The sequence below is a fragment of the Salvelinus namaycush genome, chromosome 34 (assembly GCF_016432855.1).
Source record: "Salvelinus namaycush isolate Seneca chromosome 34, SaNama_1.0, whole genome shotgun sequence".
Classification (NCBI taxonomy): domain Eukaryota; kingdom Metazoa; phylum Chordata; class Actinopteri; order Salmoniformes; family Salmonidae; genus Salvelinus; species Salvelinus namaycush.
Window position 1 is genome coordinate 23807439 of NC_052340.1, and position 72089 is coordinate 23879527.

Genomic DNA, 72089 nt, shown 5'->3' on the forward strand with positions numbered 1-72089 from the left:
ATCAAACAGCAATTCAGTAAATCATGCTGGATCAAACACTAATTCAATAAATAATGCTGGATCAAACAGCAATTCAGTAAATCATGCTGGATCAAACAGTAATTCATTTAAGTTAATGTGATTTTCCTCTGCGGTGTACTCTGTATTATTTTCTCTCAACTACAAACAGCTCTGCTGGTGTGCAGTGGGTGGAGAGTTGGACTAAAGTGGTTCAATTAATGTGCTTTAGTTTTTTCTGAACACTGGAGAGATCAACGCCTTGTTAAATAAATCGCATACAGTGAGTGAAATAAGGTGATTAATCATGATTTACAGTCATTGAGAAACAAAAGACTATGTTGAGTTGGCAGTCAGTTGAAATCAGAATGACCGTAATTTTGCCATATCTATGCTGAGTATCCCTAAATAGGTAAGGATTTATTCCTGTGTAAACCACAAATTAGTCTTTTGACCAATCACATCAGATCTTTTCACATCAGATCTTTTTCAGAGCTGATCTGATTAGTCAAAAGACCAATTACTGAAAAAAAGATCAGCATCCAGCAGCCTGTCTAAATGCCATGTTGAAACCCCTCATTCAAATGTTTTTTTCCCTTCTCAATGAAATTCTGCTGACTTCCCTTAGTTTGAATTCAGACGGGTTGCCTGCTTTACTTAAATCAATCACATCTCTATAAATAAATGTTATAGTTTGTGCTACCCAGTAGGCTACAGTCAAAGACAGAACTTAAGTATTGTTATCACCAACTCGGTGATAAAGTAAAATAAAATTGATGTTGACACTAGAATTCACTGTCAATTGAATATTCTGAGACATGTTCCTTGATCCATAAAGCCAACTTTTGCACGTTAAATACTACACAACTCGAGTTGACCAGAGATCTCCTGTTGACTTCAGGTCAACTTATGAATACTTTGTCCTTCATTATCAACAGCAAATACAACACCAGCAACCTTGTGAAGACTTTTTAGTGAAAATGGCTTATAAATGTTGGGCAAACAGCTAAAAAGCATACAGCTAAAAAGCATACAGCTAAAAAGTTGTCAGATAAAAAGATACATGAATATGGAAGACACATAATGCATGCTACCTCTGTCCTGTCTCAGTGATTTGGACATTGATGTTAGCTATTCACATTATAGTTTAATGTAAGACATTTTGTAATGTCATATTGTGGGTGTGAACGGTCTATAAATCAGAGGTAGGCTTTTTTAAATTTTATATATAGTAGCAGACAACAGTGATAACTTTTAAAAGGAAATGTTTTGTGCAATGTGATGTTTTTGCCTACTTAATCTGTCTCATAACTAAGTTAGGGTAATTGGATAATTAAATTGCATAGACTCATGTCTTCTCAGAAAGAGACGCCCTAAAGCTCTTTAAAATAAGTTTACATTTGTTGTATATAGGACAACAATGAGATTAGCCTTATAAAGAAAAATATTTTATCATTATTATTTATATATTTTTTAATGTACACCTGCACATGCCCACGACATGAAAAACACCACCAAAAAGTAGCCTAAATAAAGAATACACAGCAAAGTTCTCTGAAGTCTAAATTCATTGTATGATATTTTCTGTCTAGCCTTAGGACATTTGAGGCAGCTTGTAATCATATTCGTTCACAAGTGTTGCCTTCTGAACTGTGAGGATTGACAGCGAATAAAAAGCCTGTGTAATGTTAAGAACAAATGTCATTGTGGGTAAGGCTTCACAACGCCCTCATGTTTTCCTCATAAAACGTTCAAATCTGAAAGAACAGTAGGTTGATATCTTATTTTGTAACTTTTTTGTAGACAAATACAGACCAACCAAAAAATAGTAAGTAAAAAGTTTTACCTTGTTTTGGAAGCTACCTCTGTAGAGAAATTCGGACATCCACTGGAGGGAGGTGGGTCAGACTCAGGGGAGGTATGCGCTTCACTCAAACGGGTTAAGTGCCCATAATGACTGCTGGTCACTGTTCAATGTCAACGGCCAACTTTGATAGCAGCCTATAATGTAGCAACTTCAAGTGTATGATGAGCTAAAATCATTGAAAAGACAGCTGTCCCAACAAAACGAGTGTTAAAGTTTTTTCATACGGGTATCTAGGCTAACGTAATGTAATCGTACTACAATCTTATTACAGTGCCAATGCCACAATGGGAATAAGTAAAATTGTGTAAAATGTACACGAGGTGCTAATTTATTAGCCGTGCCATCTGGCATATTCCCTGCCAATTGTGACATTCTTAACTTCAAGATCCAACCCACAAAGTCATGATGATTGTTGCGATAATAGCGGTGAGTATGTTTGTCAAGGAGGAGTGTAGACCTGAGGCTTGTTGGACAGGTGTTTAAACAGGCTGGCGTGAAAAAATGCAAACGTGAATGTTGATAAAAACAACACTGTAAATAGTCTCCAAGTGATTGCATACATGCTGTTGGAGTAAAGTAGATTTTATCCAAATGCAGTATACACATATACAGTAAGCTACATTACTGTATAATAACCACAGGTTTGTAGTATAGAAATTGGACAAAGGGTGGCAGTCTTGTTCAGATAAAGTATACAAGTATACAATACGTTTTGTGGAGAGGCTCCATGAAATCTCCTACAAAGGAAGCTGAGGACATAAAATATTAAAATACAGGAGAAAGGCAAAAAGTCATCCAAAAGCTAAGAGAATCCACATATATACTAACCATAGTGCCAAAGATGCCATCACTGTTGCAATATTCACCAACACATTTGAATAAAATGTTTAAGAACATCACTTTGTGGAAGCTGCTCTTTATTTGAAAAAGAAAAAAACTCAGTTAATGTCTGCTACACGTTCTAATTACATAAACAAAATATAATCTGCGCAGGACAAATGCAGAAAATATCCTGAATCAAACTTAGATAGAGTTAAATTTTGATTGAATTGCTTTCATATTTCATACATCTTTCACTTCCCTCTCCGTTGAACAGTCAGTTTTATATACACAGAGCACCGATCAACAGTGCCCCTCTCTCACCCTGTTCCACTGGATCTTTATACAACTAATTTACATCAAAACTGTAACCCTTGTTTCGTATCTGCAACACCCAGACACACTCTCCTCTCGTCTGGCTCCCAGGGAGTCAGAGCTGAGGAGCTGTTGCGGGTAGCGTGTAAAGATGCGTGCAATATAAAAGCAATTCTTTCACATTCAGAGTAAAGGCAGCCATTTAAATGGTCAGTGAGTCGATGGCATGCCAAGCTTAAAGCAAAATGGATCCCACCCCAGTGTGATGCTTCAGAAACGTGGATGAAGTGTTTTTCAACTAGACAGAAAAGTTGTTCCATTGCAAAAAACTCTAGGCACAGAATTGACTATATAGATTACTGACTCATACCGGAACCCCCTACTCCGCTTGTACAGGGGAAATCATGAGATTTGAGCTAGTAAGAATTGTTCTTAACACAAAACTTGGAGAACATTTAGTGCTCTATCATTGCATTTATATGTGTATTTTATATAATATCTATTTTCTTTACCTCTCCAATGAAACAATCCAACATCCATGTTTAATGCTGAAGCACTCCCACAGGTGTTCAATGTACTATAGATTTTTCCCCCAGTCTTAAAACCAAATAATAAATAAATAAAACACACAAGGAATGTCTACTGTAAACACAGTAAAAAAGACAAACTAAAACAGGTGTAAACGTCATTAGCATCACTACTCAGTGACAGTTAAATAACTAGGAAATGGATGACTGATGATCGGATCAAGAGAGGGAAGGATTCCTCTTTCTTCATGTCCCCCCTCCCCCTCGATTAGAACACCAAGCTGTTATATCCAACCACAGTAGTATTTCCAAGTACATTAGATATCAAAGTCTCTCAGCACCCATAGCTATCTTTACAGATTATAAAATGGCGGTGGATTCCCTATAGGTTTATTTCATTTTTTTTTTACAGCAGCATCACTTGAGGTCTTGGACAAATGACAGAATAATGGGTGGTGAATTCTCTTCTTCCCAGCGTCATTTGGACATGGTTTCCATGGTTTTCCTCCAGTCGTTGCACTGTTCGTTGTGTTCTTGACATGTCTGTATTTGGGGGGAGGGGGTGAACATTTCTGTGAAGAGTTAGACTGGCAACGAGGACAAAGCTTTGCTGCTAAGTGCTTCATCTTCTGAGAGACACTTCGTATTACATGAACTGCATCTGTGGGTGGAAATCATCATACGAGGATTGATTAGACCAGAGTTTTACCAGCTCACTCATGGTGGTGCTGAAATGGTAAACTGAATAAATGCAATGAAAAGGCATCACAATGTCCTCAGAGCAAAAGCAACTGTCACAATGGCAACCTATTGGCTGAAAACTACAATACTATATCTGAAGTCATGGCATGGGGGGAAAACGCATATCAGCAAAGACGTAATGGCTACCGTGTCTGTGGAAAGTGTAAAACAAAGTAAAAAATGCTGAAATGCATCTGCTGATTGTTTTAGCGAGCAAGACACAAACCAATTAAATCAGGCCCATATAAAGTGCAAGAGATATAGCCAGAGGAAATAAACAGCAGTGGTTGATCAGATGGAAGAAGCAGTGAGTTTTCAAATGAAGGAAGAGTAATGAAGAGAAAAAAAAGAGAAGCATGAGTGTAAAGCCGCGCTGTGCATGCATGTACATCCGCAAGCACAGAGCATGCTGTACCTAAGAGACGCTCTACAAGAAATCCTTGAGAGAGAGCTGTGCAAATGGGTCCTGTCCAGGGGCTCTGAGAGGACTCTGGCTGGAAGGACTAGAGGCTGCAGAGGGCTATTACAGGGAGAGGGAGAAACACATGGAGAGGAGAGGTCAGAGAGAGCGAGAGTGTGAGTGAGAGGGAGGGATCAGATCAAGTGAAAGACAGGTTACACCAAGGGGGGTAAAATTGCGGACTCTTGAGGAAAGGGATGACAGACAGATTTTGTCCCTCTCCTCCTGAGAGGTAAGAGTAAACTAGAACACTGTTGTTATCACAGGGGATAGTACACACACACACACACACACACACACACACACACACACACACACACACACACACACACACACACACACACACACACACACACACACACACACACACACACACACACACACACATACACATACACAGCTAATGTAACTATGCACAGCACTGAATACACCTGGACACTGAACTCACGTGCATGGTACACACACACACAACTGATTATTATACAAACACACACCTGGGCGCTGGATACAGAGCTGAAGGGGTTGGGCGGCCTCATGACGGGCTGGTTGTACATCATGTTGGGTTGGTTCATCATACCCATAGAGCCAAGCTGTTGGGGTGGCTAAAGACAATAGCATAGAGAAACATCAAGCATAAGAGACACGCTACAGTAGATTGCATAGCACAGAAGCATGTATAGCACTTATTACTGTTATTCTTATTCGCTATTACCTCTCAGTGCTATCTCTGCTGTATGGCTATTACCAGTCAGTGCTATCTCTGCTGTATGGCTATTACCTCTCAGGGCTATCTCTGCTGTATGGCTATTACCTGTCAGTGCCATCTCTACTGTATGGCTATTATCTGTCAGTGCCATCTCTGCTGTATGGCTATTACTTCTCAGGGCTAGCTATACTTTCCGCCTATTCCCTCCGTAAATAATAATACATGTTATTTAGCGGACACCTTTACAAATACTTAAGGACATCTCACATTAAAAGTAGGCCTACATAAAATCAAGTGCATCAAGAGGTGTGTTTTGAGGATTTTTTTTAAAAAATGACATTACTGTCTGTATGTCTTATGTGTGTGTGTGTGGGGGGGAGGGGGGGGGGGAAGGAGACCAGCAGAGGAGCAATACTAGCTACTGCATGGCTATGTCCCTTAGAGCTAGCTAATGCATGGCTACGTCCCTCAGTGCTAGCTACTGCATGGCTACGTCCCTCAGTGCTAGCTAATGCATGGCTACGTCCCTTAGTGCTAGCTAATGCATGGCTACTTCCCTTAGTGCTAGCTAATGCATGGCTATGTCCCTTAGTGCTAGCTAATGCATGGCTACGTCCCTTAGTGCTAGCTAATGCATGGCTACGTCCCTTAGTGCTAGCTAATGCATGGCTACGTCCCTTAGTGCTAGCTAATGCATGGCTACGTCCCTTAGTGCTAGCTAATGCATGGCTACGTCCCTTAGTGCTAGCTAATGCATGGCTACGTCCCTTAGTGCTAGCTAATGCATGGCTACGTCCCTTAGTGCTAGCTAATGCATGGCTACGTCCCTTAGTGCTAGCTAATGCATGGCTACGTCCCGTAGTGCTAGCTAATGCATGGCTACGTCCCTTAGTGCTAGCTAATGCATGGCTACGTCCCTTAGTGCTAGCTAATGCATGGCTACGTCCCTTAGTGCTAGCTAATGCATGGCTACGTCCCTTAGTGCTAGCTAATGCATGGCTACGTCCCTTAGTGCTAGCTAATGCATGGCTACGTCCCTTAGTGCTAGCTAATGCATGGCTACGTCCCTTAGTGCTAGCTAATGTATGGCTACGTCCCTTAGTGCTAGCTAATGTATGGCTACGTCCCTTAGGGGTAATGGAGCCAGACATCCAGCTGACAGATACTGACCATGCCATATCCTCCCATCATGCCTGTGGGTGTTGTTGCAGGGTAGGCCATGACTGGGGGGGTCTGTGGAGATACAAACACACAAATGATGACGCAACATCTTCTCCCACAGAGAATACAGCAGACCAATGTCAAGTCAAGAACTTCTTAACATTGTTTGTTTGAAACCAACACTCGAGTGATACATTAGCTAAAACACTCATCACAGGCAGATAAGAGCACCAGTACTTAAGAGGCCAGTGTAGTGTGTATTACCATGGAGACGGGGTTCCAGGTGGTGTTTGGGGCTGCTTTGGGCTGCCAGTTGCTACCGCCAGTCAGCCTCTTCTCCCCAGGCTGGCTCCAGTGGATGTCACTGTAGATTAAGACAGCTAATATTAGCACTGGCTCCTAACTGCTGCTGGCTATACAAAACAGTTCTTCATCTAGCACTGACCACAGCACGTTGAAGAGACTGAACAGCATGAACAGCTCACTTACTTTTTCGTTGTGCCATTTCCAATCCCGAGATCTATAAGAGGATAGTAATATAAATGTGATATACACATCCAGAAACAGTTAATTCTGCTGCCATAGCTGTGCGGTCTAACCTAGGAGTATATAAAATAAAATATAAATAGACACCATGATTCACTCAGGCAAAGATGGGTGTTGATCTCTCTTAAATTCATAGTTTTCTGTTCTGGGCATTTAACCTGAATGAAATATCCTAGCATGACGTTGTGACACCTACTTCCCACCAGGTTGGCCAGGGAGGAGTCCAGGTCATCTCCTACCAGTTTGTCTGACAGCTGATTGATTGAGCACAGGGCCTGATTGGAGCCAACCATGGTGGGTTTCAGGATGTCTAAGGAGGACAGAGAGGTGTACATTGGTTGGATGTGAAACACCATGTGTATCAAACAGTATAATAGTCAACACCTCACCATCAGATTCCATGTTGTTAGCACCGGAAGCTTTGGCTCCAAAGACTGACTCGAAGTCCACTTGGAGTGCTCCTGGGGGAGGGGCCTGTGTTGCTGTGGAGTACCCTGTAAAGAGGTCAGAGGGGAGGCTGCTCAGAACACAGCAGGTGCAATGATGGAGAAGTATTATTCCATTGGTGTCAAAGTCACAGCTGCTAAATAGTTACAGAAAGTCACCTGACAGAAAATGGTGGTCTCCTTCTAAATGGCTAGTAGAACTACTCTACCTCTGAATAGACCTGCTACAGTAGAGCTACAGCTTCTCTAGTACTCTACCTCTGAATAGACCTGCTACAGTAGAGCTACAGGTTCTCTAGTACTCTACCTCTGAATAGACCTGCTACAGTAGAGCTACAGGTTCTCTAGTACTCTACCTCTGAATAGACCTGCTACAGTAGAGCTACAGGTTCTCTAGTACTCTACCTCTGAATAGACCTGCTACAGTAGAGCTACAGGTTCTCTAGTACTCTACCTCTAAATAGACCTGCTACAGTAGAGCTACAGGTTCTCTAGTACTCTACCTCTGAATAGACCTGCTACAGTAGAGCTACAGGTTCTCTAGTACTCTACCTCTGAATAGACCTGCTACAGTAGAGCTACAGCTTCTCTAGTACTCTACCTCTGAATAGACCTGCTACAGTAGAGCTACAGGTTCTCTAGTACTCTACCTCTGAATAGACCTGCTACAGTAGAGCTACAGCTTCTCTAGTACTCTACCTCTGAATAGACCTGCTACAGTAGAGCTACAGCTTCTCTAGTACTCTACCTCTGAATAGACCTGCTACAGTAGAGCTACAGCTTCTCTAGTACTCTACCTCTGAATAGACCTGCTACAGTAGAGCTACAGGTTCTCTAGTACTCTACCTCTGAATTGACCTGCTACAGTAGAGGGCTCAGTGGGGTAGGGAGCCTGGTGTGGAAGGTGCTGGGCCATGGCCACTGGACCACTACAGAAGGAGTCTGACAACGCCAAAGGATGAGCAGGAAGAAGAAGAGAGCAATGGAAGGCATTTCAAGGCACGGCAGGCAAGGCAAAGTGACAGTACAGACAAAAAGGAGACAGTGTCCCTAATTCTAACAAAAACTAAAACTAACAAAATCAAAACAGGAACTGCAGAGTACAAGGATATAAAAATATCCTATTGACACTAAAGTCATCTAAATCACCAGACTACCCTAACCATAGGGTTATTATGGGGCCACTAAACACATTACATGGGTTGAGGGGTCTATGTTTGCCTATGGGCTCAGGAAACATAGGCTGGGATGGTGAGCCATCGTAGTACCTGAGATGGAGTGTTCTATCCGCACTGTGCGTTTGTAATTGGTTGAAACGGACGAGTTTGTGTCAGTAAAGGGATTATAACGATCTAGAGAATCAAAAATAATATTAGTAAGGGAAACAGATTTAAACTTAGCAGTTTAAGAGGATACTACAAGAGAAAATAATCAAATTATTGGTTTGTAATATCAGAATCTAGAAGCAATGGCCTATTTGAATAAATTATGAAACAATATATATCAGCAGCAGGAAAACCATAATTTGAACATAACCACTTAGTCAGAATAATCTTGGACATGGGTTTACTAGACACTAAAATGTGTGATAAAGCCTCATATTAGACTGAACTGGCATGGGAGCCTATCAAAAGAACATAACCAGTAACTCCATCGTCACAGTGTTAGCTTGTGGTTCAAACCTTAGCTTCCATTATAGGACTGTGCTACAATACAAATATGGCAAGTGGAGGCTTTGCATTTCGAGGTACACAACAAACACTTAACTTTAGACAGCCATGAGATCATTTACAGTGCATTCAGAAAGTATTCAGATCCCTTGACTTTCACATTTTGTTACGTTACAGCCTTATTCTAAAATTGATTAAATACAATTTTTCCTCATCAATCTATACACAATACCACATAATGACAACATGAAAACAGGTTTTAGAAATTTCAGCAAATGTATTAAAACACCGAAATACCTTATTTACAAAAGTATTCAGACTCTTTGCTATGACACTCGAAATTAAGCTCAGGTGCATCCTGTTTCCATTGATCATCCTTGAGATGTTTCTGCAACTTGGAGTCCACCTGTGGTAAATTCAATTGATTGGACATGATTTGGAATGGCACATACCTGTCTATATAAGGTCACAGTGCATGTCAGAGCAAAAACCAAGCCATGAGGTCGAAGGAATTGTCCATAGAGCTCCGAGACGGGATTGTGTCGAGGCACAGATCTGGGGAAGGGTACCAAAACATTTCTGCAGCATTGAAGGTCCCCAAGAACACAGTGGCCTCCATCATTCTTAAAAATGGAAGAAGTTTGGAACCACCAAGACTCTTCCCAGAGCTGGCCGCCTGGCCAACTGAGCATTCAGGGGAGAAGGGCCTTGGTCAGGGAGGTGACCAAGAACCTAATGGTCAATCTGACAGAGCTCAAGAGTTCTTCTGTGGAGATGGGAGAACATTCTAGAAGTTCAACCATCTCTACAACACTCCACCAATCAGGCTTTTATGGTAGAGTGGCCAGAGAAGCCACTCCTCAGTAAAAAAGGCACACAACAGCCTGCTTGGAGTTTGCCAAAAGGCTCCTAAAGGACCAAGATTGAACTCTTTGGCCTGAATGCCAAGCTTCACGTCTGGAGGAAACCTGGCACCATCCCTATGGTGAAGCATGGTGGTGGCAGCATCATGCTGTGGGGATGTTTTTCAGTGGCAGGGACTGGGAGACTAGTCAGGATTGAGGGAAAGCTGAACGGAGTAAAGTACAGAGAGATCCTTGATAAAAACCTTTTCCAGAGCGCTCATGACCTCAGAATTGAGCGAAGATTCACCTTCCAACAGGACAACGACCCTAAGCACACAGCCAAGACAACACAGGAGTGGCTTCGGGAAAAGTCTCTAAATGTCCTTGAATGGCCCAGCCTGAGCCCGGACCCGATCAAACATCTCTGGAGATACCTGAAAATAGCTGTGCAGCGATGCTCCCCATCCAACCAGACAGAGCTTGAGAGGATCTGCAGAGAAGAATGGGAGAAACTCCCCAAATACAGGTGTGCCAAGTGTCACACCCAAGAAGACTCGAGGCTGTAATTGCTGCCAAAGGTGCTTCAACAAAGTACTGAGTAAAGGGTCTGAATACTTATGTAAAATGTGAGTTTTTTTTTAAATTATTATACATTTGCAAAAAAATCTAAAAACCTGTTTTTGCTTTCTCATTATGGGGTATTGTGTGCAGATTGATGGGGTGAACAATTTAATCCATTGTAGAATAAGGATGTAACATAACAAAATGTGGAAAAAGTCAAGGGGTCTGAATACTTTCCCAATGCACTGTACATGTAGACAGAAGTAACAGTTATGAGAGACTTCCTTCAAATTCCCACAGACACAGGAAGGATATTTCAGGAGGAACAAAGAGCATCTTTACCACTAAACATTTCATGACCAGACGTCCTAGAGGAATAGCTAACACCGTCGGAGGACACGACAGGTAAGTTAGCGGCTGCATCGACAACGACTTTTGACAGGAAAGGGTTAAGGTTTGGCATGGAGTCATCTCCAGCTTCAGCAGAGGTAAAAGGATCTAGGCAGGCAGAGGAGAGAAAGAAAGACGAGATACAGAAGAGAAGAACAGGAGGACATCAGAGTCAGACACAACAGGAAGAGAGGGAGAGCACGCAGAACAGAACATGGTAGAAGATAGTAGACAATAGAGTGGTCCTGTGGTGGTAGCTGTTTCTCCTACCTGCCCATGCTGTGGCCACAGGAAGCCCTGTAGAACTGGCCTGCATTGAAGGGTTAAACGTCTGCTGAATGTCAAACAGGTCACTCTCCATCTTCAGAGCACTGAGGAGAGAAGACAGCAGTGATGGGATACCTGAATCCACACTGGGACATGTAGCTAAACATAAGCATTACCAGATACACACGGAAGTACTGAGGTAGAGGTTCCCCCTAACCACAGATCTAGAATCAGAGCACTCTAAATCCTAACCTTAACCACTAGGAAAATAAAGAAATATCTGACCCTGTATCAGTGGTTAGCAGCAATTTATACATAATCCACGCTGACCTCTCTGGTCAACCACATGAGTGGGTAAGCTTCACAGGTCGTAGGTGAACATTTACCCATTGGAGCAGCTGGGTGTGGAGAAAAGGTCGATGGCTGGGGCTGTGCTGATAGTGACCCCAGTGGTGGAGACAGGAGACGTGTCTGTGGTGGCAAAGGAAGGCCTCTTCGAGAGCTCCTTCAGCCTCTGTTCCTGGGTGGAAAGAGTCCAAGTCAAATACAGTAGGCGATGATTGTAGTTATGCATGTGGGCCATACTGGATCCACCAAACAAGGCTTTGAATTGTTCAAATCATTGCCTGCATACTGCAACATATCACTGTCCTTCACATGTAGATGGGACAGGCAACATGAAACCATGTCCATTCTAATCATTTTGGTGTTGTGATCCACACGTCATGACGGCTGTACCTTCAGTGCTTTGAGACGAGCCTGTTCCTCCTCCAGAGCAGCCTGCTTCTCCCGCTCGTCTACTTTAGTAAAAGACATCCCTGTACTGGCCAGCGAGGACACTGCGTTGGATAGAGTACTGGCCCTGAAACAACAGTAAGCACCTTTAGGCAGAATACTACAGCAACCCTGGCTGAAAACATCAATAACAATTACCATGAATAATAATTAAAGCAATCTTGGCTTAACAGCTTGTGCACAAAGCAAATCAGTTATTATAGTGGCAGCCGCTTCTAGGCTACCTGCAGGGGGAATAGTGGACTCAGTGCCAAAGACACTCCAGTGTGAGACATAGGATACGTCCCAAATGGCACCCTGTTTCCTATGCACTACTTTTGACCAAGGTCTGTTCAAATGTAGTGCACTATGTAGGGAATAAGGTGCCATTTGGGATGTAGCCCATCCTTTACATACCTGCTGGCAGCGGTGGAGTCTTTGACTTTCTTCCCCTCTAGTGAGGCCAGGTGCTGCTCCAGAGCTTCCAGAAGGCTACTGGGAGCCTGTTGTAATGGAGAACAGCAGTTAGTAAAGGCCAGGGTTGAAAACATGCAGCTACACTATACTATATGAACACAACCATCTAAGGCAGTGGTGGGCAACCTAGTTCATCTAATGTACTGTACATACACTAGCTATATGACTTGAGTGTTTCCTGACAACTTTTCAGAAAACGTTCAGCTGGTCATGTTACGTGGTGAGAAAAACTCAGGTCCCTAACTATACTGTCCCATATACCACTATACCTTAGTTACTGGATTCTAGCACTTTTTACATTTTATTTAACCTTTATTTAACAAGGCAAGTCAGTTAAGAACAAATTCTTATTTACAATTACAGCCTACCAAAAGGCAAAAGGCCTCCTGCGGGGACGGGGGCCTGGGATTAAAAAATACTAATAAATACAATATAAATATAGGACAAAATACTTTACTGGGAAGTGTTTAGCTCCTCACTAAGGGACAAACACTAACCCGAGACACTACAGAAATACATTGATGGACAAGCAGAAACCCAAAGGACTGTGGGTAGCCCACCACCAGTCAATGGTTGTATGCGTTTCAGCTAAAAGCTCCATTGGATGAGTGATATTGAAATGTATGTGGATGACACACCACAGCACTTTCAACATCATACAGTATGTGGTGTTGAATTTGCAATGCCTAAGCACACCTGGGCAGCCATGTTGGATGGGCATGTACATTTAATGTGACAAAGAGACCTTTGTGTTTTATAGGAGTGAAGCAAATTGTACACAATGTCAATCAGACACAGAGTTAGAGTAGAGGCATGCAAAGACAACACCAAAGCAAGTCACAGACACAGAAGAAGAGTGAGATGAGAATACTTACACAAACTGTGAACTAAAGGTGGAAAGATAAGGGGAAATACAGAATATAAAGGTGGTGATGGTCAGAGATAAATAACTATAATGTATTTGAAGGGTATAACACTGTTACAGGTGCCTCATAAAAAATGTATTAGGGGACATAACACACAATTAGTGCACTTGTACTTTCAAGGAAAAGTATGATCCTTGGTCGAGGAGGGATTTTTCTTAGAAATACTGTAATATAACCAGTGCCACTGCAAAGACTGACTGTAGCGCAACAGGTGTGGGGGGCCATCTATTCAATTTGCTGTACAGTGTGAAATCAGAAGTACTGTAAGATACACAGTCAGTTTGGACTTAACAGCTTAACACCTTTATTTACTGTAGATAGAGGCTAATCAAGAAGAAGAAAAATGAGAAGAAAAATAAGGCAACAATTGGCAACATGCACTGGAGGACTTCATGCACTGAGCAGTGCCTTATCTCTGGGAGACAGTTGTGCAGGGTGGAGTAAATATAGTGCGGTGGGGCAACAGAGCTGATTAAATAAGAGGAGTTAATACTGAGAGAGACACATACAAAGAGAATACAGAATGAGAGAAGAAAATAGGAAGTGACAGCGAGAAATAAGGGAGAGAAACTGAGAGCGAGAGAGAGATGGAGACAGAGTAGTAATCCAACTGTAGAGACAAATGGATAGAGTAAGTTTGGTGTGTAGGCTTTTTGTTCAGAGTGTGTCTAATACGTTTTACCAGTAAATCCCTCATATTGCAAGGCTCATTCAGGGAGTTGAGTGTAAGTCCTTACCTGGGAAAGGTCTGGAATGTCTCCTCGATCAATCCCCACCTGCTGTCAAACGAGAATATGTGCAAACTTATAGTGGTGCCTCTAAATTAAAACTTATTTTCTACCACTACCTAATTTCTGCCACCACAATTTTCTCACAAAAATGGAAATATATCCGAGGATGTTCCCTTCAATTAATGGTATTGAATGAATGAATGAATGAATAGCATCAAACTCAAAGCAGGTGAAGAAGAAATCACCTCTGCCACTTTAAGGAACTCTGAGATTCGGGTCATTCGGGTCAGGAACTTCTTGTAGATATCCAGGCCCTCTTTACACTGGGTTTTCTTCATGTCAAAGTACTTCTCTGTGGTAAAATAAAAATAAAAAACAGCAGGCATTAACTCTGAAAGTCTGTAGACACACTAGGGATAAATGCTGTAGAGAATCCAGTCTCCATTAGTAAAATGTAGTACTGTACATATCAAAAGATCTACAGTACAATGATCTACAAAGCATCTCCAGACTAAACATTTTAAAAGAGTATTGATCAGAAACTAGCGAAGAAAATACAGTTGGAGTTGAGGTTTTACCCAGCAGGTTGATGATGCCTTCGTTATATGCAGCAAAAAGCCTAATGGAATCTTTGAAGAGGAGCATGAACCCTGCATTGATCACTCCGTTTGTGAGCTCATTGGCATTAACCTGAAGGAGACACATCATTCAGTTTCACATAAGCCATAAGTTGCCCTTTTAACACACAATAATGACTTTGGCTTCGCTGACAAACAATTAAAGAGCAGGTCAGTGTGGAGGAATGTGTCCATCTCTGGTTTCAGCCTGTATCTATCTCTGGTTTCAGCACTGTCCATTCAGTAATCAGAATGCCTGACAATCTGTTAGCCCCAGGAACCTTCTAATATTACAGTACATATTACAGGACCTGAGCAGCACAGTTTTGGGGAGGTTGACCTCAGACTCACATTGAAGTCGAGGAGGGCGTCCATCTGGTTTTGTATGATAGGGATGGTCTTCAGTAGCTTCTCTGTATTCATGGTCCTCATCACCCCATCCACCCTGTTGAGATGTGTGTGTAGTGTTAGATAGGTGTTAGAAGCACAAAGGACAGAGAGGGAGGGAATAACCGCAGCCAGTCAATTTCTACTGCATGTTAACAAATCGTTCCCAGAGTTACAGAAATACCCCTGTGATTACTTCATGGGATATAAAAAGCGTTGAACATTTTGAAAAAAATGACATTCTGTCGTTAAACTGACAGGAATCTTATTCTCTTCTAAACTAAATATTTGAGCTGTCATAAATATTTTAATTATTTTTACACCTGCGGGCAGCTCTGCAAGGGGAAAGTGTTTCTTGTAAGAAATAGTTTGAGCCTTTATAACTCCATAGACATACATTCAGGTAAGGAGAGGGTCAGTCAAAAACAAACATACCACTTTCTTTTGTTGATATGTTGGGAATTTCTTACCCTCGCTTTACTTTAGTGAAGTCAAAGGCAACCTGTCTGTATGACACAGCCTTCTCATTCAGATATCGACTGTACCTCCGGATAAATGTGGACATATCGTAGCCTGGGAGAGAGAGACCTGAGAAGTGATATAAATCTTACATTTGTCATGAAAACCTACATGAGAATCATGCTATAGTCATTCATAAGTTATATTGTTTCAGCTTATAAGTATTTGTCACTAATAGTTAAGGATGAGCTTGAAAACAGCAGTTGAGAGCCAAGTACTCATACTTTACCTTGTAAACCACTTTTGTCCAAAAAATTACTGAGGTTGAATAATGTGTTCCTTGAAGCCAAGTACTGGACAAAACGCTGTATCAAAGAAAAAGAGGGGTATCAACACGTGTTCTTAATTTCCATTGATCTACAGAAATAGAATAGGACCGGCGCACCAGAGTAATTTCCAGATTCTTATAAAAATATTGATTATGATATAAACCTAGAAATTCCATGGTTAGCAATTGATTGTCTTAATGTCTGAACTGAAAACTTCAACACTATAGCATTGCTATTATAGAAATAATATATATTACAGACAATAATGTAATGAGTGGTGAATGTAGCCATAGACAATACTGTAGAGAGTGGTGATTGTAAGCTCAGCTCACCTCATTGCCGTAGACCATGAGGTGGTGTGTGGCGATGAGCGACTTGAAGACCACCACCCAGCTCGTGCTGGTGGTCCTCTCAAACAGTGAGTCAGCCAGCTGGGGAATGTTCACGTTCATCTCATTGGTGCAATGGATCAGGTCTAAGGATGAGACAAACAGACAGAGAGAGACATGTTAGCGATAGCTCGATGTCTACGAAGACCATGGATAATTGATGTCAAGTAGTAACAGTAGTGGCCAGTAGAGGTTAAAACAACTTTGGATACAAGGCCTTTCCCCTATGAGGGAGTTGAATTTTGGGTTCAAGTCAGTTGATAGTCTATGAAAGACAATGTTTTTAAATCTGTGCAAACAGAGACACGGGCACTCTCCCCTTAACTAAAATCTCATTCAATTAGCTTTAATTCAAGGTCTTGCTAATTGCCTAACTATACTCAAGCCACTTAATTACTATGCTACGGTACTACAGGCTGCCTCTCTCTTTTAAGTTTTTTGCCATGGCAATTCCTCAAGAGGGTCTACTGAAGTTCAATAGATGAAAGCCTGATGAATATGTCACCATCTTTAAATCAAACAATATATTTTTGGTCAAATATCTTAAGTAACTACTAGTTGCTCCTTCCGCCACCAGTTCTCTCCACTCGTCTATAGCCTCAGTTGGCCTAAAGCTCTACTCTAATGAGCCCCATGAACCAGTACAAGTCAGCTACTAGGCTAAGTTCCTTTCAAGCTTATTTTCTCTTCACAACATAACATTTTTTAAGAAGAAAATGGATTTTCAACCGTTTGTGTAAGTTTTCTATTTGAGGCCTGGGTCTTTTCTTGGGCACACAGACAAGACAATCTTATCAGCTCTTAACCAACCATGCTATAAACTACAGGACTGTTTTGCTATCACAGACTGGAATATGTTCCGGGATTCTTCCAATGGCATTGAGGAGTACACCACATAAGACAATGGCTTTATCAATAAGTGCATCGAGGACGTCGTCCCCACAGTGACTGTACGTACATACCCCAACCAAAAGCCATGGATTACAGGCAACATTCGCACTGAGCTAAAGAACAGAGGTGCCGTTTTCAAGGAGCGGGACTCTAACCCAGAAGCTTATAAGAAATCCCGCTATGCCCTCTGACAAACCATCAAACAGGCAAAGCGTCAGTACAGGACTAAGATCGAATCGTACTACAGCGGTTCTGACGCTCATCAGACGTGGCAGGGCTTACAAACTATTACAGACTACAAAGGGAAGCACACCATTATCCCAGAAACCCTAGACCCACTCCAACTTGCATAACGCACCAACAGATCCACAGATGATGCAATCTCTATTGCACTATACACTGTCCTTTCACACTTGGACAAAAGGAACACCAATGTGAGAATGCTATTCATTGACTACAGCTCAGCATTCAACACCATATTGCCCTCAAAGCGCATCACTAAGCTAAGGACCCTGGGACTAAACACCTCCCTCTGCAGCTGGATCCTGGACTTCCTGACGGGCCGCTCCCAGGTGATAAGGGTAGGTAACAACATCCGCCACGCTGATTCTCAACATGGGGGCCCCTCAGGGGTGCGTGCTCCGTCCCCTCCTGTACTCCATGTTCATTCATGACTGCACAGCCAGGCACAACTCCAAACACCATCATTAAGTTTGCTGATGACACAACAGTGGTAGGCCTGATCACCAACAATGAGACCACCTATAGGGAGGTCAGAGACCTGACCGTGTGGTGCAAGGACAACAACCTGTCCCTCAACGTAATCAAGACAGATGATTGTGGACTACAGGAAAAGGAGGACCGAGCACGCCCCCATTCTCATCGACAGGGCCAACAAACTAACATGGTTCAAGAGCTATTCCCCCTCAGGAGACTGAAAAGATTTGGCATGGGTCCTCAGATCCTCAACGAGTTTTACAGCTGCACCATCGAGAGCATCCTGACGAGTTGTGTCACTGCCTGGTATGGCAACTGCTCGGCCTCCGATCGCAAGGCACTACAGAGGGTAGTGCATACGGCCCAGTACGTCAATGGGGCCAAGCTTCCTGCCATCCAGGACCTTTATACCAGGCGGTGTCAGAGGAAGGCCCTAAAAATTGTCAAAGACTCCAGCCACCCTAGTCATAGACTGTTCTCTCTGCTACCACACGGCAAGCGGTACCGGAACGCCAAGCCTACCCCTAAGCCAAAAGACTCCTGAACACCTAATCAAATGGCTACCCAGGCTATTTGCATTGCCCGCCCCCCTCTACTGTATGTTATTATCTATGCATAGTCACTTTAATAACTCTACCTACATGTACATATTATCTCAATTACCTCGACACCGGTGCCCCTGAACATTGACTCTGTACTGGTACCTCCTGTATATACAGTAGCCCCGCTATTGTTATTTACTGCTGCTCTTTAATTATGTTACTTTTATCGCTTACTTTTTTTTTGGGGGGGGGGGGTATTTTCTTAACTGCATTGTTGGTTAAGGGATTGTAAGTAATCATTTTCCTGTAAGGTCTACACATGTGACAAATAACATTTGATTTGAAAACTACTACGTCAAAATTGGTCTATTGGACTTATTGGTCTCTGTTGCTTCCGACAATACACATTTAGAAAACATTAAAACATTTCAGTCTCATTCCTCCGCATATAGTAACTCATGTCATACTACTGAATGCGCTCATGCATCGAGCCAACCGTAATATTGCACACCTGATTCTAATAATTTGCTGGTTGATAAGCTGAACCAGGTTAGTCAAAACTGGGGTCGGAGCGAAAACCTACAGAAGGGTAGCTCTCCAGAAACATGGTTAGAGAATTCATGTAGAGCAGGGCTCTCCAACCCTGTTCCTGAAGAGCTACCCTCCAACTTCAGTTGTAACTAACCTGATTAAATCTATCAACCAGCTAATTATTAGAATCAGGTGCGCTAAATTAGGGTTGGAGTGAAACCCTACAGGACAGTAGTTCTCCAGGAACAGGGTTGGAGCCCTGATGTAGAGAATGGGGGATGCCAGTCAAACCTGTGCTTACCCATTCTCATTCAGAGTCAGACTGAGTGATGAACAGATAGTCAGTCTAATAACCAGGCCTGGCTTTCTGGCCTATATTCTCATGTTTTCAGGAGTAAGTAGGACAGTATAACCTTCCAGAGCAGCAGTTAGCATGGCTAGCTGATTATTCAAGGAAACTTGGGAGGGACAACTTTCACTCATAATGTTAGATCAAGACTCCTGTACCTCAGGAGAGTACTGTAGGCCTAAACTCAACTAACAGGTGTGAAACAACAGGCTGGCTGAATCAATTCACAACTTTAGCATAGATAGTCCATAGGATTAAAAAGTGATTAAAAGTGGACACTTTCAGATTAAGTGACCAGTGATCACCTTGGTTTCACACAGATTTCCAGTAGTTCCAAAAACCAATGTCTCCCAAAATAATTTAGGAAATTAAATAAAGTATGTAGCTAGCCTACTACATGCTTTAGTTGGGGTCTGAACCAGCAACCTCCACGCCATTATACCTGTGTCATGCAATATGCTCCCATAATCACGATGAAAATGACATTTGAACGGTAACCTATTATGCATAACCTGCTTGCAGAAGAGATATAACATGCATTAAATTGAAACACATATACTGAAGAAAAATATAAAACATGTAAAGTGTTGGTCCCATGTTTCTTGAGCCGAAAAAAAAAATCCCAGACATTTTCCATATGCACAAAAAGCTTGTTTCTCTCAAATTTAGTGCACAAATTTGTTTACATCCCTGTTAGTGAGCATTTCTCCATTGCCAAGATAATCCATCTACCTGACAGGTGTGGCATATTAAGAAGCATTTTCATTACACAGGTGCACCTTTTGCTGGGGCAAAAAAAGGCCACTTTAAAATGTGCAGTTCTGTCACACAACACAATGCCACAGATGTCTTAAGTTGAGGAAGCATGCAAATTGGCATGCTGACTGCAGGAATGTCAAACAGAGCTGTTGCCAAATAATTTAATGTTCATTTCTCTACCATAACCCGCCTTCAATGTCGTTTTAGAGAATTTGGCAGTATGTCCAACCGGCCTCAGAACCGCAGACCACGTTTAACCACGCCAGCCCAGGACCTCCACATCCAGCTTCTTCACCTGCGGGATTGTCTGAGACCAGCCACCTGGACAGCTGATGAAACTGAGGAGTATTTCTGTCTGTAATAAAGCCTTGGGAGGAAAAACTCATTCTGATTCGCTGGGCTTCGCTCCCCAATGGGTGGGCCTGGCTCCCAAGTGGGTGGGCCTATTCCCTCCCAGACCCACGCATGGTTGCACCACTTCCCAATCATGTGAAATCCATAGATAAAGGGCCTAACACATTTATTTCATTTGACTGATTTCCTTAAATTAACCATAACTCAGTAAAATTGTAGCGTTCATATTTTTGTTCAGTATATAATTAAATGTATTAAAGTGAGGGTGAATTAAATAGAGAGGTCCTTCGTTGCATTCACTGATACTTTTGCATCTTTGTGACGAATAGCGTTTCTGAGGATGATCACACCGATTAAAAAAGGTTTGACGCTAACATCAAGTTATTTATTTTTTAACATACAGTGCCTTCGGAAAGTGTGCCTTACTTAAATCATACAATGTGATTTTCTGGATTTTTGTTTTAGATTCCGTCTCTCACAGTTGAAGTGCACCTATGATAAAAAATTACAGACCTCTACATGCTGTGTAAGTAGGAAAACCTGCAAAATCGGCAGTGTATTAAATACTTGTTCTCCCCACTGTATATATACATTAGTACCAGTCAAAAGTTTGGACACACCTACTCATTCAAGTTTATTTTTATTTTTACTATGCTCTACATTGTAGAATAGTGAAGATATCAAAACTATGAAATAACATATGGAATCATATAGTAACCCTCCCCAAAAAACAAAAAAGTTAAACAAATCAAAATATATTTATATTTGAGATTAGAGATCGACCGATTAAATCGGAATGGCCGATTAATTAGGGCCGATTTCAAGTTTTCATTACAAACGGTAATCGGTATTTTTGGACACCGATTTGCCGATTTAAAAAAATAATATTTATTTATTTATTTATCTTTAAAAAATTACACCTTTATTTAACTAGGCAAGTCAGTTAAGAACAAATTCTTATTTTCAATGACGGCCTAGGAACGGTGGGTTAACTGCCTTGTTCAGGGGCAGAACAGATTTTTACCTTGTCAGCTCGGGGATTCATTTTTGCAACCTTCCGGTTATTAGTCCAACGCTCTAACCATCAATTCCCGAGATTAGGCTGGTGTAACCGATGTGAAATGGATAGCTAGTTAGCAGGGCGCGCGCTAATAGCTTTTCAATCGGTGACGTCACTCGCTCTGAGACTTGGAGTAGTTGTTCCCCTTGCTCTGCAAGGGCTGCGGCTTTTGTGGAGTGATGGGTAACGCTGCTTCGAGGGTGGCTGTTGTCGATGTGTTCCTGGTTGGAGCCCAGGTAGGAGCGAGGAGAGGGACGGATGCTATACTGTTACACTGGCAATACTAAAGTGTCTATAAGAACATAAAATAGTCAAAGGTATATGAAATACAAATGGTATAGAGAGAAATAGTCCTATAATTCCTATAATAACTACAACCTAAAACTTCTTACCTGGGAATATTAAAGACTCATGTTAAAAGGAACCACCAGCTTTCATATGTTCTCATGTTCTGAGCAAGGAACTTAAACGTCAGCTTTCTTACATGGCACATATTGCACTTTTACTTTCTTCTCCAACACTTTGTTTTTGCATTATTTAAACCAAATTGAACATGTTTCATTATTTATTTGAGGCTAAATTGATTTTATTAATGTATTATATTAAGTTAAAATAAGTGTTCATTCAGTATTGTTGTAATTGTCATTATTACAAATAAATAAAAACATTTTTATTTATTTATTTATAAAATCGGGCGATTAATTGGTATCGGCTTTTTTTGGTCCTCCAATAATCAGTATCGGTGTTGAGAAATCATAAATCGGTCGACCTCTATTTGAGATTCTTCAAAGTTGCCACCCTTTACACACACTTGGCATTCTCTCAACCAGCTTCATAAGGCAGTCACCTGGAATGCATTTAAATTAACAGGTGGGCCTTGTTAAAAGTTAATTTGTGGAATTTCTTAATGTGTTTGAGCCAATCAGTTGTGTTGTGACAAGGTAGAGGTGGTATACAGAAGATAACCCTATTTGGTAAAAGACCAAGCCCATATTATGGTAGAAACAGCTTGAATAAGCAAAGAAAAACGACAGTCCATCATTACTTTAAGACATGAAGGTCAGTCAATCCGGAAAATGTTCTCTGCTGCAGAAGATAAGTTTATTAGAGTTACCTGCACCTCAGATTACAGGCCAAATAAATGCTTCAGTGTTCAAGTAACAGACACATCTCAACATCAACTGTTCATAGGCCTTCATGGTTGAATTTCTGCAAAGAAACCACTACTAAAGGACACAAATAAGAAGAGACTTGCTTGGGCCAAGAAACACGAGCAATGGACATGAGACCGGTGGAAATCTGTCGTTTGGTCTGATGAGTCCAAATTTGAGATTTTTGGTTCCAACCGCCGTGTCTTTGTGAGACGCAGAGTAGGTGAACGGATGATCTCAGCATGTATGGTTCCCACCGTGAAGCATGGAGGAGGTGGTGTGATGGTGCTTTGCTGGTGACACTGTGATTTATTTAGAATTCAAAGGCACACTTAACCAGCATGGCTAGCACAGCATTCTGCAATATGATATGTTGCTCAGTTGTGCACCAGGGCCTCCCACTCCTCTTTCTATTCTGGTTAGAGTCAGTTTGCGCTGTTCTGTGAAGGGAGTAGTACACAGTGTTGTATGAGATCTTCAGTTTCTTGTCAATTTCTCACATGGAATAGTCTTCATTTCTCAGAACAAGAATAGACTGACGAGTTTCAGAAGAAAGCTCTTTGTTTCTGGCCATTTGGAGCCTGAAATCGAACCCACAAATGCTGATGCTCTAGATACTCAACTAGTCTAAAGAAGGACTGTTTTATTGTTTCTTTAAATCAGCACAACAGTTTTCACATGTGCTAACATAATTGCAAAAGGGTTTTCTAATAATCAATTAGCCTTTTAAAATGATAAACTTGGATTAGCTAACAACGTGCCATTGGAACACAGGAGTGATGGTTGCTGATAATGGCCCTCTGTACGCCTATGTAGATAAATATATATTTTTTTAATCTGCCGTTTTCAGCTACAATAGTCATTTACAACATTAACAATATCTACACTGTATTTGATCAATTTGATGTTATTTTAAATGGACAAAAATGTTTTGCTTTTCTTTCAAAAACAAGGAAAAACAAGTGACCCCAAACTTTTGAATGGTAGTGTATATATATATAGCAGTCTGATGGATGCCTCGTCTGATTAAGCAGGCTGTAATTTACAATTAATTGGTATATACAGCCTGAAACTAATGCCTGCGAAAATTTGTAAATGTTCCTTACAAGCCAGAATGTTGAATACAATTACATTCACCAGTTGTCTGTGTGGTTTGTCCTTCAGCTGCTCAAAATTTGTGACAAAGTATATACCAATTAATTGTGTATTACAGCCTGATTAAATCAGACTACTGGAGTCCAGAGGAAAATCCTTGTGCCTGGCCCTGACTGCTATAAAGAGCTCTCTGTACCAAATAACTCTTACTCCACTAGCAAGTTACCAGGCAGCTCTGCTACACAGACAGCCAAACCATTCACAGAAGTGCAAGTGCAAACACAGCTTTGGCTAGGACTATAGTTGGCTTCTTGACTTCTGATTTTCTGATTGAGCAAATATTGCAAAGGGATAGGCCTACCAACCAATATTGAGAAAACAATTCTAAAATGATTTGAGTGTACTACACTTGATTATAAAAAATAAATAAACATTTTAAAAACACCCACAATCATGAATTGATTATTGATAAAACTCTACTAGTCCATTTGAATTTCAATTATGCATAACACTCCATTGCAATGAAAGGGCATCCTGACACATTCTATTTCCCTTTCCTGTGAGCAATTGCTACACTTTTGTAACTAGAGACAAGGTGAGTGAGACAGACCATACAATAGTTGGAAGTGACATACACCCCTTGACTTTTCCAACATTGTTGTGTTAAATGGATTTAAAATTCATTAAATTGAGATTGTGTCACTGGCCTACACACAATACCCCATAATGTAATTATGTTCTTAGAAATGTTTACAAATTAATTAAAAATTAAAAGCTGAAATGTCTTGAGTCAATAAGTATTCAACCCCTTTGTTATGGCAAGCCTAGAGTTCAAGAGTAAAAAAAAGTCACATAATAAGTTGCATGGACTCACTCTGTGTGCAATATGTGTTTAACATGATTTTTGAATGACTACCTCCTCTCTGTACCCAACACATACAGATAATTATAAGGTTCCTCAGTCGAGCAGTGAATTTCAAACAGATTCAACCACAAAGACCAGGGAGGTTTTCCAATGCCTCGCAAAGGGCACCTATTGGTAGATAGGTAATAAATAAAAAATTAAAGACATTGAATATCCATTTGAGCATGAAGTTATTAAATTACACTTTGGATGGTGTATCAATACACCCAGTCACTACAAAAATACTGGCGTCCTTTCTAACTCAGTTGCCGGAGTGTAAGGAAACCGCTCAGGGATTTCACCATGAGGCCAATCGTGATTTTAAAATAGTTAGAGTTTAATGCAGGGTTTCCCCTAATATGAAATTGATTGATGAATTACGGTCACTAATTAGTAAGAAACTCCCCTCACCTGGTTGTCTGTCATAATTGAAAGGACAAAACAAAAACCAGCAGACACTTGGCCCTCCATGGAATGAGTTTGACACCCCTGTACTAAAGTAAAACTGCCAAACAATGTGGCAAAGAAATGTACTTTACAAGCATTTCGCTACACCCGCAATAACATCTGCTAAACACGTATATGTGACAAAAAATGTTATTTGATATGTCCTGAATACAAAGGTTATGTTTGGGGCAAATCCAACATAAGAGTACCACTCTTTATATTTTCAAGCATAGTGGTGGCTGCACAATGTTATGGGTATGCTATTCATTGGCAAGGACTGGGGAGTTTATTTTAAGCACAGGCAAAATCCTATAGGAAAACCTGGTTCAGTCTGGTTTCCAACAGACACTGAGGGTAAAACATTAACCTTTCAGCAGGAAAATATCCTAAAACACAAGGCCAAATATACACTGGTGTTGCTTACCAAGACGACATTGAATGTTCCTGATTGGCTTAGTTACAGTTTTGACTTACATCTGCTTGAAAATCTACAGCAAGAAATTTAAATCTCTGTCTAGCAATGATCAACAACAAACTTGACAGAGCTTGAAGATCTTTTTAAATAATGTGCAAATATTGTACAATCCAGGTGTGCAAAGCTCTTAGAGACTTACCCAGAAAGACTCACAGCTGTAATTGCAGCAAAAGGTGATTCTAACATGTATTGACTCAGAGGTGTGAATACTTATGTAAATTGGATATCTGCATTACATTTTCAATACATTTGAAAAAATATATATATTGGGTATTATGTGTAGATGGGAGAGAAAAAAAAATATTTAATCAATTTAGAATTCAGGCTGTCACACAACAAAATGTGGAATAAGTCAAGAAGTATGAATACTTTCAAAAAGGCACTGTACATGTGCGGCCCCCAGCAGTGACACACACCTAGTAGTGATGATAATGTAGGCTACACCTTACATATGAGACAAAGCATTCTACTCTGAAAAATGAACAAGGTAGTTTCCACAGCTGAGCTGTTCAAATGTGGTTGTTCTTCTTATGGTAAATAGATCAAATAGGTCTACTGAATTTACTCCCTGGAACATATATTTTGGGGGGCATTTTTGTATAGCCAAAACGTTAATGTACTGTACATGGAGAACTTGTCAATAAATTGTAAGATAAGATACACTATGACTGATAATTACATGATAACTGTTTAGGTCAGGGAGGGCAGCCTAAAGCGATGCAGAATGAATGAAACCACTTAACAGACGGCTAGAAAGCTAGCTATGTGTGACAGTGATGATGAGTAGGCCTACACTGAAATGATCAAAATCTGATATTACTGTTAACGTCCAGGTAAATAATGTTACGAGCGGTCTCATTGTATGCTCTTGTTTTGCTAAAATGTATGCTTGATACATTTTGACAGGAGCTAACATAGCAATAACATTAGCCTATCCACTCAGGCTTCAGGCCTTGTCGGCATCGCCATAACTCACGAGAAGCAGACCTCCGACTGGTTTTAATGAATGACACATCAGAAACTCTAGATAATTTCGATACTTACAATCCAAATGTTTCTTTTTCGGACCCATTATTTCATGTGTGGTGGCCTTGCATACTGTTTTCGACACAGCAGATCCAGTTACACTGTGCTGGGCTGCAGTTATCCTGTCAGTAATGCTCTGCCCCGACATCTTCGTTTATTGATGCAACAAAGAATTTGAAAAATCACAATGTCTATAAAGTTCCAAATGAATTTTAATTATATAATCTCCACGGTCGACACCTCCAGTCCACCACCTATTTAAAAATAAAGAAAAGGGAAAAACTGAAAGAAAAAGACAGGGCGACGAGGCAGAAGAAAAATTATACAACAAAATTCAAACGTATCCAAAGCTTGATTATTTCAGTCCAGTGTTGATCCGAAAAACGCCTTTGATCAAATTGATTTCATAAATAAAGATGCGGTGGTACATTTGGTAGGCTGACTCATTCTCTGCCTATCTCTCATCCCGATCTGTCGCTCACTGGATCCCTGTGTGCCTTCGTATCGCCACTCCTACTGGGTTTAAAGGACTAGAAGCATTCAGGGAAATGGCGGGCCTGCTCTGTTCTCAGAAAGGTTAGAATGTATGACGTTTACACGGAGCATGCCGACCTGGAATCAGATTTGACATCATATTCCATCAAATGCTATTCTGTGCAGGTGTCCACAACTGATTGTGGTTTTGGTGGGAATGTAATATGCCAGACCAAAGCAGTTAGACCTTAATTTTCAGCAATAATATAATAATATTTTCCAAATCTCAAGGTAAACTGCTAAACAGGCATATGCCCACCGTTATTTATTTTTTGCAACACATTTGTCCAAGTCCCACTCCCTGCAGACTGCTATTGACTCGTTTGTGTTGATTAGGCCTAGGCTACACAGGCTCTGTAAGTGCATTCACACAGACAGCCAAGATTCGGAACTTTTCCCACTAATTGGTCTTTTGACCAATCACATCAGATCTTTATCAGAGCTGATATGATTGGTCAAAAGACCAATTAATGAAAAAAATATCAGAATTGAGCTGCCTGTGTGAACGCAGCCTATGGAATCATCTTGGACGTTATTTAACTGTGGTTCAATTCAGTGCTACCACTACCAAATACCACCGGGGGGAAGTATAGTGCCACAAAACTCTCAACTAACATGATCACATCCTTCATCCCCATCACACCCTGAACAATGAACATCCATTCATCTGTTCATAATAGGCTGTAAAGAAAAAGGTTTGTACAGTTACTGTGAAAAAGCAGAATCACTCTAGGTATTAAGTTTACGTCTATAGAAACAGTTTAGAGCCCCTTTGATAACTAAATGACTGCTAAAGTTATTGGATAACCTCAAATTAGATTAATTTGAACTGTTTGTAATCATTTTTCAATTACAAAGTAGCCCCCCCGAGCCATATATTTTATCCTAATATGGCTCTGGCTTTGAGTAGGCCTATACATCACAACACTGGAAGGAAAAAGTTACATTTGTGTGTCACGTGCCTTGACCCATGCGGCAGGCTGTATCAGGCTGTATCACAACTGGCCATGATTGGGAGTCCCATAGGGCGGTGCACAATTGGCCCAGCATCGTCCGGGTTTAGCCGGTGTAGACCGTCATTATAAATAAGAATTTGTTCTTAACTGACTTGCCTAGTTAAATAAAGGTTAAATAAAAATAAATGTAAAAATGAGACATAGGCTGTAATGTACAGCACCTTAAAAGAAAAGGGCTAGTGTTGAACAACAAATGTTTTATTTCTTAATTTTGTCTTGACAGTCCAATAGCCTATGTCAATTCTTAATTTATTATAATTACATCAGATTATTGCAGGTGCATCCATCATGACTTCACTATCTCCTCTATTCTCATTGCGCTGGATATAAAGCCCATTATTCATTTCCCTTATCCTACTTGCCTTTCTTTTCTATTTTCAATGAAGATGGATGACTGATATTTGACTGAGTATTTATGACACTCTCCTTATTCTCTATGTAAAGGGTTGCGTTACATACATAAACAATACAGTTGAAGTCGGAAGTTTACATACACTTAGGTTGGAGTCATTAAAACTCGGTTTTCAACCACTCCACAAATTTCTTGCTAACAAACTATAGTTCTGGCAAGTCGGTTAGGACATCTACTTTGTGCATGACACAAGTAATTTTTCCAACAATTGTTTACAGACAGATTATTTCACTGTATCACAATTCCAGTGGGTCAGAAGTTTACATACACTAAGTTGACTGTGCCTTTAAACAGCTTGGACAATTCCAGAACATGATGTCATGGCTTTAGAAGTTTCTGATAGGCTAATTGACATAATTTTAGTCAATTGGAGGAGTACCTGTGGATGTATTTCAAGGCCTACTTTCAAACTCAGTGCCTCTTTGCTTGACATCATGGGAAAATCAAAAGAAATCAGCCAAGATCTCAGAAAAATAATTGTAGACCTCCACAAGTCTGGTTCATCCTTGGGAGCAATTTCCAAATGCCTGAAGGTACCTCTTTCATATGTACAAACAATAGTACGCAAGTATAAACACCATTGGACCACGCATCCATCATACCACTCAGGAAGGAGACGCGTTCTGTCTCCTAGAGATGAACGTACTTTGGTGCGGAAAGTGCAAATCAATCCCAGAACAACAGCAAAGGACCTTGTGAAGATGCTGCAGGAAACGGGTACAAAAGTATCTATAGCCACAGTAAAACGAGTCCTATATCGACATAACCTGAAAGGCTGCTCAGCAAGGAAGAAACCACTGCTCCAAAACCGCCATAAAAAAGCCAGACTACAGTTTGCAACTGCACATGGGGACAAAGATCGTACTTTTGGAGAAATGTCCTCTGGTCTGATGAAACCAAAATGGAACTGTTTGGCCATAATGACCATCGTTATGTTTGGAGGAAAAAGGGGGCGGCTTGAAAGCCGAAGAACACTATCCCAACAGTGAAGCACGGGGGTGGCAGCATCATGTTGTGGGGGTGCTTTGCCGCAGGAGTAGCTGGTGCACTTAACAAAATAGATGGCTTCATGAGGTAGGAAAATTATGTGGATATATTTAAGCAACATCTCAAGACATCAGTCAGGAAGTTAAAACTTGTTCGCAAATGGGTCTTCCAAATGGACATTGACCCCAAGCATACTTCCAAAGTTGTAGAAAATGGCATAAGGACAACAAAGTCAAGGTATTGGCGTGGCCACCATAAAGCCCTGACCTCAACCTATAGAAAATTTGTGGGCAGAGCTGAAAAAGCGTTTGCGAGCAAGGAGGCCTACAAACCTGACTCAGTTACACCAGCTCTGTCAGGAGGAATGGGCCAAAATTCACCCAACTTATTGTGGGAAGCTTGTGGAAGGCTACCTGAAACATTTGACCCAAGTTAAACAATTTAAAGGCAATGCTACCAAATACTAATTGAGTGCATGTAAACTTCTGACCCACTGGGAATGTGATGAAAGAAATAAAAGCTGAAATAAATCCTTCTCTCACCTATTATTCTGACATTTCACATTCTTACAATAAAGTGGTGATCCTAACTGACCTAAAACAGGGAATTTTTACTAGGATTAAATTTCAGGAATTGTGAAACTGAGTTTAAATGTATTTGGCTAAGGTGTATGTAAACTTCCGACTTCAACTGTATGTCATCCTGTGGTTTTCCTCTCCCACATGGAATATTTGCAGCATGGTTCTCGCCCAACATAAGACCCGTGCACATTTCCATTCATGGTCAAAGTTCAAGAGAGACCCAAAGCTCTGCTTACATTACCATAAAATATTGCACTCATGTAAGCATACACTACATAAGGCTTTTATCCTAGTAGTTTAGTGTCATTTATATCCTAAAATTCAAGACCCAGCGGAATTTGGTTCTACCAGAGTGTTTTCTTTAGTCTCTTTTATCAATGAGCAACTCTTGCTGTGTCTACTACATAAGTAAGTAAGCATTTCACGATAAGGTCTACACTTGTTGTATTCGGCGCATGTGACAAAGTTTGATTTGATTTTGATGTATCAATTTATTTGTGTATATTGAATAAGAGAAACTCATGGGACAGGTGTAACAGTATAACTTTAGTACGTCCCCTCGCGCGAACCAGGGACCCTCTGCACACATCAACAACTGACACCCACGAAGCATCGTTACCCATCGCTCCACAAAGGCCACGGCCCTTGCAGAGCAAGGTGCAACACTACTTCTAGGTTTCAGAGCAAGTGACGTAACTGATTGAAACGCTAGTAGCGCGTACCCGCTAACTAGCTAGCCATTTCACATCCGTTACACTCACCCCCCTTTCAACCTCCTCCTTTTCCGCAGCAACCAGTGATCCGGGTCAACAGCATCAATGTAACAGTATAACTTTAGTACGTCCCCTCGCCCCGACCTCGGGCGCAAACCAGGGACCCTCTGCACACATCAACAACTGTCGCCCACGAAGCATCGTTACCCATCGCTTCACAAAGGCCACGGCCCTTGCAGAGCAAGGTGCAACACTACTTCTAGGTTTCAGAGCAAGTGACGTAACTGATTGAAACGCTAGTAGCGCGTACCCGCTAACTAGCTAGCCATTTCACATCCGTTACACAGGCTCATATAAAGTGGTTTTAAATCCGCTTTAAACCCAGTCCCATGGTAGAAGAATGTTATGGCTTTTTAGAAACATTGCTCACTGAAGATCAAATGGCAGAACAGTCTTTGATGAGGACTAGGTTTCTATGTTCGTGTTAAAGCTGGAGAGTCAAATTTCACTGAAACTCACCAGTTTTGCGATGAACTCAGATTGTAGGATTTGCGTGTCTGTTGGGCCAGGCTGTTTTTAGAAGGTGATCTGATAGAGACTGTAATATCTGGCAGAACTCACAACTCACCTAAGTGACCTTGGAGATTTCAGAACACTATAGAAATCACTTTCTCCTAAAGCCCAGAGGATGAACATCAAGGACATAGGGTAGGCTATGGTACAGTGTAAAAGCATGGCAGAATCTCACTAAGCAAACATTTCATTCCAGCATACAAATAAATTATGTTACTTGTATTATGGAATGTACAGTATATGCTGTAATAACCATAAGATTGAAAATAAGATTTCTAAATAACGAAGAACATCTCACCCACACACACACCTTAAAATGTGGTCTTGACAATATATGCTTCTTATTAAAAGTAATGTCTTAAGTGGAACACATGGCCGAGTAGGGCATGTGTTAGATGGGAATGGTTTCACTATGTGTATAGATGTAGGATCTTAATACACTAAATGTTTCATTTCCTGAAAAATTCTCAGCAACAAAAGTGATCAAATCCTACATCTGTATACAGATACAGGAGCTTAATTTGATCTGTATATAGATGTAGGATCTTAATTTGATCACTCTTTTGTTGCCAAGAATGTTCCTGCATGGCAGGAAATGAAAACTTCTAGTGTATTCAAGGTTTAGAAATGTTTCTAAAGTTTGAAATTTCCACTTTAAAATTTCAGACTTGATTTGCCCTAAAGGAAAATGTATAAGCCCCTAACAAACAATGCCCATAATTTTGAATCCACATAATAATTCACAATTCCTGTTGCTGAAAGACTATTTTCCTGAAGCAAACTGGCTCAAATTAAGATCCTACATCTGTAAATGTTTTGTGTACATGGCCATCTGATCCTATTTGTTCTCAATGGCAGTTGTGGTCTTGTGTGCGCTTCATATTTGATTACAGCCCAGCCTCACCATGCTAATGAATAGCAGGGTCCCCTTTCCCGTTGTGTGCTGAAGGCTTTGTGACCAGCTGTGGCCTAGCTTCAATCTAACACCAAGTGTGACACATGAGGGAGGCTGCTATCAATACACTAATGCTCTATTGGGGTGCATACAGTATTATGGGGTGTTAACAAACAAACAAAAATACATATGACAAACACACACACACACAAGGACAATACACACATACAGATGTATGATCTTAATTTGGTCACCCTGTTGCAGGAGAACTTTCCTGCAATGCAGGACATTTAAAATATTTAGTGTATTAAAAAGGCTTCTGGAGTTTGTGATTTCCACTTTGACATTTGTTTCAGACTTGATTTTCCCTCATGAAGTGTGTATTGATCCAAGAAGCAAATACACCAGACATATTTCATGAGTAGCCTACAACATGACACACTGCTCTTCATACTTAAATCAATGCAAACACCAATGTTATCTTGCAAGCTACCTTAACATACTCTGCTCTTTATATACTGTAGAAGCGGCTCTCCTAGCGGCCGGGGACTTTAAAGCAAGAAAACTTTAATCTGTTTTACCTAATTTCTACCAGCATGTCACGTGCAACCAGAGGAAAACAACTCTAGACCACCTTTACTCCACACATAGAGATGGATACAAAGCTCTCCCTCAACCTCCATTTGGCAAATCTGACCATAATTCTATCCTCCTGATTCCTGCTTACAAGCAAAAACTCAAGCAGGAAGTACCAGTGACTCATTCAATACGGAACTGGTCCGATGACATGGATGCTAAGCTACAGGACTGTTTTGCTAGCACAGATCCGTGATTCATCCAATGGCATTGAGGAGTATACCACATTAGTCACAGGCTTCATCAATAGGTGCATCTACGACGTCGTCCCCACAGTGTCCGTACGTACATATCCCAACCAGAAGCCATGGATTACAGGCAACATCCGCACTGAGCTAAAGGCTAGAGCTGACGCTTTCAAGGAGAGGTACACTAATCCGGACGCTTATAAGAAATCCCGCTATGCCCCTGACGAACCATCAAACAGGCAAAGCGTCAGTACAGGACTAAGATTGAATCCTACTACACCGGCTCTGACGCTCGTCGGGTGTGCCAGGGAACACACCAAGACAGTCATGAAGAGGGCACGAAAACGCCTATTCCCCAGCAGGAGACTGAAAAGATTTGCATGGGTCCTCAGATCCTCAAAAATAGAGCATCCTGACTGGTTGCATCACCGTTTGGTATGGTAACTGTTAGGCATCCGACCGCAAGGCGCTACAGAGAGTAGTGCAACGGCCCAGTACATCACTGGGGCCAAGATCCTGCCATCCAGGACCTCTATACCAGGCGGTGTCAGAGGAAGGCCCTAAAAATTATCAAAAACTCCAGCCACCCTAGTCATAGACTGTTCTCTCTGCTATCGCACGGCAAGTGGTACCGGAGCTCCAAGTCTAGGTCCAAAAGGTTCCTAACAGCATCTACCCCCAAGCCATTAGACTGCTAAACAGTTAATAACTTCTTAGGGCTAGGCCCTTTTTTCTCAATTTCCACCTGAATGACGTGCCCAAAGTAAACTGCCTGTTGCTCAGGCCCTGAAGCCAGGATATGCATATAATTGTACCATTGGAAAGAAAACACTTTGAAGAAATGTTAAAATAATGTAGGAGAATATAACACAATAGATATGTTAGGAGAAAATCCAAAGAAAAACCAACCGGAAATGTTGCTTTTTTGAGAGACCATCCTCTTAGAATGGCAAGTATAAGGTCATATTGAAAATTAGCTCCCTGGATGCAATTCCTATGGCTTCCGCAGGGTGTCAGCACTCTATATTCAAGGTTTCAGGCTTGTAACTTCAAAAACGAATAAGAAAGATCCGTTTTAGTACAGGGACACAGTCTTGGAAATTCGTGTTTGCGCGCGGCATGAAGACAGGACGCACCTGCTAAAATCGGGTTCCTATTGAACATACTTCTTTCCGTAAGAAATATTATTGTTTGATTACATTTTAGGGTATCTGAGGAGTAAATATACATGTATTTTGACTTGTTGAAAAAAAGTTTAGGGGTAGATTTGCAAATAGTCTGGGTAGCCATTTGACTAAATGTTCAGGAGTCTTATGGCTTGGGGGTAAAAGCTGTTTAGAAGCCTCTTGGACCTAGACTTGATGCTCTGGTACCGCTTGCTGTGCGGTAGCAGAGAGAACAGTCTATGACTAGGGTGGTTGGAGTCTTTGACAATTTTTAGGGCCTTCCTCTGGCACCGCCTGGTACAGAGGTCCTGGATGGCAGGAAGCTTGGCCCCAGTGATGTATTGGGCCGTTGCACTATCCTCTGTAGTGCTTTGTGGTCGGAGGCCGAGCAGTTGCCATACCAGACAGTAATGCAACCAGTCAGGATGCTCTCGATGGTACAGCTGTAGAACCTTTTGAGAATCTGAGGACCCATGCCAAATCTTTTCAGTCTCCTGATGGGGAATAGCTTTTTTTGTGCCCTCTTCACGACTGTCTTGGTGTGCTTCAACCATGTTAGTTTGTTGGTGATTTGGACACCAAAGAACTTGAAGCTCTCAACCTGCTCCACTGCAGCCCCATCGATGAGAATGGGGGCATGCTTGGTCCTCTTTTTCCTGTAGTCCACAATCATCTCCTTTGTCTTGATCACGTTGAGGGAGAGGTTGTTGTCCTGGCACCACACGGCCAGGTCTCTGACCTCCTCCCTATATGCTGTCTCGTCATTGTCGGTGATCAGGCCTACCACTGTTGTGTCATCAGCAAATGTAATGATGGTGTTGGAGTCGTGCCCGGCCGTGCAGTCATGAGTGAACAGGGAGTACAGGAGGGGACTGAGCACGTACCCCTGAGTAACCCCTGTGTTGAGGATCAGCGTGGCGGATGTGTTGTTACCTACCCTTACCACCTGGGGGCGGCACGTCAGGATGTCCAGGATCCAGTTGCAGAGGGAAGTGTTTAGTCCCAGGGACCTTAGCTTATTGATGAGCTTTGAGGGCACTATGGTGTTGAACACAGCTGTAGTCAATGAATAGCATTCTCACATAGGTGTTCCTTTTGTCCAGGTGGGAAAGAGCAGTGTGGAGTGCAATGGAGATTGAATCATCTGTGGATCTGTTTGGGCGGTACGCAAATTGGAGTGGGTCTAGGGTTTCTGGGATAATGGTGTTGATGGTGTTGATGTGAGGCTTGACCAGCCTTTCAAAGCACTTCATGGCTACAGACGTGAGTGCTACGGGTTGGTAGTCATTTAAGCAGGTTACCTTAGTGTTCTTGGGCACAGGGACTAATGTGGTCTGCTTAAACATAATTTAGTGTCCTGTGCGCTCTGACTCTCGTTACATTCCATTTTATTATTTGAGTGGCATGCATCACAAGCAAAGTCGATACATTGGCTTTTTTTCATTTGGGCAAAAGTCTGTCCTCTCGCCTCTTTCCCCTTTCCACCGTGACCCGGAAACAGATAAGTGGTCAAGTAGTCGAGGAGAGTGTAAGTTTGTTCGTAGGCGAATGGAAGTGTGTCCTGCCTCCTCGGTTGCCATGGATGTGTATCCTACCTGACTCCTTCACAGAAGATTTTTGATACACTACAAGACCAAAAGTATGTGGACACCTGCTCGCCGAACATCTCATTCCAAAATTATGGGCATTGGTATGGAGTTGGTCCCCTCTTTGCTGCTATAACAGCCTCCACTCTTCTGGGAAGGTTTTCCACAAAATTTTGGAACATTGCTGCAGGTACTTGCTTCCATTCAGCCACAAGAGCATTAGTGAGGTTGGGCCTGGCTCGCAGTCGGCATTCCAATTCATCCCAAAGGTGTATGATGTGGTTGAGGTCAGGACTCTGTGCAAGCCAGTCAAGTTCTTCCACACCGATCTCGACAAACCATTTCTGTATGGACCTCGCTTTGTGCATAGGGGAATTGTCATGCTGAAACAGGAATGGGCCTTCCCCAAACTGTTGCCATAAAGTTGGAAGCACAGAATCATCTAGAATGTCATTGTATGCTGTAGCATTAACATTTCCCTTCACTGGAACTAAGTGGCCTAGCCCGAAACATGAAAAACATCCCCAAATCATTATTCCTCCTCCACCAAACTTAACAGTTCGCACTATGCATTTCGACAGGTTGCGTTCTCCTGGAATCCGCCAAACCCAAATTCATCCTTTGCACTGCTAGATGGTGAAGCGTGATTCATCACTCCTGAGAAAGCGTTTCCAATGCTCCAGAGTCCAATGGCGGCGGGCTTTACACCACTTCAACCAACGCTTGGCATTGCGCATGATGATCTTAGTGTCACACCCTGATCTGTTTCACCTGTCTTTGTGCTTGTCTCCATCCCCCTCCAGGTGCCGCCCATCTTCCCATTATCCCCTGTGTATTTATACCTGTGTTCTCTGTTTGTCTGTTGCCAGTGCGTCTTGTCTTGTCAGGTCTTACCAGTGTTCTTTCCCGCCTTCCTGTTTCTCTAGTTCTGTTTCATAGTTTTCCCCGGTTCTGGCCATTCTGCCTGCCCTGACCCTGAGCCTACCTGCCGTCCTGTACCTGCCTGACTCTGACTCTGACCTGACCACAAACCTCTGCCTGCCCTCGACCTGCCCTTTGCCTGCCCGGTGTTTCTAATAAATCATCTTAGAACTGTGCTATTCGCCTCATGTGTCTGCATCTGGGTCATATCCTGAGTCGTGATACTTAGGCTTGTGTGTCGCTGCTTGGCCATGGAAACCCATTTCATGAAGCTCCCGACGAACAGTTCTTGTGCTCATGTTGTACTATCCACTTCCCGTATCTGCATCTGGGTCATATATTGAGTTGTGATAGTATGAACTGGCCATGACTGACACAGCAGACTCGGACCATCTCCGCAACGCTGTCTGCTCCCAGGGAGCCACCATTGGAAGACACAAGGAGTTACTTTATGGTCTTATGGAAGGATTCCAGACCTTGGCAGAACGCCAGGACCGTGCCTTCAACACATTGCTGGAGCAATTCCGTGGATTGTCTGTGAGGCAGCCCGCCACTACAGTAACCCCCCAGACTGTCAATTTCCCCGCTACCAGCGACGTTTCTCCTCAATCTACCCCATCTTCCCAAGAACACTGTTTACCTCCTCCGGAGCACTATGCTGGAGATCCTGGATCCTGCCAGGTGTTTCTCTCCCAGTGTTCTCACATCTTTGAGCTGTACCCCTCTTAATTTCCCTCGGATCGCTCGAGGATAGCGCACGTGATAACGCTGATGTCCGGGAGAGCTCTTGCCTGGGCTACGGCGGTGTGGGAGGAACAATCCATCATTTGCCTCAGATTGGAGGAGTTTGTGGCGGAGGTACGGAAAGTGTTACATTCTCCGTTGTCCGGGAAAGAGGCAGCTCGTAAGCTACTCCAACTATGCCATGATTCCCGTGGTGTGGCAGACTGCGTGGTGGATTTTCGCACGTTGGCGGCTGAGAGTGCCCACAACCCGGAAGCCCTGTTCAACGCATTCCTTCACGGGTTGTTGGAGGGGATTAAAGAGGAGCTCACAGTCTGGGAGCTGCTCTTGGACCTCGACTCCCTCATAGCCTTGACCATCCGGATCGATGGGCGGCTACGGGAACGTAAGAGGGAGAAGGAGTCTGTTCCCTGTTGTCCATGCAACTGGGCAGGGCTAGATTGTCTCCTGCTGAGCGCTTACGCAGACCTAAAATCCAGAGCTGTCTGTATTGTAGAGCTACGGGACATGTTTTATCTACCTACCCATTAAAGACCAGGCTCATCAAGGAGGTACTAGTACGAGTACGCTGGTGAGCCGTACAGGGAGTTTCCCATCTTCCATTGCTCGTACCCCTCTCCATGCTACCCTGTTGTGGCATGACCGGTCCAAATCTCTCCGGGTGCTCATAGACTCTGGGCCCAATGAGAGCTTTACGCTGGGAACCCCCACACAACCCATCTCCATTCCCATGGACTTCAGAGCGTTGGATGGGCGCTCTATTGGCAGTCACCCACACCACATGTCCCGTTAACCTGAGCGTGTCAGGTAATCACAGTGAGTTTATGCAGTTCCTGCCCATCGAATCCCCTCATGCACCTGTGGCTTTTGGGTTTTCCTGGCCCCAGAGGCACAATCCCCTGATTGACTGGGCTACTGGTTCTTCTGGACTCCCTGGCTGCAGGGGGTATCCATCCTTCTGCCTCCCCGCCGGAGCAGGTTCTTCTTCGTGGAGAAGAAGGACAAATCCCTGATCCGTGTATCGACTACCAGGGCCTGAATGACGGTTAAAAACCATTACCCACTTCCACTCATCGCCTCGGCTTTCGAGTCTCTCCAGGAGGCTACCATCTTCTGGGCCAAGTTGGACCTCCGGAACGCCTACCATCTGGTACGGATCATGTCCTCCATGTCAGACAAGTCCTCCACCGTCTTCTGAAGAACCTGCTGTATGTCAAAGCGGGAAAATTTGATTTCCATCGCTCCACCATCTCCTTCCTGGGGTACATCATAGCTGCAGGCAACATCCAGATGGATCCTGAAAAGGTGAGAGAGGTGGTGGATTGGCCGCAACACACCTCCAGAGTGCAGCTGCAATGCTTCCTGGGGATTCTACCACTGGTTCAACCGGGGCTACAGCACCCGGGCTTCCCCCCTTTCCCCCTGCAATCACCTCTCCCAAGGTCCCGTTTAAGTGGACTCCAGCTGCAGACCAGGCGTTCTTGGACCTCAAACACCAGTTCACTACCGCCCCTATCCTAATCCATCCAGATCCGTCCCAGCAGTTCGCGGTGGAGGTTGACGGCACGGACGTTGGAGTGGTGGCTGTCCTGTCCCAGCGTTTGGCCCAAGACCAAAAGCTGCATCCTTACGCTTTCCTCTCCCATCGTCTCACCCCCACGGAAAGGAATTACGACTGGGTAACCAGGAACCTCTGGCAGTGAAGATGGCATTGGAGGAGTGGAGACACTGGTTAGAAGGGGCGGAACACCCATTCATAGTATGAACAGACCCTGAAATATCTCCCCACCGCCAAGCGCCTCAATTCTAGGCAAGCTCGATGGGCCCTGCTATTCACCCGATTTAACTTCATCATCTCCTACCGCCCAGGGTCCAAGAATGTGAAGCCGGATGCACAGTCACGCCTCTATTGCCCCACTGCTACACCACCGAGACCATCCTCCCCACCTCTTGTCTCGCGGCTGCACTCATCTGAGGTATAGAGAACCAGGTCCGTGAGGCACAGCGTTCCCAGCCGGACCACGGGGGGATGTTTGTCTCGGACTCTGACCGTTCCTCGGTTCTGGAATGGGCTCATTCCTTTCGACTGGCCTGCCATCCTGGCTCCCGTCCAACCCTGGCTTTTGGACGACAACGTTTTTGGTGGCCCACCTTGGTTCCTGCGTCTTCGCGTTTGTCGCCGCCTGCACCGTGTGTGCCCAGAATAAGACTCCTCAGCAAGCTCCGGCTGGCCTCTTTCAACCACGTCCCGTCCCTTCTAGTCCCTGGTCACATATATCCTTGGACTTTGTCACTGGTCTCCCCCCATCTGATGGCAACACGGTTATCCTTACCTTGGTGGACCGGTTTTCCAAAGCCGTCGACTTCATCCCTCTCCCCAAGCTACCCTCAGCCAAGGAGACGGCCCAGCTCATGGTGCAGCACATCTTCCGGATCCACGGACTTCCGGTGGACATGGTCTCCGACCGGGGTCCTCAGATCTCGTCCCAGTTCTGGAGGCGTTCTGCACGCTCATTGGGTCGTCGGCCAGCTTGTCCTCCAGGTTCCACACCCAGTCTAACGGCCAGTTGGAGCGAGCCAATCAGGACCTGGAGACGACTCTTTGCTGCCTGGTCTCCGTCAATCCCACCACCTAGAGCCAGCAACTCATGTGGGTAGATTACACCCGCAACACCCTCCCTTGCTCAGCCACTGGTCTCTTGCCTTTTGAGTGCTCCCTGGTATATCAGCCCCCGCTCTTCCCAGAGCAAGAGGAAAAGGTCAGCATACCCTCGGCCCAGATGTTTGTCTGCCGCTGTGGCCGTACCTGGAAGAGAGCCCCGTTGGCTCTTCTCAAGACCACCTCCAGGTATCAAAGACAGGCGGACCGCCACCGGACTCCGGGCTCTCCTTTATCGGCTCTGGCAGAGGGTATGGCTGTCCACTCGGGATCTGCCCCTCCAGGTAGAGTCCCGCAAACTGTCCCCGTTTTATCGGCCCTTTCACTATCTCCAAGATCCTTAGCCCTCTGCTGTTTGTCTTCTGTTGCCCCGTACCCTCTGTATTCATCCCACTTTTCATGTGTCTAGGATTACACCTACAGTTGAAGTCAGAAGTTTACATACACTTAGGTTGGAGTCATTAAAACTCGTTTTCAACCACTCCACAAATTTCTTGCTAACAAACTATAGTTCTGGCAAGTCGATTAGGACATCTACTTTGTGCATGACACAAGTAATTTTTCCAAAAATTGTTTACAGACAAATTATTTCACTTATAATTCACTGTATCACAATTCCAGTGGGTCAGAAGTTTATATACACTAAGTTGACTGTGCCTTTAAACAGCTTGGAAAATTCCCGAAAATTATGTCATGGCTTTAGAAGCTTCTGATAGACCAATTGACATAATTTGAGTCAATTGGAGGAGTACCTGTGGATGTATTTCAAGGCCTACCTTCAAACTCAGTGCCTCTTTGCTTGACATCATGGGAAAATCAAAAGAAATCAGCCAAAACCTCAGAAGAAAATTGTAGACCTCCACAAGTCTGGTTCATCCTTGGGAGCAATTTCCAAACGCCTGAAGGTACCACGTTCAACTGTACAAACAATAGTACGCAAGTATAAACACCATTGGACCACGCAGCCGTCATACCGCTCAGGAAGGAGACGCGTTCTGTCGCCTAGAGATGAACGTACTTTGGTGCAAAAAGTGCAAATCAAACAACAGAACAACAGCAAAGGACCTTGTGAAGATGCTGGAGGAAACAGCTATAAAAGTATTTATATCCACAGTAAAATGAGTCCTATATCGACATAACCTGAAAGGCTGATCAGCAAGGAAGAAGCCACTGCTCCAAAACCGCCATAAAACAGCCAGACTATGGTTTGCAACTGCACATGGGGACAAAGATTGTACTTTTTGGAGAAATGTCCTCTGGTCTGATGAACCAAAATCGAACTGTTTGGCCATAATGACCATCGTTATGTTTGGAGGAAAAAAGGGGAGGCTTGCAAGCCGAAAAACACCATCCCAACAGTGAAGCACGGGGGTGGCAGCATCATGTTGTGGGGGTGCTTTGCTGCAGGAGGGACTGGTGCACTTCACAAAATAGATGGCATCATGAGGGAGGAAAGTTATGTGGATATATTGAAGCAACATCTCAAGACATCAGTCAGGAAGTTAAAGCTTGGTCACAAATGGATCTTCCAAATGGACAATGACCCCAAGCATACTTCCAAAGTTGTGGAAAATGGCATAAGGACAACAAAGTCAAGGTATTGGAGTGGCCATCACAAAGCCCTGACCTCAATCCTATAGAACATTTGTGGGCAGAACTGAAAAAGCATGTGGGAGCAAGGAGACCTACAAACCTGACTCAGTTACACCAGCTCTGTCAGGAGGAATGGGCCAAAATTCACCCAACTTATTGTGGGAAGCTTGTGGAACGTTTGACCCAAGTTAAACAATTTAAAGGCAATGCTACCAAATACTAATTGAGTGTATGTAAACTTCTGACCCACTGGGAATGTGATGAAAGAAATAAAAGCTGAAATAAATCATTCTCTCTACTATTATTCTGACATTTCACATTCTTAAAATAAAGTGGTGATCCTAACTGACCTAAGACAGGGAGTTGTTACTAGGATTAAATGTCGGGAATTGTGAAAAACTGAGTTTAAATGTATTTGATTAAGGTGTATGTAAACTTCCGACTTCAACTGTACGTCTCACAGCCCTTTGCCTCCTGTTTCCTAGTTTTTCCCGGTTCTGACCATTCTGCCTTCCCTGACGCCGAGCCTGCCTGCCACCCTGTACCTGTCTGACTCTGACCTGATTACGAACCTCTGCCTGCCCTGAACCCGGGCCTGCCTGCCATCCTGTACCTGCCTGAGTCTGACTTGATCACAAACCTCTGCCTGCCCGCGACCTGCCCTTTGCCTGCCCATGTTTCTAATAAATCATCTGAGAACTGTACTATTCGCTTCCCGTGTCTGCATCTGGGTCATATCCTGAGTCGTTATACTTAGGCTTGTGTGCGGCTGCTCAGCCATGGAAACCCATTTCATGAAGCTCCCGACATGTGCTCATGTTGCTTCCAGAGGCAGTTTGGAACTCAGTAGTGAGTGTTGCAACTAAGGACAGATGATTTTTACACACTACACGCTTCAGGTCCCATTCTGTGAGCTTGTGCGGCCTACCACTTCATGGCTGAGCCGTTGTTGCTCCTTGGCGTTTCCACTTCACAATAACAGCACTTACAGTTGACCGAGGCAGCTCTAGCATGGCAAAGATTCTGCAAACTGACTTGTTGGAAAGGTGGCATCCTATTCAGTAAGGCTATTCTACTGCCAATGTTTGTCTATGGAGATTGCATGGCTGTGTGCTCGATTTTATACACCTGTCAGCAATGGGTCTGACTGAAATAGCCGAAAAGCATGGAAACATTTAAAAACTATACGCTACTTAACCTTTTACTTATAAAATGTCTTGCACAATTAACAACATTTGTTTTACCACTTTACACATTTATTTTGGGATTCCACCCCTGTAAACGTCATTTGCTTGATGATGCACAAGTGGAGAGAAGAGTCTCACTTCATACAAGTTCATTTTCATCTACTTTCCTTCTCCTCGCTGCCTCTCCTCGATTACCTTTGACCTTTTTCAAAAGGAGGTGAGGGAGAACGTAGGAGGAGGACGCAGGAGTTGAGCAAATCCAATTAAGAAATAGCCATTTCATAACTTCACCTCACCTGTGAGAGTTGAGGAAATTCTGAAATATTCAGAAGACAGTGGAAGTTGATAAAAGTGCTTCAGGTTATAAAGGAAAATTTTGGTCATCAGTATATATGCCATCTTTGCTTAATTGCTTTAGTTTTACAGATGAAATGATGAAGGAGCCTGTTATATATTTCAAATGAGTTCAGGGGCCAATCACAATGGGAAAACAAAAAACATGATGTGATTGGTACATAAGTTTTTAAAATATGACCAATAACATAATGTTTTGTTTTGTATTCCCATTGTGATTTTAAATATACTGTACAAAAGCCTCCTTAATTTTCTTATTGATTGTGTTAACTCCTCAATTTATGCACCTTGGTTGGATCTTGGAGCGAGGTAGCGGCAATGTGCAATTCACTTCCCTTTGCACCTGACACACCGCCAAGCCTTGTCTGATGATGCTTTGCTGTACCAAGAGTAGTATTTGTGACCGTCATGGTTCCACCCCACGTTTACCATTTAGAAAACATCTAATCTCTAGCCCAAACCATTCAAAATGTATAACTCATATTACCTGAGATAGATTTTTAAATTGTGCTCATTATAAATTCATATACCATGTTGCGTACCATTTTAAACTACTCATGGGTCGCTAAGTATTTGTTTGATAACAAAACAACCTTGTCCAGTCATGTTACCTTGCTGGCTAATAACCTGGTAACTTAACCTGTGTGGTTTAAGATGGCACTGGAAGAAAGGAAAGAGGCTCCTGGATAGGAGATGGGCTTATGTAGTCCATATCTAATCAATCACTTTTCTGGTGCTCCTAAATACTGTTTGGTGTGCTCCTAACTTTTTTAAGTTGGGAGCACCAGTGCTACCAATGACTAAAGTTAATTTAGAGCTTTGCAGCTTAAAGTTTTATTAATCAAAAGTAATATAAGTTCATGTAAACAACCTTCAAAACAAAACTTCCAAGTCTAAGTAGGTCCAAATTACACCATAAACTCTTCAGTTTAAATCACAGAATTAACTTTACCCTAAGTGATACCCTGCGCATCACAATGACCTACACACAGCCCTGCATTAGACCATGCAGACCAGACGTGAGTTGACTTTTATGTCCATGTGAATGTAGGCCGAGGCCCGCTCTCCTCAGCACCTGATGACAGCTTAATTCCCAGGCCTGGCCCCCTGCTGAGGTGGCCGTTTGTGTGGGATGACAGACAGAGATCAGACCAAGGGGAGATGAGTGGGAACCCTGCAAGCCCGCTCAGGTTTCGAGCACCGTGAAAAGATTTGTCCAGGCCATTCACCTCTGATGGAGTTTCCCATGTTCTGCTGGGAAGCACTTTTTATTGAAGTGTTTCCATAATGAGTCCCCATTTCTCTCTATCTCTGTGTGGGCACACACATATGTGCTCACGCACGCACGTTGGCACACACATTTTGTGGAGAGAGCTGGCCTGTCCATTCGTTTTTTTGCTGCAGCCGATACCACATGGAGCACCGGTGAGCTACCAACTACACAGACCAGGGTAAGATGGGCTTGGGCCCAGGGCAAAGGGATCAGAAAAAGAAGGGAACCGGTTTAAAAGGGGTTGGGGGGTCTTGGAAAGAAGGGACTTGTTAGAGTATTTAGGGGATTTGAGTAAAGGGGCTGGGGTATTGAGTTTTGGAAAGAGGGGCAGTAAGGGGACCAAGGCAAGAGGGTTTATGGTAAGAGGAGGTCTAAATGAGAGGTGTTGGAGGACTTTAGGGGATTTGAAAAGGCTTTTAAAAAATTTGAGTACAGTACAGTTACAGACATTCATGCAACACCCTAGATATTTTGAAGGTTATACGTTGTTAACATTCTGAAGGTTGGAAATGTGTGAACCTTGCTCTCTAGGTGTTAAAATGGAGCGGATATGTTTGATCCTCCTGCTGATGGGTAGGACCACTTCAGTCTTGGCACAGTTTAATGGATACAACTGTGATGCCAACTACCACAGTAGGTTTCCCGGTGAGCATGACAGTCATTTCATCTCTATGTAAATTCTCTCAAATCATTTTAACTTATTCTTAGTTCTGAGAATTGTTGTTAGAATTGCTGTTTACCCTTTTATCTCGTTGTCTATTTTTCTCTTTGTCTTTTTGTCTCTCTCTCTCTCTCTCTCTCTCTCTCTCTATCTCTCACTCTCTTTAGCAGAGCGCGACATCAGCGTGTACTGCGGGGTTCAGACCATGACCCTGAAGATTAACTTCTGCCCGGTGCTGTTCTCCGGCTACACCGTTGCAGACCTTGCACTCAATGGTCGCCATGGCGATACCCACTGCCGGGGCTTCATCAATAACAACACGTTCCCCACGGCAGTACTGTTCAGCATCAGCCTCAGCACACTGGAGGCCTGCGGCAATAGCCTGGTGGTAAGGAATACACACACACAGATGGACGAACACACACACACACACCTACTGTTATGTTTTATACTTACACAGGTTTGTATTAGTATGACCACCAGAATCTAATGTGTTTTATATTTTTGGAGCACGTCTTGCTTGAGGCTAAGATAGGAGTTGTACTAGATTGTGTATTTAGAGACAATGTCCCTGTCCTCAGGTGACAACAGCCTACGGGGCTAATGCCTACGGGAACATGTCGCTGGTGCAGATTGGTAATATCTCAGGGTACATCGACACTCCAGACCCGCCATCCATCATCAGCTATCTGCCCGGCCTGCTGTACAAATTCAGCTGCAGCTACCCCCTGGAATACCTGGTCAACAACTCACAGCTGGCATCGTAGGTGCCTGCAATAAACACCTGAAGGGCTTATTTTGAATAAAATTGAAGTATTGAATAAGTAGAGATATTTCAGTATTTTTGATAGATGAATTTGACATTTGAAAGATGAATTTGACATTTGAAGTCAGTCAGCAATTTCATATTGACCTCGATAGTTTGTGTCTTTTGTGCCTTTTTTAAAATTGATGTAGTTCTGTCCTTGAGCTGTTCTTGTCTATTAATGTTCTGCATTATGGCATGTTTCTTGTTTTGTCTGGACCCCAGGAAGAGCAGCTGCTGCTTTCACAACAGCTAATGGGGATCCTAATAAAATACAAAAAAACTTGTACTAAACTGTACTAATTAATTTGAACCTTTTCTAGGTCATCTGCTGCAATATCAGTGAAGGACAGCAACGGTACCTTTGTGAGCACATTGAGTATGATCCTTTACAATGTGAGTACACAACATCAGTGTTTTTTAGTGCACACAAGGACTTCATAACAGGGCCCTCATAGTAGGAATTCAATGTCAAATAATAACTAGAACATGCTCAAAATACTAAACAAATGATGAGACAGTTTTATTAGGTAGAAATAGACATACAGTATCATAAAAATAGGCAACTTTTTGATTCACGGCCAAACTCCTTTTGGTGCAGGACTCAACCTACAACCAACAACTCTCTATCCCAATGGCCGGACTGGCTTTGAAAACCCGAGTGTTTTCTGCAGTGAAAGCCACAAACCTGGACAAACGGTAAAAGATAAGGAGATCTTCAGATATGAAAAAGTTATATTTTTTGTTCTAGTTTCTATTATTCACAATACACATGGGGATATGATCTTAGAAGCACAAAGATTTCCAACATGATGTGAACAGAAACCTATGATTATGACATTATAAGTGCTGGTTAAAAAAAATGGAATCGCTGTAACCTTCTCCCACATAACCTGGATGGCATAGAATTGATATAGTAGTCAAGTACAACTGCGCTATGCTATACACAGTATGTCGTACACATACGCTATCATTTAAGACCTATCCTCTATGCCCCATACCAATTCAGTTCTATCCTCTTTGGTTCATTGCCATTCAGCTGTCCTCTATGACTGTGTGAAGGCGCCAGTGGTGGTGCTAAGAATGTCTGATCGGTCCTGTTGTGTTGTGTTGTGTTGTGTGGTTAGATCTCTATCCTGTATCAGCCCCGTACTGTTTTGTCTCTCCCTAGATGGAATATCTTGATGGACTACTGTTACACCACTCCCTCAGGGAATCCCAATGATGAACTGCGCTACGACCTTTTCTTTGGGTATTCACGCTTTTTCTCAAATGATGCCAAGATAAATGACAAAAGTGTCCCATTACCCATTCATCCTCAACCACTTATCATAGAGCCCCTTACAATGGGTTCTCATGGTGAATGATAGGACATTTTTCTCATTGAGCAGTTAAAACAGGTCTAGACGTTTCAGTGCATTTTGTGTGTGTTCGTGCTTGTGTGCATGCTTGTGTACATGCGATGCTCTTTCCAAACAGCTGCCATAAAGACCCACAGACGACTGTTTTTGAGAATGGGAAGAGTCAGATGGGTCGTTTTGCCTTCGAAGTGTTCCGTTTTGTCAAACACAGACACCAGAAGATGTCCACTGTGTTTCTGCACTGTGTCACCAAGCTGTGTCGGGTAGATGACTGTGTCCTGCTCATGCCGGTAAGAACATTTGACATCTTACCAAATGATATGTTCAACATCAGTACAGTCAACAGGGGGGACTTCAATGCTCTGCAAATATCAGAAAACACCATATTAACACCAAAGTACCATATTTCTTGACTTCTGATCAATATGAAGCTTCACATAGTCCATTAAAAATTTAAATACCTTAGCACTATTCACTATTCCCTATTGAATACAGTTTCATATAAAGGAGTATATGTATGTGATTTTATATTAATATAATATTGGAAGATCTGTGGCCATCGGCGTAGGAGGGACGTAGAGGATAGCCTGGAGTCTAGGCCGTCGTCTGGGGATGCCATCATCACTGCTGGACCCATCATCACCAGGATTGGTACGCAGGATACCTCTTCATCCATACCCACTTCAACTTAGACTATAGTTTTGTCTGACTTCAATTAGATTATTTTGATATCCATGATATAGTTGTAGAGTAAGTATTAAAACTGTATGATGTGATGTAGCCTATACACGAGAATCCCTTTCGATTATATATTGTATAGTCTTGAAATCTACTGATGGAGGGTTATGTGAGAATAAAATGAGGTGGGATTTGACAGTATACTCAATGGTTATTCAGTACATTTGTATTAAAATGCATGGTTGTGTTCCTCAATAATGTTGAAACTCTGAAAGCATCAATGATTGATTTTGTTTCTTTACAGATGAAACTCCAATGAATAACTCACAACTCAGTAAGCTCTCTCACTTTGTCACTGCTTGTGCAATGCCTTGACAAGTGATATATTTATTTAATCTATAAACTTTGTGATGTCAAAAGACAATTTTTATGTGCTACATATTTACATTCTTTATACATTCACTACCTTCAAAAGAAAATATGACACCCTTGGATTTACAGCAGAAATTATGATAGTAATGGTTAACTCACAAGTTTCACTTCCCTTTTGTGTTTCTTAACCATTAACTGTGGTTTTAGCCTATATTAGTGAGTATTTGTGTCTGCCCATACTTACTCTTTGTGTGTTTGTGTGTGGTAATCCAGCTGCATCAAGTGGCCCCTCCCTCCCGTTGAACCCAGTGACCAGTGCTCTGCTGTCAGGTGTGGTCATTCTAGGCGTGTTCAGTCTGGGCTTCTTCCTGCTCTCGCTCCGCCTCCTCCGCAGACCCCGCCTCCCTACAGCCACACCCTCAGGAGCATGGAACCCTGGTTTCAAATAAACCTCTCGTGGGTGTGCTCTCTCCCTCTCTCTCTCTCTCTCTCTCTCATTCTCATTATCTCTGATTCATTCTCCCCCTCATTTTTTTATCCATCTAACTATAACTAATACCTACAGTATGTATTTGCACTGTAGAGATAACTAATAAACTCACAGTAGAGATAACTGTGATCTCAAACATTGATTCTAGAGTAAGAGGTTTAGCCACAAGCAAAAGTTTCACTATGTGCCTATGTACCTACCAAGTAAATACATCAATACATAATAGGGACAGTTATTGTAGATCGGGACCTGTATTTTCTGAAAGGTTTACTTAGCGACTCTACCTTCCTTGAATGTGTACTTTCCATTTCGCTAACTTACTCTTATCCGGCAGCTGTAACAGTCACTGTCATGCCAAACTCTGTCACACATTCACGTGTACATGTACATACACATACTCAAGCGCATATTGATACTGTAAATAGTTCATTCCTACTTTGTGTACAGGGGAACAGTATATGTTCAATAATAATAATGTTGTGTACTGTTTTCCTTGTTTTGTTCTGATCCATTGATAGACCAGTGTATTGTTTTTTACAGGTAGTGTGTAATAAAACTGGCCCAGGTCACTATGTGAGGCTGATTTTTTTTTCTTTTTGTCATCCATTGCTTGGCATGGGGTCAGTTACATTAAAGAAATAAAGGGTCATTCAAATAACCCTGACACCTGGGGATGACTGATACTGTCCTCTACAAAGGCCAACACCAAAACATTACTTGTAGATATTTCTATAACACACTGCCTATTTTAATCTGAGAAAAGGTAGGCTTCAGTATAGTACTAACATGTGAGGAGAATTGAAGAAGTGATTCATCATTCTATATGTATGATCATGATGAATATTTATATACCGTATGTATAGTACCTATTGGTATTACATTTTACATTTACATTTACATTTACATTTTACGTATGAAGTATGGCTGAAATCCTGACTTCCACATAACTTGAATGTTTGTGAAAGTTTTTGCCATCAATGCTTAATTAAAGAAATCTCTAATAACTTGGTCAAGTCAGGATTTCACCCTGTGCTTATTTTATTTGAGGATGATGTGTTTTTTCCCTTTTTAGGGAATGTGCTATTTGATGTGGAAAGTTTAAAAAAGAAAGCAATAATCCATTTACTATAATTACTTAATTTCGTATTATGTGTTTAAATTTATAATCATGTTGATAGGGGGGGGGGGGGTTATTTTTCAAATAAATCTTTTACATATCAGTCTGCCTAATGATATTATTTACTGGCCTTCATAGTGTATTAGTATAATTCTAACACTGATGTTGTGGCGTGTTTGAGACTTCAAGCTAGAGTTCAATCGGACCTGATTTTGTCTTTTACCCAAGGTCAAATAAAATCACAGAAGGTTTTTGAACATTGTAGAAAGTTTCCAGTTTTCAGAATAAATGTGCAGGCAGTTTATAAACAAAGATACAGCATAAATATTGCTATTTTTGTTTGAATTCCAGCAATTGTAATTCAATTATATGAGGATCATGATTTATATACCTCCATATTAGAGGAATATGATCCCAGTGACCTGCTATAACATGTCTAACTATAACATGCCAATTGTCGAAATGTAACCCATCCTGCAATCTGGGCCCTTTATTGTGCTAATCCCATATTTCAGCAGCTATTATACATTATATTCTCTGTCCACAATGGCTGTTGATGACTGAGAGGAGAGAAATGAGAGCAGTCATCACCCTCTAGATTTACTATCTTTGATAAGCGATTATGTTTTGTTTTTCCATGGACAATATTCAACCCAAGTTCAGGTCACTGCCAGGTCCAAACCCAGGCTGCAGTTTGTTTTTTGTAGTGACAAGAAAACACATGATCTGTGAAAAAAGGCAGAAAGACCCTGGTATGTTTAAGTGTACACGTCATGACAATGACCATGTCGTGTGTGTGTCCATAATCCTCTCCATGGTTTTGTGAACTTCACAAGGGACCATGGTAACCACCCATGTGCTCTAATATGACTCTAATCAAATTTGAACTTTGGGATAACTCTGTATGAAAAGCGCTATACAAATTAAATGTATTATTATTATTATTGTTATTTATTAATCCGAATAAATGTTTTCCCTTCCCTGGTGGCTGACCTGACAAGATCAGGTTACCACTGACCTTCATGCAGTTCCTTTCAGTCCCAGTACTGATTCCAGACCGAAGAAGAAGACTAGATATAGACACTAGATATAGACATGATGCATAATAAGTATGTGGACTCACTCTTCAAAGTCACACAGGGCACGTTTCTTGGTAACGTGTTTGGTTACATTTACATATCATATTTGGTTTTATTTGAATTGGAGTCACATGATCTTTTTTTCATAGGTTCATTATGAATATGTGTCTGGGCGGGTGCTTTACATTATTCAGACATGCTCTGTATAATATTAGTACTTTCCCCAACACAGGAAGAATTTAATTTGTTCAAAGTGTTTCTGATAACTGTAATCGGTACTTGCTCACTGTAATGTATTTGAAATGATCATATCAACAAAGGGATTCACGTGATTAGCATAGGGCTTTAAAGATTACATTTTTAATGTTATGTTAATTACTCACCCAACATTTTTTTTTAATCAAATGTTAATGCTCATATACTATAGTGCTGAAGCCCCTTCCCTTAAAAGTGGTTGAAAACTAGGTGTGGGTCACCTAAATCGTATTAGAACTTAAAGGAAACAACAAGATGCCCCTCACATTGTGTGTGTGGTCCCTAAAGACCATGAACCATATACTTACTTGATTATTATGTTTCATATAAGCATACAAAGGGGAGCAGGATCACACGCAAAGTCACAAAGCCACCTGCCCTATGTTTACCATATAACTTTGAAGGGGACTGTGTAGGGTTTCATGAATTTGCCTCCAGGATAAGACCCACAGTGCTTTATCCACAAAAGTGAATGTTTCCCACTACCTTAGACAACCCCACCAAGATGGCAATGACCCTGTTTCCAACCAATCCCAAGGTTGTATGAGAACTATATAACTAGTCCTGGTCCCTATACATACAACGTGTCGACAGTAAATGTACTACAGATTGTACACATCTAGGAATATGGAGTCATCCCATAGCATTTTATGCTAGTCTATAAATTGAATTTTGTGCTTGACATTGACATCTGTGTGTTTTTCTGCAGATCTTCAGCGAGGACAGATTGGTGAGATGGCTTTATGCAGCTTCCTCATCCTGACTTCCCTGTGCATTGTGGGCCATGATCAGGCTCTCGCCCCTGCTGAATGTGGGGCTTATGCCAGACAACCAGGTATAGTAACTACATCACTTCTACATTTCAACTCTTGTTTACTGTAGCTAATCCTAACCATCTCAGCTTCATCCAAGACAGTGTTTATGATAAAGGATTTGAGGTGGGCCTCCCGAGTGGCACGGCGGTCTAAGGCACTGCATCGCAGTGCTTGAGGCGTCATTACAGACCCAAATTCGATCCTGGGCTGTGTCACAACCGGCCGTGTTAGGGGAGGGTTTGGCCGGTGGGGGCTTTACTTGGCTCATCGCGCTCTAGCGACTACTTGTGGCGGGCCAGGCGCCTTCAGGCTGACTTCGGTCGTCAGTTGAACGGTGTTTCCTCCGACACATTGGTGCAGCTGGCTTCTGGGTTAAGCGGGTGGGTGTTAAGAAGCGCAGTTTGGCGAGTTATGTTTCGGAGGATGCATGACTCGACCTTCGCCTCTCCCGAGCCCTTTGGGGAGTTGCATCGATGAGACAAGATCAGAATTGGATCGTAATTGGATTGCAAAAAGGGGGTAAAATACACAAAAAAAGGGTTTGAGGTGGTTAGGGTTATAGTCTTGTTAAATTGTTATTTGAATCATGTCTGAAATAGCTAGATTGCTTCAGAGCAGGGACACTTAAACTATAGTGGTTTATCTGTATACATTAGCTCAGAATACATTTGAAAGTTTTTAATCTTACTCAGTGTCTTCCTGCATCTATCAGAATACACAGGCATCTCAGTGGTCTGGGGGACCTCCTCCATTGACCTGGCTATTCAAATCTGCCCTGCCATCTAGTCTGTTGATCCTGAACCACATCATGGATAACACAGTCTGTAAGGGAACTCTGAACACCAGAGTGATTCCTCCTGTCCTGAGATTCAGCTTTCCCCTTTGCCAAGGGGACGCCTGCGGGAGTGTCTTCTTGGTGATTATTAATAGGATAATGTTTATGTATGCTTTCCTCTGCCCTGGAGGAGTGTTGTGATAGAGGGAAGGCTCGCAGCACCACTGACCTTGACTGAGGGGAATGAGGGAGCAGAGAATGTATGTTTCTCTGAGAGGTTTTGACTCCTGTGAAACTTTTAAAACATTTGAAACTTACCTTATCACGAGCTTGAAAGTAACACTAAATTGAAAGCCCATTTACGCTAAAGAACAGGTGATGGCTTTCAGTCTAAAAGAAACTTCAAGGGAATGAGAGATCTCATTTTCTACACACTATTGCACCAGCAACCTTCAAAGCCACATAGTCAACATGTGCTCCAGGAACAGGGATATTCTCAGACTTCTCCAGCCTCCAGACGGTCAATGTGAGCGGGGTAGTCCGATCATACGACCCCAACATTGGAACGGTCACCTATAATGCTGAGCTCAAGTACTTTTACTCCTGTGCTTACCCTCTGGAGTACCTCGTCAAGAACACCCTAGTGGACATGTAAGTGAAAAGATTTACTGGATATATCGCTTACATATGAAAATCAGACACTGCTCTGCAATTGAAACTGAGCACCCATACAGTTGTTTTGTTTGCAGCATGATATTACACAGTTCAAACACAGTTCAAAGCAGTTGATCTTTCTGTGGGGAGAGTGTTAGCCTGGGTCCTGCTGTAGTAATCAGTCAGCTACACTGGATCTAGGTACTCTGTCTGACCTTTCTCTTTTCCCCTCTTCAGGTCAGCCTCCTCCATTACTGTGAAGAACAACAATGGTAGCTTCATCAGTGCTCTGAGCAATGCCCTGTTAAGGTTAGGACAATACAACCAGCACCTACGTAACACCCCCATTCATATATGCACGGCTGCGACATGGCAAAGAGCCAATTTGCCAATGTGCTGCCACCTTATAAAATAACTGTAAACCTATACCAACATGTGTAAACATGTCTGATCATATGTCAGATCTTATGCAAGTGTGCTTTTATAATAGTGCCATCTTCCTTTCTTCCTTCACCAGGATGCAAACTATACCACACCCCTGGTTATCCCTTCTCTGGTTATTGAGGACTAATGTCTACATTCAGGTTTTAGCTGCTAACCTGACTTGCCAGTAAGAACCTTCTTGTTGTGTTCCCTCTTAGCCTTAGTAATAATTAATAGTCAAACAATTTTAGAATGTGTATAAAGGGTTCTAATTGTGATCTGAATTGTCTGACCTCACTCTCTCTACAGACACCATGTGCTTCTGGACTGATGTTATGTGTCCGTCTCCCCGCTGCTCTCCATCTCAACATTCTTTCATCTCTTTGTATCGTAAGTAAAAAAAAAAGAAGAAAAACCAATCTTCAATCAAATATTGAAAAAGTGTTAGTTGCCCGGTTCATATCAAATGAGTATTCATTGGTTTTTATTTTTATATCACCTTTATTTAACCAGGTAAGCTAGTTGAGAAGAAGTTTTCATTTACAACTGCGACCTGCGAATTAACAAGCGTACAGTCAATAACACAATAGAAAAAAAAGAAAGTCTATATATAAGTCTATATATTGTAATACTGGGCTTGATAAAACATCTTGCCTCCTTTGCATTCAGACACAGTGCACCTGCTCACTAGATAATTTAACTATCTCTATCCAGGTTCCTCTTTATCTAGTAAGCTCAATGCAAAATGGAGGAGTAGCCACTTTGTCTAGGCACCAAGGGGCCATATTCAATCATTAATAATCTTTCTGTATCTAGCAGTGTGTTGTCCTGCCTGTGTGCAAATGGGCAATTGTGAGGTGAGGTTCACCTTTTTTGTAAAGCTGCTCCATTAATCAGATGACCACCATGCTGGAGAATGGAGACAGCCAGAAGGCCCGTTTCTACTCTGTGATTGCACCACTTGCAGCACCTTCAAGGTACAGTACCATTGATCTGACCACACAACTTTAGGCTCAATCCATCCACAACAGATGTCACAGCTTTAATTGTTGGGAGATTTACAAATTAAAGTAAAAAAGTTAGAAAATGACCCTTACTAAAGGGTATCCTCCAGAAGTCACATTTGGCCTGTCTAAGTTTACAGTCCGGTCTCATACACTAGACATAACATAGTAAACGAGGGACACTGTTTGGTATGGTTATATGAGAGGGAAGGTTACTTAAGGCAAAAAATGAAAGGAGTCCAGTTGGTCGAGGTGGATAGGTAGGCATACAACGCAAATGTCTAGCAACCCAAATAGTCCTATTTTTGTAACATATCATAGTAATTATAATTCGTAACATATCATACGAAATGGATGATGGACATCCAAAATAATACATTCCATACGTAACATACGTGCCAAACGTAATATACAATACTAATTTCAGTGTTCCGGATTTTTGTTTTCTATGTTACCTCTACCCTCACCTCAGGACCCATCAAGACCATGGCAGAGAGCTGTATGTCCACTCTCTATGTACCTATATTCTATATAGCAATATACTCATAATAGGACGTCATATCTTTCCTAAAACACATTTGTTAATGTAATGATAATTTTACCATCCTCATGTTCATTAGGCCTATCTATTGTTTTCCAATTCCATTTCCAATACTAACATATAATGCCAATTTATTTGGAATAATCTTATGAATACTGTTTTTCTGGGGGGTTTTCAGTCTCTCTTACTTCCAAAGAAGAGGGTCCGTTTTTCTTTATCAAGTTAACTCTACTATCATATGACCAATTAGTGACAGCAAATCTTTCGCTTTTAAAGTTGTTGACATCATTCTAACAGGAAGGTCAGTGTTGCTCAGATGGGAAGAAGCTTTTCCACTGGCTGTTGGTGTAATGTGTCATGTTGCTCCCTCTCCCCTTTGTGCACAGCGCTTTCTGGTGGCCATGGGAGCAGCTTGGGTGCGTCTGTTGGCCTGGGGATTGCCGTAGCAGTTCTCATTGTGGTTGGTGTGGCTGCTCCACTGATGGGTGCAACCTTCTACTGCAAACTGAAGTGGTTAAGCTAATGCCAGTGTCTAAGACTACCATGCCAAAGCCCTTTGGTCATCAGGAGATAGAGACATGACATGAGATTGACAGGGTAGCATTTCAATACTAGTGGAGGTGTGAAAGTAGTGTTCTCTTCTACTCACTCAACCTTGACTATCGTTTTGGCGTCGTTTACGTTTCTTTGGATCACTTGAGAAACTGTTTCAGGGGTGATAACATGAATATTTTCATTGGTTTAAAGCCTTATGGCTCTCCTAGTTAATAACTGTGTTAACAAGTAGGATAAACGTGACTATGGTAAACACAGATAGTTGACTACTGACCCTGTAAGAAACCTAATCTTTAGTTGGATAGGCAACATGGATAGTGTAATGTGTATGTACAATCCAGAGCTGCATTTTAAAGTTGAATTCAAAACTTTATATTATTGTAATCTTGATTTTTGTTGCATGTTATATGTAATTAAAGATTGGTTGCAAATGAGTGTACCTTGCAATCAAGTGATCTCAGATGCCATAAGGATGAGTGAAAGTGTTATGTGTACTTTAAAAAAAAATCTGTATTCCAGAAAGATTACTAAAAGTTAATGTTAAGATTAATTTTGTTATTTAATTAAGTCATGACCTTTATATCCAAAGGAAGTGAGACTAAGGACTGCAAACTTTCCCTGCCTAAAATAGGACTTTTTAAAATAATCTTACACATATGACGACCTATAATTTTCAGGCTTGTGTGATTCTTGTATCATGGATACTCAGGTGGGTTTCTGTGGCTTTACTTTTGGATTGATGCTTAAAATCTATGTTGTGGAAACTGTTATCTGAAACCTTTGTATATTTCCATGCAGTGAATGGTTTTAGTTGTGTATATACACTACACCGCCAAAAGTATGTAGACACATGAAAGTATGTAGAACTTCAAATTAGTGGATTCAGCTATTTCAGCCACATCTGTTCTTGACAGGTGTATAAAATTGAGCTTACAGCCATGCAATCTCCATAGCAAAAACAACATGGCACCGTCATAGGATGCCATCTTTCCAACAAGTCAGTTTGTCAAATTTCTACCCTGCTAGAGCTGCCCCGGTCAACTGTAAGCGATGTTATTGTGAAGTGGAAGGTCTAGGAGCAATAATGTCTCAGCCACGAAGTGGTAGGCCACACAAGCTCACAGAACGGTACCGTGGAGTGCCGTTCTCACTACCGAGTTCAAAACAGCCTCTGGAAGCAACATCAGCACAAGAACTGTTCGTCTGGAGCTTCATGAAATGGGTTTCCATGGCAGATCAGCCACACACAAGCCTAAGATCATTATGCGGAATCCAATTGTCGGCTGGAGAGGTGTAAAGCTCGCCTCCATTGGACTCTGGAGCTGTGGAAACGCGTTCTCTGGAGTGGTGAATCACGCTTCACCATCTGCCAGTCCGACGGATGAATCTGGGTTTTGCGGATGCCAGAAGAACGCTACCTGTCCCAATACATAGTGCCAACTGTAAAGTTTGGTGGTGGAGGAATAATGGTCTGGGGATGTTTTTCATGTTTCGGGCTAGGCCCCTCAGTTCAAATGAAGGGAAATCTTAATGCTACAGCATACAATTACATTCTAGACGATTCTGTGCTTCCAACTTTGTGGCAACAGTTTGTGGAAGGCCCTTTCCTGTTTCAGCATGACAATGCCCCTGTGCACAAAGCGAGGTCCATACAGAGATGGTTTGACGAGATTGGTGTGGAAGAACTTGACTGGCCTGCACAGAGCCCTGGCCTCAACCCCATCACACACCTTTGGGATGAATTGGAACAGGCTAGGCTACTCTACTTGAAGCCAGAGATGCTTGTCTTGTTGCAGAGTTGTGGTCAGTTTAATTTCATGTGAATATCAGAAAATGAATGAAAATTCTGTTAATTGAAACGTTCAAAACTCACTCAAAATGATTGCCAATAACAAATGGACCTCCTACGTCTGGGTTGAAATGGAACTGACCCTAATCCAATTTGTAATTAAAAAATGTAGGGCGACAAAAAAAATTGAGAAATTAAAGAGCCTATTTGATGGAATGTAAACAGAGACTGCCTATTCATTACCATACAGTAAACATTTGGTCGATTTGTTCATCTGTCATAGGATGATGTTCCTTCTAAGTACAGTACAGTACATGCTGCTCTTCCAGCATCTTCCCACTAGGGGGTATCTAACCACCATTTTCAGTTTTTCAGCATAGGGTTAATGTTGGTGAGTCTATGATATACTACTACTCTAACTAACAAAGGATATAGTGATAGGGAGGAATCCTCAAAGATAAGCTTGTGCTGTCTGCAATGCAGTGGTAGGGAGTGCCTTTATTGTTTAACTGGCCCTCCAGTAAATTAGAGCATTTACAGTGCTTTTGGAAAGTCTTCAGACCCCTTGACTTTTTCCACATTTTGTTACGTTACAGCCTTATTCTAAAATGGATTAAATAAAAACAAATCCTCAGCAATCTACACACAATACCTCATAATGACAAAGCGAAAATATTTTTTATTTTTATTTTGGGGGAAGGGCCTTGGTCAGGGAGGTGACCAGGAACCCGATGGTCAATCTGACAGAGCTCCAGAGTTCCTCTGTGGAGATGGGAGAAACTTCCAGAAGGACAACCATCTCTGGATCACTCCACCAATCAGGCCTTTATGGTAGAGTGGCCAGACTGAAGCCACTCCTCAGTAAATGGCACATGACAGCCCGCTTGGAGTTTGCCAAAAGGCACCTAAAGACTCTCAGACCATGAGTAGCAAGATGCTCTGTTCTGATGAAACCAAGATTGAACTCTTTGGCCTGAATGCCAAGCTTCACGTCTGGAGGAAACCTGGCACCATTCCTACGGTGAAGCATGGGGGTGGCAGCATCATGCTGTGGGGATGTTTTTCAGTGGCAGGGGCTGGGAGACTAGTCAGGATCGAGGCAAAGATGAAAGGAGCAAAGTACAGAGAGATCCTTAATGAAAACCTGCTCGAGAGTGCTCAGGACCTCAGACTGGGGCGAATTTTCACCTTCCAACAGGACAACAACCCTAAGCACACAGCCAAGACAACGCAGGAGTGGCTTTGGAACAAGTCTCTGAATGTCCTTGAGTGGCCCAGCCAGAGCCAGGAGTTGAACCTGATCGAACATCTCTGAAGAGACCTGAAAATAGCTGTGAAGCAACGCTCCCCATCCAACCTGACAGAATTTGAGAGGATCTGCAGAGAAGAATGGGAGAACCTCCCCAAATACAGGTGTGCCAAGCTTGTAGCGTCATACCTAAGAAGACTCGAGGCTGTAATTGCTGCCAAAGGTGCTTCAGTAAAGGATCTGAATAGTTATAAAAATTTGATATTTCAGGGTTTTTTAATTAATAATTTAGCAAACATTTCTAAAAATCTGTTTTTGCTTTGTCATTATAGGGTATTGTGTAAAGATTGAGGAGGGGAAAAAAACAATTTAATCAATTTTAGAATAAGGCTGTAACCTAACAAAATAAGTCAAGGGGTCTGAATACTTTCCGAAGGCACTGTATATCATGATTCACTAGTGATGTCTCTTCAAAGTAATCTTAGCACCATATTCTTCACAGGTAAAGTGAGTGGTCTGGCTTTGTTTGATAATGGTGTCCTAAAAAATACAAGGTGAATATGTTGTGTGACCCTATGAAAAGTGATCTGCCTGAAATAGGGGGGAAAGGTCGAGGCAATGTCCTTGGCCTTTTAAGTAGGCCATGACAAACTCTGTGACAGGAAGACCCCTTTTGAAACAGCAGAAGATAAATCAGTTGTGTAAGTAATCTCCGTAATGATTAGTGTAATTGTGTGTTAGGCATAAATCTCCCCTCTCTTTATGAGGGCTTCTTTATAGGTGAAGTAAAATAACAAGGACAGGCGTGTGCTTCTCTAATAGTGTGGATATTAACCTTTAGCTACAGATGGTTCTCTAAAATGTTAATACTCTGGATCTAGTCTGGGGAGTGGTTGGTTTGGAACTCTGTGTTCTGTTTGGTTGCTCTGCTTCTGTTGCTACTGTATTTATCTGGGCCTAACTTGACAGCCCAGATGGAACACATGACCATTACAGTAACACAATAATGCATGCTCATGATGTGATTTGTTTTAGGTAAGTGCCTGTTAGTATTGTTGGGGAAACCAGCTGCCTGCAACCAGTGCCTTGCCTTCCACGGATTCTTGTTGCTTTATATACAGTACAGAATATAAATAAATCATGCATTCAGTTGAGATTGAATTTTGCCAATGTGGGAGAAAATCTTATGTGGTTTTAGAGTATACATCTTTTTTGAGCCACACTCACCACAGAATGATGGCTTGAATGAAAGAAACAAGAAACAATCACTATCTCAAGATCTGTCTCTCTGGGCACAGACTTCCATTCAACATCTATTTCACATCTGTTCATTTCAATGAAATGACGTGGAAACAAAGTTGATTCAACCAGTGTGTTCCCAGTGGGGTGGGACTAATGAATCTATTGATCCGTCTTTAAGTATAAGAGCACAAGGCGAGACCCAAATGCAGACACAGGAGGCAGATGGTTGAGCTCCGATGTTTATTAAACCAAAATGGGGTAAGCAAAAGGCAGGTTGGGGACAGGCGAGAGTTCATAAACCAGGTCAGAGTCCAAACAGTACCAGGCGATAGGCAGTCTCGAGGTCAGGACAGGCAGGGGTTCAGTGAACAGGTCCGAGTCCAAACAGTACAAGGGGATAGGCAGGCTCGAGGTCAGAACAGGCAGAGTGGTCAGGCAGGCGGATTCAGTGTCAGGACAGGCAAGCGTCAAAACCAGGAGGGATAGGAAATTAACAGAGACTGGGAAAAAATAGGAGCTAGGAGAAACGCTGGTTGACTTGGCAAAACAAGACGAACTGGCACAGAGATACAGGAAACACAGGGATAAATACACCGCGGACTAATGGAGAAAAGAGGAGACACCTGGAGGTGGGTGGAGACAATCACCAAGACAGGTGAAACAGATCAGGGTGTGACATTAAGGGTAATATTACACCGATTCAGCTGTACATTATTTTGGGGATTCTATTGCTGAGCAACCGTTTGCATGGCACTGTGTTTGAATTGGTCAGACAGGACAAGTATGAAGGATTGATAGACCTGGCCTACTGTAATTCAGGTCAGCCATATGAAGAGTGAGAGTCTATCAATTTCACGTATTAAATCAACAAAGCCTTCTCTTTCTTTCTTTACAGACACATCGCCAAGGTCTCTGTCTGTCATAGAGCTCTGTATTCTGACAGAATTGAAAAGAGTGTTAATGTTGGCATGGATACCAGGCAGGTAAAATGCATGGCCCTTCGAACAGATATTACCAGCTGAAGATGCATTAGATGACACATTAGATGTGACCCCAGAGACACTAGTACACCAGATTTAGATGTTTGAAAGACTCATAACAGATATAAAGAGGATTGGGTGTGTGCACAATCATGCATGTATGTGTGTATTTGTGCATATGTGCTCACGTGTCTGAGGTGTGTGTGCCACGTGTGTGTGACTGACATCTCTTTCAAAGAGAAACCTGACCAGTTGCTCTGTAGGTCACCGTGGGCATCTCTTTAGATACAGAGCCTAGACTCACAAATACATGTTTTAACCAGGAGAAGTGTTAGAAGATAAAGGCAAAAAGTTTATGGTCATGCAAAGGTGATTTCTAATCTTATGACCCAAGAACCTGGTTTAGATTTGGAATTTCTCAAATTGTCTCCCTATTTTCAGCAGGTATGTGGATATGAGACAACAAGAGGGTTGGGTCTGGCTCTGTCTTTATGCAAACAGTACAGCAGACAAAGAATGACAAAAAGTATGTAAAATCCCCCCAAAAGGAGGGGTAATACTACTTTCGAGGAATAGCCCTGCTGGTCTTCTTGACCGTTACAGAAACGTATTACACATATTTTAAGAGGTTACTAGACTATTATCAAACTATATGTACCTACAGAAGAGTAGAGTAAAGAAAACCCCTGTGGAATTTCTAGGTGAAGTGGTGGCCACCCAAGAAACAGGATTTGAGTGTCAGATTCACAACTCATCAGGAGTCCACCAAACCCCCTTTAAAGCATTGTGAAGCTCATCTATTGAGTCTGGTTTGAGACTTTTACTTATTTCAGAATAAACTTGAACAGTGTTGATCTCCTTCTCTCTCTCTCTCTATGAAATCCATTCCCCTGTTCCCATCTTGATATCCCATATAGTCTTAAATACATCTTCTGAAATGGGTAAGATCATCATCACCCTGACCTGCTTCATCTTAACATATTTGGCAAGCTAGCCACCATTCTCTCAACATTGGGCTACTTGTTAATGATTGATGCGGCACCTCTTAATGTGATGGATGAAGCCCCCGGTGCATGCCGGGATAGGGGGCAGAAGGCTCCTCCTGTCTACTCTGTGAGTGTAAGTGAAGGGAACACGCCTTGTGTCTGTCTCTCATGGAACAAAGGCACATTTAATTTAAACCCCATCAATAATGCACAGCCAGGCAGACAGAAAGCAGGGAGGGGCTAAGGCAGAGAGGGGGCTGAGGGAGTGGGGGAGCACTGAAGAGCACCAACCTTAATTTGATAGAAGCAACATTTTCTTAAGAATGTATTTGTCAGATGTGCACACAGTAAAGTCTTAGCTTTTGCTTTATCAACACTCACGGCTCATGGCTTTTACAAAAACATATGTTTCCTTTTAAAAGATTCTGGTGCATCCCTTACAACCTCCTAAGTGGTCATATTGTCAGCAAAAGGGAAGTATGCAGAACAGATAAAGTGCTGACATTGTCAAGCCAGCACATATATTATGGCAGACCCCCCGATTTTTGCAATCCCAGAGTTAGTAGTCAACAGAGTGGAGTAGGGAGGATGGGAGGGGGAGTGGTTGACAGGAAAATGTTGTGTGGTGCAATCAGCAGAGAGTAGAGAGTGGGACCATTAGTGTGGAGTGTGTGGCTGGCTGTCTCTCTGCAACCACACCTACTCTACTAGAAGAACGCATGCCCACTTAGCCCTGCTGACCCAACACTAATGCAGTCTACATGGGGGCGTAGGGGGAGGTAGGCCAGCCACCCCCACATGGCATTATCAGAGACACCCTTGGTGCACTCACACAACACAAATGCCCTCTGACACTCTGGCTAAGATGGGTGAACGTGCACAAATCCCTGTGTGAGCCGCTGGGAGACCTGAGGGGCAGGATCACCTTTCATAATTCATGGAGGGAGCCAGACATCCCCAAACTGGGGGCAGACTGCCTAGGGTGTGGGCCTGCTAAGCTAAACCAACCTGTTTCATTATGCATGTGGTACATAGCATACTGTGAGACAGACAGACAGACACAGACAGACACAGACAGACAGACAGACAGACAGACAGACAGACAGACAGACAGACAGACAGACAGACAGACAGACAGACAGACAGACAGACAGACAGACAGACAGACAGACAGACAGACAGACAGACAGACCGACAGACCGACCCACATACTTGTACATTGGCACTTTAACCTGCCAGCCACAGCTACCAAGTTGATGGGGTCCATGTAATTGCATGCCCTCCATGGCGAATAGTGGAGAAGACCCAACTCTCGTCTCACTCAGGTCTTTTGAGTGATTAGGCATGAAAGGGGAACTGGCGAGCTGATCAGGCATAAAGTGCTGGCAAACAGCATTGGGAGAAATCCCCCCTCAGTGCAGTCAAGTGTCAACTCTCAAGGCGAGGACCTGCAGAGCAAATTGTAATGAGTTAAGTGCAAATCAAATCAAATGTTATTTGTCACATGCACAGACTACAACAGGTGTAGACAGTACCGTGAAATGCTTACTTACAAGCCCTTAACCAACAATGCAGTTCAAGAAATAGAGTTAAGAAAATATTTACTAAATAAAATACAAAATAACACAATAAGTAACAATAATGAGGCTATATACAGGGTGTACCAGTACCGATTCAATGTCCTGAGGTACAGGTTAGTCAAGGTACATGTAGGTAGGGATAAAGTGACTATGCATAGATAATAAACAGTGAGTAGCAGCAGTGTAAAAACAAAGGGGGGGGGGGTCTCAATGTAAATAGTCCGGGGGGCCATTTGATTGGCGCCGACAGAGATGATCACCTCGCTTCAGGTCCTTAGGAAACTATGCAGTTATTTGTTTTTTATGTATTATTTTATGTATTATTTCTTACATTGTTAGCCCAGGAAATCTCAAGTGTTATGACATGCAGCCGGGAAGAACTATTGGATATAAAAGTGATGACAACTTACCATCATTACAACCAGGAATACGTCTTTCCCGAAGCGGATCCTTTGTTCGGACCTCCACCCTGGACATGGGATCTTATCCCAGAGGCCGACCCAAAACAACGCGGTCGCCGCAGGAGAGGCAGACGGAGCGGCCTACTGGTCAGACTCAGAAGGCGAGCACACCACCCACCGCTCCCGAGCATATTACTCGCCAATGTCCAATCTCTAGACAACAAGGTGGATGAAAATAGGGCAGGAGTTGCCTTCCAGAGAGACATCAGAGATTGTAACTGTCTCTGTTTCACGGAAACATGGCTCACTCGGGATATGTTGTCAGCGTCGGTACAGCCACCCGGTTTCGTCAAGCATCGCACCGACAGAAACAAACATCTCTCTGGTAAGAAGAAGGGCGGGGGTGTATGCCTTAAGATTAACGACTCATGGTGTAATCACAACAACATACAGGAATTTAAGTCCTTTTGTTCACCTGACTTAGAATTCCTTACAATCAAATGCCGACCGCATTATCTTCCAAGAGAATTCTCTTCAATTATAGTCACAGCCGTGTATATCCCCCCCCCAAGCAGATCCCTCGTCGGCCCTGAAAGAACTTCACTGGACTCTATGTAAACTGGAAACCATACATCCTGAGGCTGCATTTATTGTATCCGGGGATTTTAACAAAGCTAACCTGAGAACGAGACTTCCTAAATTCTACCAGCATATCGAATGCGCGACACGGGCTGCTAGCATTCTGGATCATTGCTACTCGAACTTCCGCGATGCATACAAAGCCCTCCCCCGCCCTGCCTTCGGCAAATCTGACCATGACTCCATTTTGTTGCTCCTAGCCTATAGACTGAAACTAAAACAGGAAACGCCTGTGCTTAAGTCCGTTAAATGCTGGTCTGACCAATCGGATTCCACGCTTCAGGATTGCTTCGATCACGTGGACTGGAATATGTTCCGGATAGCCTCAGAGAACCACATTGACGTATACACTGACTCGGTGAGTGAGTTCATTAGCAAGTGCATTGGAGATGTCGTACCCACTGTGACTATTAAAACATTCCCTAACCAGTGCAGCTATTCCCTCCTCAAGGCAATCAAACAAGCAAAGCGTCAGTATAGAGACAAAGTAGAGTCGCAATTCAACGACTCAAACACGAGACGTTTGTGGACATCGACGTCTTGCTCCCAGACAAATTAAACAACTCCTTTGCTCGCTTTGAGGACAATACAGTGCCACTGACACGGCCTGCTACCAAAGCCTGCGGGCTCTTCTTCTCCGTGGCCAACGTGAGTAAAATATTTAAACGTGTTAACCCTTGCAAGGCTGCCGGCATCCCTAGCCGCGTCCTCAGAGCATGAGCAGACCAGCTGGTTGGTGTGTTTACCAACATATTCAATCAATCCCTATCCCAGTCTGCTGTCCCCACATACTTCAAGATGGCCATCATTGTTCCTGTTCCCAAGAAAGCTAAGGTAGCTGAACTAAATGACTACCGCCCCGTTGCACTCACTTCTGTCACCATGAAGTGCTTTGAGACTAGTCCAGGAGCATATCACCTCCACCCTAACTGATACCCTAGACCCACTCCAATTTGCTTACCGCTCCAATAGGTCCACTGACGATGCAATCGCCATCACACTGCACACTGCCCTATCCCATCTGGACTAGAGGAATACCTATGTAAGAATGCTGTTCATTGACTACAGCTCAGCATTTAATACCATAGTACCCTCCAAACTCGTCATTAAGCTTGAGAGCCTGGGCCTCGACGTCGCCCCGTGCAACTGGGTGCTGGACTTTCTGACGGGCCGCCCCCAGGTGGTGAAGGTAGGAAACAACATCTCCACCCCACTGATCCTCAACACTGGGGCCCCACAAGGGTGCGTTCTCATCCCTCTCCTGTACTGCCTGTTCACCCATGACTGCGTGGCCATGCACGCCTCCAACTCAATCATCAAGTTTGCAGACGACACTACAGTGGTATGCTTGATTACCAACAACAACGAGACGGCCTACAGGGAGGAGGTGATGACCCTCGGAGTGTGATATCTGGAAAATAACCTCTTACTCAACGTCAACAAAACAAAGGAGATGATCGTGGACTTCAGGAAACAGCAGAGGGAGCACCCAATCCACATCGACGGGATAGTAGTGGAGAAGGTGGAAATTTTAAGTTCCTCAGCGTACACATTACGGACAAACTGAAATAGTCCACCCACACAGACAGCGTGGTGAAGAAGGTGCAACAGCGCCTCTTCAACCTCAGGAGGCTGAAGAAATTTGGCTTGTCACCTAAAACACTCACAAACTTTTACAGATGCATTTTGCTACACTCGCATTAACATCTGCTAACCATGTGTATGTGACCAATACCATTTGATTTGATTTGATTAATTGTTCAACAGTCTTATGGCTGCTGAAGCTTATGGTGGTGAAGCTGTGGTGATATGGGGTGGCAGGTAGCCTAGTGATTAGAGTGTTGGGCCAGTAACCAAAAGGTTGCTAGATCGAATCCCCGAGCTGACAATGTAAAAATCTGTCTTTCTGTCCCTGAATAAGGCAGTTAACCCACTGTTCCTAGGCTGTCATTGTAAATAAGAATTTGTTTTTAGCATAGTTAAATAAACAAATATATATTCTAATGGTACAGGCAGAAACCCCTGCAAAAATGTATCCTTTGGGTTTCTCAAATGATGGTCTCAGGTTGTCCTGAAATGTCAGAACTGTCATTTAGAGTAATTGCCATATTACGATTGAGTCAGGCTGCCAGCTTTGGCTGGATAGGATTTTGGACAAAATGTAAGAATAGCTGCCTGGTCCATGGTTTCAATGCAATCCATAATATATGGGCCTATTCACTCAGTCTCAGACATTAGCAAAACATTTAATTGAGTTTCATTGTTTTCCTTATGCTGTTGTAGTTTTAATATATTTGTTCATTATTTCTTAATACAGTCGGTCACACTTTAATGGATAGTCCGGATTTTTATACTATTTTACAAACTATCTGTTGATAAGCAACTGCTTGCTAAGGTTAGGGTTAGAATAAGGTTTAGGGTAAGGGTTAAGTTTGGGGTTGGGATAAGGATTAAGGTTAGGGTTAGAGCTAGGGTTATGGTTACTAGATAGTTAGTTGACATGTTACTGATAGATAGTTTGTAGAGCAGAGCTGTAGATAGTTTGTAGAGCAGAGCTCTCCAACCCTGTTCCTGGAGAGCTACCCTCCTGTAGGTTTTCACTCCAACCCCAGTTGTAACTAACCTGATTCACTTTATCAACCAGCTAATTATTAGAATCAGGTGCGCTAGATTAGGATTGGAACAAAAACCTACAGGACGGTAGCTCTCCAGAAATAGGGTTAGAGAGCCCTGCTGTAGAGCATCTACAGATGGACTATCAAAATAATGTCTGTTTGTAAGTTTTCAATGCTCTGTTAGTTTTCAATGCCCTGTGTAGTTTTCAATGCCCTGTGTAGTTTTCAATGCCCTGTGTAGTTGTCAATGCTCTGTTAGTTTTCAATGCCCTGTGTAGTTTTCAATTCCCTGTGTAGTTTTCAATGCCCTGTTGTTTGCACAGCCTTTGAAATGCAGCTCCATGTTTTCCCAGACCGACTCCCGTTACTCCTTCTGATAGAATGTGAAAGAGTGGAGGTGCTTAATGTGCCCTACCTCATTTCTGACTCCTCATTTCAGGTGCAAAAATAAATGCATGTGCTATTACTTATTTTCTTCGCAATCATTCTTCTGCCCGCAGGGGTGAGTTGCCCCCTCACTAACTCTTTCTTATTTATTATTCACATAGCCTCTCTCCCACCCACCCACTCTCTTTCAACCTTTGATAAGTTCATCTAACAAAGTATTTTTATAAATAAATGAGAGCTTAAGCATAATTTTACTTAACGCATCCATCTGCAAGACAATAAATGAGACATCTGTAGAGCATGGTTTTCATTGGTGAAAAAAGGGTTCCGAAAGGGTTCTTCGGCTGTCCCCATAGGAGAACCCTTTTTGGTTATTTCCATGGAAATATTTCCATGGAAATAACCAAAGAAATACACGAAAGACAAAAGGGTTCTACCTGGAACCAAAAGGTTTTTTATCTAGAACCAAGAAGGGTTTTTCAAATGGTCCTCCTATGGAGACAGCCGAAGAATCCTTTTTATCTATGAGTGTAAAGTGAGCTAAAGTAGATAAGGCTGCTGCCATTAAGCCCCAGAGATCTCGTATCATTATGTGAAGCTTCAGCAGACCTCTCGGATTAGCTAGAGATATCTATGAAGTGGCTAAATGACATATTGTAGTGGTGCATGTCGGGAGTAAACTCAGATTCTCTCTTCTCTTGTGAGCAATGTTCCCTCTAAGCTGCGAGACTGCTGAGCAGCTTCCCTGGGACTGCTGCGCAGAGTGCAGAAGAATATCAGCCCATGGAGGGAAGCACGAGATTAAACTTCCCTCAACTTTCTAGAGTTTTCCCTGTTAGTTAACACTATCAACATGTCCCTTCAATGTGGCATTTGTGATCGAATCAACGCAATATTAGCCACTTTCAATGCAACATACCGAAACAAAATGAACTATGCAAGAGATTTTGTTGTAGGCAGAACGCATTGGAGTAGGATTCTATTCCTCTACACAGAACAGTGTGGCATAACCAATCAGAGCTGCAGTAGGCCTATATGCAAATAAACCATTGCCATATATAGATCTGTGCCGTTTACTTTGAACTGGACTGTGTTTACAGCTGTGGTCATAAGTAGATGTACTTCTTTTGAGAGGTGCATGTAGCCATGTGTGCATATTTTGTTCATATCCTTTGCTAGTTCGTGCATTATTAGCCCAGTTATAGATAATTTGTAGTCAGCAATAGTGGAGTGATTGCGTCCTACAAGAGTATAAAACGTGTACATTTCTAGACATCTTTAAAAAGCAAGTCAGGTAAAGAGCTTTTTTCGTCTTAAACGGGCAGGGTTGTATTTTGAGACAGGCTTGAATAAGCTCAGAAGCCAACAAGCAGAGGGTTGCATAATTTGTCTGATTCTCCGTAATAACAACACAACAACATTTTCAGTCACCTTACCTGAAGGAGATAAACAGGTTAATGTCAATCAAAAGTCTCATGGCATGTAGGCCTACATTGAACACCACACATTGGCTGGTGCTGTAGGCTGAATGAGAGAACAGCTATTTCCATGTTAAAATGTTATGGGATGCATTTTCTCCATTGTTTTTGATGGTAGTCCACTCTGGTAGGTCTACATTATGATCAAATAGCCACATTAGCCTATGTGGCCACTGTTAAAACTGTCACTTAAAGTGGGTACAGCCTCAGTGTTCACAGTGAACGCATGCTGGAAGTTGCACAGAATTTTCACAACGTTCAAGTTTGCACTCAGCAGACCTGAAATTGTCTCAGTGCCGAAAAAAATTAAAGGGAACATTGCTTGTGAGGTATGGTGTTTCTTATTTAGTATTTTCAAAAAGAGTCTAGGTTCAGGGAGAGACATTTTTAGATGATGATATCCTTCAAATCCCACGGTAAAACCACAAAAACAACCTGCAGAGAACTGACTAAAACTACTCTCTTTAAAGATGTTCATGAAAACCATCAGGGAGATTGAGGTTTCAGATCGTTAAATGAGGAGTAAAATACTGAAAAATGAGCTTGTCTACCAACTGTGCTCCACCCTGATTTGAATACAATGGGAAGATGAGATCCCTGTGGGAACTGAGGAGCTGGAATCCCTAAACACAGATACACCTTTCCCATGACACATCCCTGAAAATAGGGGATTCATCATCATGTTTGTTGGGGAGAAACATCTGAGCTCTCTACATCACCCGGATTGGGGTGTGAGTGCTGGAGGCAAGGTACATCACCACCGTTTGATTAAAGATTTATACCCTTTCAGACATGTTTTCTCTCATTTTCTAAGGGCCTTACCTGAGAAGGTCTGCTGGGAGATGTAGTTTAAGAGAGGGGTGTGGCCCTGTCTCATTCGTTTTGCTGTGGCTGTTGTTGTGGTTGTGTACTTGTGGCTGGGGTTCTAAACAACAGAGGTAGTCATGAATATATTCAGCGTGGCTCATTTGGTTACATGGGTTATGAAGGATTCAACGGCCAGCATAAACAGAGCATGACTGTGCTGTTACCTTCGGTAGGTGTCAGTCAGTCTTCGCCCTGAAGCCCCAGTGTAACGGTTGTTCTCCTCCTTTTCATCCGAAAAGGAGGAGTAGTGATGGAACCAAGGCGCAGCGGGTTGTGAACACATAATTTATTTAAAGACAAGACGAAAAACACGAACTTCACTATAACTAACAAAACAACAAACGGAGTAGACAGACCTGGACGACGAACTTACATTAAACACGAAGAACTCACGAACAGGGAAAAATAGACTACACAAAATGACGATGTACAAAACAAACCGAACAGTCCCGTATGGTGCGACAAACACTGACACAGGAGACAACCACCCACAACGAACACTGTGAAACAACCTACCTAAATATGACTCTCAATTAGAGGAACGCCAAACACCTGCCTCTAATTGAGAGCCATACCAGGCAACCCTTAAACCAACATAGAAACAGACAACATAGAATGCCCACCCAAACTCACGTCCTGACCAACTAACACATACAACAAACTAACAGAAATAGGTCAGGAACGTGACACCCAGACACCAGCCGTCAATGACTTCAATTTGGTGTCTCTGTCTCTCTGAGAGTGGAAACATCAAGATCGTTTCAGCCTTTTCATTCTACACTGAGCTGTGGTGGTGGGAGTAGAAAATTGGTCACAAAATTAAAATGAATGAATAATGGGATGAAGGTGTGTTCCCGAAAATTCCACTTTAAACATTAAATGGATTTGGCTAATCCTTTGATGAAGCACAAAGAGAGAAGGTGCAGAGAGAAATAATCTGTTCTTTAATTAGTTCATCAATGTTGTATTTAAGGAGAGTGAAAAGGCAGGCAGATCCTTTCAAACTCAGGTGGATTAAGTAAGCAGCGTGAGTTTAGGTTCAGAAGATCTTATGAACCTCAGTGTATTATTTAAATGTTTTATACTCTGCAGTCAAGAGTTTTGGAGAATTTTAGGTGTATATCTTCAGCTTTCTATTTCATTTTGTTTACAAGGTTGGGGTATGTGGGTGTGTGCATGCGTATTTTGGTATGTGTGAGTGGGTTTGTGCATATATGTGTGTGCATGCACGTGTTTGATTGTAGTGGATAGATCATGGCTGTAGAGGCATGATGGACTGACTTACAAAAGCCTCATTGTCAAAGACAGACCTCTGGACATGGGTTCTCATCTTTGAATAGAAAGCGGATACCGGCTCGTGGGATTGTGGGAAGGCTGAAGGCCTGACCTCTGACCTTTTCGTGGAATATGGCCGGTGCTGACGGGATTAGAGCCCTGTTCTGTTTAGACAGAGAGAAAGTGCCAGAAGGCTTCATGGAGTCAGGAGTAGGAACCAGACGCAGTCTGAATAATACTAGAACACAGTGGGTTTGTCATCGCAGGAAGCTGCAGTACCAACAAGGAAA

The 72089-nt window shown here is 42.5% G+C and overlaps 2 protein-coding genes and 1 pseudogene across 5 annotated transcripts; 2 read left to right on the forward strand and 1 right to left on the reverse strand.

Annotated features, from left to right (window-relative positions):
• Positions 1-2750: 2750 nt before the first annotated feature.
• LOC120028683 (phosphatidylinositol-binding clathrin assembly protein-like) lies at positions 2751-27210 on the reverse strand. 4 transcript variants are annotated; one of them, XM_038973906.1, is made up of 21 exons: positions 26727-27210; positions 16351-16493; positions 15979-16054; positions 15701-15818; positions 15195-15288; positions 14805-14916; positions 14472-14578; positions 14233-14274; positions 12510-12595; positions 12057-12180; positions 11705-11838; positions 11322-11422; positions 8432-8527; positions 7529-7633; positions 7336-7449; positions 7083-7113; positions 6858-6957; positions 6603-6665; positions 5221-5328; positions 4682-4786; positions 2751-4186 (listed from the first exon to the last, which is right to left on the reverse strand). In XM_038973906.1, exons 1-20 carry the CDS (start codon positions 26854-26856, stop codon positions 4694-4696), a joined length of 1977 nt encoding a protein of 658 aa, XP_038829834.1. In that variant the 5' UTR covers positions 26857-27210; the 3' UTR covers positions 2751-4186; positions 4682-4693. The 4 variants fall into 4 exon arrangements, with proteins under 4 accessions (XP_038829834.1, XP_038829835.1, XP_038829837.1 ...); XM_038973907.1 differs by lacking the exon at positions 2751-4186 and having other exon boundaries at positions 15701-15803; XM_038973909.1 differs by lacking the exons at positions 2751-4186; positions 8432-8527 and having other exon boundaries at positions 15701-15803.
• An 18055-nt stretch (positions 27211-45265) lies between these two features.
• On the forward strand, positions 45266-49052 carry LOC120028445 (zona pellucida-like domain-containing protein 1). The gene is made up of 10 exons (XM_038973662.1): positions 45266-45371; positions 45555-45775; positions 45969-46150; positions 46516-46588; positions 46794-46891; positions 47364-47444; positions 47672-47843; positions 48102-48204; positions 48536-48565; positions 48877-49052. Exons 1-10 carry the CDS (start codon positions 45266-45268, stop codon positions 49050-49052), a joined length of 1242 nt encoding a protein of 413 aa, XP_038829590.1.
• A 3227-nt stretch (positions 49053-52279) lies between these two features.
• LOC120028446 lies at positions 52280-56202 on the forward strand (annotated as a pseudogene).
• Positions 56203-72089: the final 15887 nt, after the last annotated feature.

Coding starts and splice junctions, on each gene's coding strand:
- LOC120028683 (XM_038973906.1), bottom strand. CDS start 26,856: ATGTCGGGGCAGAGCATTACTGACAGGATAACTGCAGCCCAGCACAGT. Junction 16,494..26,726: donor GAAAAAGAAACATTTGGATT/GTAAGTATCGAA, acceptor TCTCATCCTTAG/ACCTGATCCATTGCACCAAT. Junction 8,528..11,321: donor TGTGGCCACAGCATGGGCAG/GTAGGAGAAACA, acceptor TGGCGTTGTCAG/ACTCCTTCTGTAGTGGTCCA.
- LOC120028445 (XM_038973662.1), top strand. CDS start 45,266: ATGGAGCGGATATGTTTGATCCTCCTGCTGATGGGTAGGACCACTTCA. Junction 46,151..46,515: donor AACAACTCACAGCTGGCATC/GTAGGTGCCTGC, acceptor AACCTTTTCTAG/GTCATCTGCTGCAATATCAG. Junction 47,445..47,671: donor CGCTACGACCTTTTCTTTGG/GTATTCACGCTT, acceptor CTTTCCAAACAG/CTGCCATAAAGACCCACAGA.